Below are 72089 nucleotides of genomic sequence, written 5' to 3'. Positions count from 1 at the left end.
GGCATCTGGTGAGGCTCATTTCCCAACACAAGGTCCACTCTGTTCCCTTCTTGGATTAGACTATCCACCGACTGTTTCAAGAAACCCTCTTGGATACACCTCACAAATGCTGCCCCATCTCAGCCGTTAGCACTGAGCAAGTCCCAGTCAATATCGGGGGCGTTAAAGTCACCCACAAAGCCAAACCTGTTGTCCTGGCATCTTATGGAAATCTATCTGTTCTTCTATCTCCCACTTGTTATTTGTTGGCCTATAGTACAAACCCATTTCAGTGCTTGGACCGTTCTCATTTCTAATCCCCACCCATATCCCTTCAGTGAACGATCCCTCCAGTATGTCCAGTATGAATGCCGGTATTACAGTCTCCATGATCACTCCTCCACCTCTTTTGCCTCCCTCTCGATCAAATCTGAAACATCGAAACCCCGGAACATTGAGCTGCCGTTGTGTTTCTCTTGTAACCACGTTTCCACAATGGCCACAATATCACAGGCCCAAGCATGACCAGGCTCTAACTTTATCTGCTTTCTCCACAAAACTGCATTGAAATGAACACACTTCAGCCTATCAGCATCACCATATCCCTTCACCCCTCCCTGCCTGTCCTTTCTTTGAGTCTTACTGATCCTAACCTCCACCTTCTCATCTCCACTTCCAATTTCTGACAGTTATTATATTGACAGTTGTAAATGTTTAGGCGTGACAGGACAGATATTGTATTCAAGTAATGCATGATCTATTTTTTAACTATTGTAAAATGTGTCCAATGGTCAAAAGAAATCAGATGTGGAAACCGTCTCCCCCCCCCCCCCCCCCCCCCCCCCCCCCCCCCCCATTGGGCAAAGGCCCCCCCCCCCCCCCCTACCCTCACTCCCAGTCTGGACATATTATGAAGGATACCTGCCAACATGGCCATTCTCTTCCCTTCACCTTCTGCAGAGCAGCAGGCCCAGGCATCCAGCTTCTACCGTCTCTCGGACTCCTGAGTCACCCAGCTCTTTCACATTCCCAGAGGGATTGCCACAAACTATTTTTCTTAACTCTACCTCATTCAGTCATTCTGTTCTTGTACTTAAATATGTTTTGGCACCAGTTCAGATTGCACCACAATCATTCTGCTGTGTTCCATTCATCGTATTTTTTTGGTAGTCTCAAAATGCTGGAATAACTAAGCGGGTCAGGCAGCATCTCTGGGGAGAAGGAATGGGTGACATTTCAGGTCGAGGCCATTCCTCAGACTGAGACCAGATCAGTCTCGACCCAAAATGTCACCCATTCCTTCTCTCCAGAGATGCTGCCTGACCTGCTGAGTTACTCCAGCATTTTGTGCCTACGTTTGATTTAAGCCAGCATCTGCAGTTCCAACCTACACCATATTTTTTTGTTGTATTTATCACTATCATGTATACTTTGTTAAGTGGTGTGGGCTGAATCACCTGCTGCTCAACACAAACAAGACTAAGGAGAGTGGTGGACTTTAGGAGGAGAGGAACACCCCTGTCCCCATCTCCATCAATGGTGTGGATGTGCAGTTTGCCAGGGAGTACAAATACCTTGGAGTGTATCTGGACAGTAAATTGGACTGGTCCAGGAACGTTGAGGCCCTGTACAAGAAGGGACGGAGCCACCTGTTCTTTTTGAGAAGGCTCCACTTCTTCAACGCCTGCAGTGAGATGCTGCAGATGTTCTACCAATCGGTGGTAGCCAGTGCTATCTTCTTCGCTGCTGTGTGCTGGGGCAGCAGAGTGAAGGCAGCGGACACCAACAGGATCTACAAACTCATCAGGTTGGATTCACAAAAGGTGGTCTTGGAGGGGAGGATACTTCTCAAACTGCGGAGCATCCTGGATAATACAGCTTATCCCCTCCATGACACACTGGTCAACCTGAGGAGTGCCTTCAGCAGCAGATATGTAGCACAGAATGCCACAGGAGATCCTTCTTCCCTGTGGCTATCAAACTGTACAACTCCTCCCTCTTCTGTCATGGGTAGACTGACTCCTCTTCCCCTCCCCCGTCCCCGTCCCCTGTCCCCATCCCCATCCCCGACCCCATCCCCGTCCCCGTCCCCAATCTTCGCACATCCCATATCCTGGACTTCCCACTCATCACTTTAATTTCATGTTCCATGTATCTTGTGTTTTATGACTGTTGGCAGATCAGTTTCCCTCCTGGGATAAATAAAGTTATATTGTATGATATCGTATTTACTCTTTGAGCTTCATGCAAATAAGGAATTTCATTGCAGCTTGGTTTATATATTCTGAATCTGATATAGATACACTGGTATTCACAGGGTTGCTCTCAAATTCCTGCCCATCACTCGTTCAGTATTGGGGTCAGAGAGGAATGCAAGTTTCATTTGCCTCCTCGAATGTACCAAATTACCCACAAAATCCAGACAGTCAAGGGTCCAGGTTGTATTTACCATCGAGCTGCAAGCCACAAGATAAACTGCCATTCATATCCTGCTTGCCCCTGTGCACACAACAGAATAGGTAGGAGACGAGTTTAGGATGAGATGCTGGCACAGATCACTCACTCTGCAACTGGACTTTCTACTTTATCCTGGCTGCCACCCTTCTTGATCACCCTGTCTACCTCTGATGTAACTTTCCAGGAACTCTGTCTTGCACACCTAGATTTACACCTGTATTATTTACACTCCTCTACCGCACTCTCCAGAACTCTGCCATTCACTGTGACCTGGTTTGACTTCCCAAAATGTAACACCTTGCATATTTCTGCATTAATCTCCATCAACCTGAATATCTGAAGGGGGCGCTGTTCTGGCGGCAGCCATGGCAGCAGCGTGTCAGCCTTTCAATTTTATTATTTATTTTTAGTATGTTTTAAAGTGTGTATTTAGTGGGTTTTTTTGTGTTTTGTGTGGGGGGTGGTGTGGGTGGTGTAAGGGGGAAACCGCTTTGGTCGCCTCCTCCATGGAGAGGTGACTTTTTCCAGGTCGCCTCCCCCATGGCCTACCATCAAGGATCGGCGAGGTCTTTCCCGGAGACGTGCGCGGGGCTTCAGCGGCAGGCGCAGCGTGGACTCGGCGTGGAGCGGGTGAGCCCTCGCTGGGGCTCGCCGGAGGCGAGTGCTCCGTTTCACTGGCCCGGGGCAGCCGGCAGCCTGAAGTCGCAGCCTGAAGCCGCGGTCTGCAGAGTTCCAGCTGCTGCGGCGTCTACAGCCCGGGATCCCTCGTGGGGGACCCGGGGGAAGAAGAAGCCGCCATTGCCGGCCCGCGGATAACTTCTACCGCGGGCCCGGCATGGACTTACCATCACCCCTGGAGGGGAGCTTTGACCGCCGGCCCTGCAGTCTACGGTGCTTCTGGCTGCGTTGGGGACTTTAAATCTCAACCGCCGACCACTGGACTCTGGTCTTGTCCACGGGGGGGGGGGGGGGGGGGGGGGGTTTAACCCATTTTATGTAAATTATGTAAAGCACTTTGGGGTCAATGAAAATTGACTATAAATGTGCTATATAAATAAACTTATTATTATTATTATTATTATTATTATTATTATTAACCATTTATCTGCCCACTTAAGATAGACACAGAATGCTAGAGTAACTCAGCGGTACAGGCAGCATCTCTGGACAGAAGGAATGGGTGATGTTTCGGGTCGAGGTCCTTCTTCATACTCTGCCCACTTGCCCAACTGACCAAGATACTGCTCTTTTTGTTGATAGCATCTTGGCTGTCCACAATACCACTCACTTTCTGCAAAGTTACTAATCATGCCCTATGCATTCTCATTCAAATCATTGAATGAGACTCATAGTCATACAGCATGAAACAGGCCCTTTGGCCCAACTTGCCCACACCGAAAATTCCATCCATGTAGACAGCACCTACTGCCCTACCCTTCAAAGCCTTCTCAAAAAACTTGATCAAGGTAGTACAACATGTCCTGCCATGAACTAAGCCATGCTGACTGTCCTTAATTAGCCCATTTCCTTGCAAATTAAAGTAAATCCTATCCCAAATAATCCCCTCCAATAGCTTCACTACCAATGGTGTGAGGCTCACCAATATATAATTTCCTGGATTATCTCTACTTCTCTTAAACAAAGGAACTACATTGGCTTTACTCGTGTCTTCCAGGACCTTGCCTATGGCTAGAGAAGTTGCAAAGATCTTCCTCAAGGCTCCTGCTATATCCTTTCTTGCTTCACTTCTTAACTTGCAATAGATCCCATCAGGTCCTGGGAATTCATCTACCTAATGCCCTTCACGAGCCTCAACAGCCATTCCTTCTTGATCTCAAACTGCCCTTGCATATTAATATTTTTAACAATAGTCTCACTGTCCTCCACATCCTTCTCCTTGGTGAGTGCAGATGCAAAGTATTTGTTTGATATCTTGCCTACATCCTCTGACTCAAAGAACCCCCCCTCCCTGATCCTCCAACAGTCCCACCTTTTCCCTGCAAACCCTTTTGGTTTTAATGTATGTATTAAAAGCCTTGCAATTTTCTTTAATCCAACAGGCAAAAATACATTTCATGCCTTCTAACCACCCACTTGTGTTCTTTCCTCGCTTTATATTCCTCAAAGGCCCTGAGGAACTGTGGGAAAGGCTGCGGAAGTTTTCCTAGGATGGAAAAATCAAAATCTGGAGAGCATGGGTTCATGGTGAGAGGGGCAAAGTTTAAAGGAGATATGCAGGGCATTTTTTCTACTCAGAGGGTGGTGGGTGTATGGAACGCATTGCCAGGAGGTTGTGCAGGCAGATATGATATTAGCATTTAAGAGACTTCTGAATGCAGGGAACGGGGGGATATGGAGAGGGTATTGGCATCATGTTCGGTACAGACATTGTGAGCTTAAGGGCTTTTTAAACATAAAACATAGAACAACAAGCACAGGAATATTTGTACAGAACATGATGCCCAGTTAAACTGATCTCATCCGCCTGTACATGATCCACATCCCACTATTCCCTGCATTTCCAATTGTCCACTTAAAAGCTTCTTAAAAGCCACTATCATATCTCCCTCCACCATCACGCCTGCCAATACAATCCAGCCCCCCCATATAAAAAACTTGCCCCGCACATCACCATTAAAATCCCCCCCCCCCCCAAACTAATAGCTACGCCCTCTAGTGTTGGACATTTTGACCCTGAGATAAAGGTTCTGACTGTCTACCCTATCTTGACTCTCATAATTTTGTATACTTCTATCAGGTCTCCCCTCAACCTCTGATGTTTCAGAGTAAACAATCCATGTCCATCTAACCTCTCCCAGTAACTGAAACCCTCTAATCCAGGCAGCATTCTGATAAACCTCCAAAGTTTCCAGCAAGGTGGTGATTACCAGGCTAAAGCTGGATAAGGATTGAAAGAAGGTACTGGAGCACAAAGTGAAATCTCACCAAGTTGGCATGGACAATGGAAAATATAAGAAAAATCCATGGAAAAAATGCAGGAGTAATCTTTTGTTCTGTCTTTGTTGCTTTAAATAAAAATTGGAGAAAGAAAGCTTCCACCTCTTTCCTGTAATAGGGTAGTGAAGGGAAGCAGACCATACATCGTCTTTACCGCTATATCTACTTGTGCTGCCTCCTTTAGTCTGAACTTGGACTCCAAGATTCCTCTGCTCTCTCCTTATATTCAATCTCCTAAGATGCAACACCTCGCACTTTATGAGGTTAAACTCCATCTGTCATTTCTCCGTCCATTTCAGCACCTGATCTATATCCCACTGTTGCTTCTGACAGCTTTTCTCACTGTCTGTCACTCCTCCAATGTTGGTAATGTTGGTGTTGTCAACAAACTTATTCACATCATGAATCCTGCACATCTTAATCCTCTGGATCAGCTTACCATGACGGACCTGATCAAAAGCCTTCATCAATCTCCTTCATCACTATTTTAATGAGACATGACCTGCCACGTATAAAGCCAGGCTGACTTTCTCTAATTGGCCCATTCTCTTCCAATCGGAATAAATCCTATCTTGAAGAATTCTGTCCAACAGTTTCCCCACACGTTCACCGGTCTACAGATGCCTGGATTCTCTCTGCTTCCTTTCATAATCAAAGGAACAACATCGGCCACTCTCCAGTCCTCCGGGCATCCCCTATGGCTAGAGAAGCAACAAAGATCCTCATTAAGGCCATCTCTCTTGCCTCCCTCAATAACCTGCGATAGATCCCATGAGGTCCTGGGAACCTGTCCACCTTAATACTCTTCAAGAGCCTCAGCATTACCTCCTTCTCGATCTTAAACTGCCCTAGCATATTTGTATTCTCCCCACTGATCACACTCTCCTCCAGGTCAAGTTCAAGTTCAAGTTCAAGTTCAAGTGAGTTTATTGTTGAGTGTCCCTGTATAGAACAATGAAATTCTTGCTTTGCTTCAGCACATAGAACCTAGTAGGCATTTACTACAAAAAAATACGTAAGTGTGTCCATATACCATAATCCTGACAAATCTAGGGCAAAAATCAAAAATCAAAAAGGGCCACTTTTCAACATAATTGTATAAGGGGTAAGAGTGTTGTAAAAACAAGCCTGAAGGCTTTGTGTCTTAATGCAAGGAGCATTTGTAATAAGGTGATGAGTTGAATGTGCAGATAGTTATTAATGAATATGATATAGTTGGGATCACGGAGACATGGCTCCAGGGTGACCAAGGCTGGGAGCTGAACATCCAGGGATATTCAATATTCAGGAGGGATAGACAGAAAGGAAAAGGAGGTGGGGTAGCGTTGCTGGTTAGAGAGGAGATTAACACAATAGAAAGGAAGGACATTAGCTTGGAGGATGTGGAATCGATATGGGTAGAGCTGCGAAATACTAATGGGCAGAAAACGCTAGTGGGAGTTGTGTACAGGCCACCTAACAGTACTAGTGGAGTTGGGAATGGCATCAGACAGGAAATTAGAAATGCGTGCAACAAAGGTAAAACAGTTATAATGGGTGACCAATCTACATATAGATTGGGTGAATCAAATTGGCAGGGGTGCTGAGGAAAGGATTTCTTGGAATGAATGCGGGATAGTTTTCTAAACCAACATGTAGAGGAACCAACGAGAGAGCAGGCTATTCTAGACTGGGTATTGAATAATGAGGAAGGGTTAGTTAGCAGTCTTGTTGTGCGTGGCCCCTTGGGCAAGAGTGACCATAATATGGTTGAGTTCTTCATTAGGATGGAGAGTGACATTGTTAATTCAGAAACAAGGGTCCTGAACTTAAAGAAAGGTGACTTTGAGGGTATGAGACGTGAATTGGCCAAGATAGACTGGCAATTGATTCTTAAAGGGTTGACAGTGGATATGCAATGGAAGGCATTTAAAAACTGCATGGATGAACTACAACAATTGTTCATCCCAGTTTGGCAAAAATAATAAATCAGGGAAGGTAGTGCATCCGTGGATAACAAGGGAAATCAGGGATAGTATCAAAACAAAAGATGAAGCGTACAAATTAGCCAGAAAAAGCAGCCTACCAGAGGACTGGGAGAAATTCAGAGTCCAGCAGAGGAGGACAAAAGGCTTAATTAGGAAAGGGAAAATAGATTATGAAAGAAAACTGGCAGGGAACATAAAAACTGACTGCAAAAGTTTTTATAGATATGTGAAGAGGAAAAGATTAGTTAAAACAAATGTAGGTCTCTTGCAGTCAGAAACAGGCAAATTGATAATGGAGAACAAGGATACGGCAGACCAATTGAATAAGTACTTTGGTTCTGTTTTCAATAAGGAAGACATTAATAATCTCCCGGAAATAGCAAGGGACCGGGGTTTAAATGAGATGGAGGAACTGAGTGAAATCCAGGTTAGCTGGGAAGTGGTGTTAGATAAATTGAATGGATTAAAGGCCGATAAATCCCCAGGGCCAGATAAGTTGCATCCCAGAGTATTTAAGGAAGAAGCCGCAGAAATAGTGGATGCATTAGTGATCATTTTATTAAACTCTTTAGATTCTGGAGTAGTTTCTGAGGACTGGAGGGGAGCTAATGTAACCCCACTTTTTAAAAAGGGAGGGAGAGAGAAAACGGGGAATTGCAGACCAGTTAGTGTAACATTGGTGGTGGGGAAAATTCTGGTGTCAGTTATTAAAGATTGGATAGCAGCACATTTGGAAAGTGGTGAATTCATTGGACAAAGTCAGCATGGATTTATGAAAGGTAAATCATGTCTGACGAATCTTATAGAATTTTTCGAGGATGTAACTAGTAGAGTGGATAACAGAGAACCAGTGGATGTGCTATATCTGAACTTTCAGAAGGCTTTTGACAAGGTCCCACTTAAGAGATTAGTATGCAAACGTAAAGCACACGGTATTGGGGGTTCAGTATTGATGTGGATAGGGAACTGGCTGGCAGACAGGAAGCAAAGAGTAGGAGTAAACGGGTCCTTTTCAGAATGGCAGGCAGTGACTAGTGGGGTACCACAAGGCTCAGTGCTGGGACCCCAGCTATTTACAATATATATTAATGATCTGGATGAGGGAATTGAATGCAACATCTCCAAGTTTGCAGATGACACGAAGCTGGGGCAGTGTTAGCTGTGAGGAGGATGCTAGGAGGCTGCAAGGTGACTTGGATAGGCTGGGTGAGTGGGCAAATGCATGGCAGAAGCAGTATCATGTGGATAAATGTGAGGTTATCCACTTTGGTGGCAAAAACAGGAAAGCAGACAATTATCTAAATGGTGGCCGATTAGGAAAAGGGGAGATGCAACGAGACCTGGGTGTCATGGTACACCAGTCATTGAAAGTAGGCATGCAGGTGCAGCAGGCAGTGAAGAAAGCAAATGGTATGTTAGCATTCATAGCAAAAGGATTTGAGTATAAGAGCAGGGAGGTTCTACTGCAGTTGTACAGGGTCTGGGTGGGACCACACCCGGAGTATTGCGTACAGTTTTGGTCTCCAAATCTGAGGGAAGACAATCTTGCGATAGAGGGAGTGCAGAGAAAGTTCACCAGACTGATTCCTGGGATGGCAGGACTTTCATATGAAGAAAGACTGGATAGACTCGGCTTGTACTCGCTAGAATTTAGAAGATTGAGGGGGGTTCTTATAGAAACTTACAAAATTCTTAAGAGGTTGCACAGGCTAGATGCAGGAACATTGTTCCCGATGTTGGGGAAGTCCAGAACAAGGGGTCACAGTTTAAGGATAAAGGATAAATCCCTTAGGACCGAGATGAGAGAAGCATTGTTTCACACAGAGAGTGGTGAATCTCTGGAACTCTCTGCCACAGAAGGTAGTTGAGGCCAGTTCATAGGCTATATTTAAGAGGGAGTTAGATGTGGCCCTTGTGGCTAAAGGGATCAGGGGGTATGGAGAGAAGGCAGGTACAGGACACTGAGTTGGATGATCAGCCATGATCATATTGAATGGCAGTGCAGGCTCGAAGGGCCGAATGGCCTACTCCTGCACCTATTTTCTATGTTTCTATGTTTCTATGTTTCTATAATATAAATATACACATACATGAATAAATAAACTGATAAAGTGCAAATAACAGATAATGGGTTATTAATAATCAGAGTTTTGTCTGAGCCATGTTTAATTGCCTGATGGCTGTGGGGAAGTAGCTCTTCCTGAACCTGGTTATTGCAGTCTTCAGGCTCCTGTACCTTCTACCTGAAGGTAGCAGGGAGATAAGTGTGTGGCCAGGATGGTGTGGGTCTTTGATGATGCTGCCACCCTTTTTGAGGCAGCGACTGCGATAAATCCTCTCGATGGAAGGAAGGTCAGAGCCGATGATGGTCTGGGCAGTGTTTACCACTTTTTGTAGTCTTTTCCTCTCCAGGGCGCTCAAGTTGCCTAACCAAGCCATGATGCAACGGTTAGCATGCTCTCTACTGTGCAATTCTCCTTCGTGAACACAGATGTAAATTATTCGTTTAGTACTTCACCTACTTTAGGTTAGGTTAGATAAGGTTAGGTTAGGTAACGGGGAGGTACAGCGAGTCCTGGGTGTCCTTGTACACCGGTCACTGAAAGTTGGTGTGCAGGTACAGCAGGTAGTGAAGAAAGCAACCCGGTGGCGACGGTGGACAATGTATATGCCCAGATATTGGCCGAGTTTCCGGACATTGTCACCCCGAAGCCCGAGACATGGTGTCTTGGCTCCGCTCACCGTCCCTGGGGAGTTTGTCCCGGCCGCTGATGGGTCCCGGGAACCGCCGTCATCTGTGTTGGTTCGCTTGCGGGAAAGGGCCAGTGCCCTGTCTCCCGTCTTGATGTCTCGTCATGAGGTGGCCCCACTCCATGTGCCACTGGCACTGGTGGATGTCCGCATGTCTTTCTGCACTGCGACACCCACAGGTTGCCCTTGCAGTGCCCTTATGAAGGTCCTTTCAGGTGCTGCGGCACGGCCCAACGACATTTGTTTTGGACATGGGGGACCGGCAAGAAACTGTCTCCATGGCTTGACTAAAGCCGGCCCTTTTGGACCTGAGCAAGTCAGTACAGGTAGCTCAAACTCCCCGTCGCAGGCATCCGCCGTTCCAGGTACCCTTGAATTCCCCTGTGCGTGGGAATTTATCTACGCAATCTGGACGCCTCGTTTGGCGCCCCGTCCATTTTGGTGCCTCTGGTTCTGGGGGGAGTAATGTGGCAGCACCTGTTGGCAAGCCAAGGGCAGTGTGAACCCTCGGCTCTGGCGGGAATAGTTAGGTGTCTCAGTGTGGGAGGCGCATGCCACGGGATCCTTCCTTGGGGGTTTATAACGTCGGGCAACGCTCGTGCCCAGAGAGGAGTAGCACTGTTAACTTATTAAATACCGTTTGTCACACAACCATGTCCTATCTGATTCTTGGCTGGACTCCTGCAAATCCCCGCTACAGTATATTCACTTTAGGTAAATTTATTTTAGTCCTTATATAAAAACTATAGAGTTTTAAAGTTATTGTCCACTGTATTTGCTTGGTTCCAAACATTTCAGATGTACCTTTAAATATTAATTATAGCATTGTAAAAATAAAACCATGCAATTGACTATAAATAAATATCATGTTTGAGGTTTTTATGGATTTGGTCTCCTTGTGTTTACATGTTGAAGTACTTTATATAGCTGGTGATAGAACAAGGCTGAATATAGAAAGGGAGAGGAATGTTTGTCACTGAACCTTACTGAATCTAATCAAAGAAAGAATTACCTCATGGTCTTGCAATGCATTTGAAGTTGAGTCTACTATTTGTTCGGGGAGGTGAGAGCAGTGTATGTTTTGAAATGTTTCAACTGCAGCAGTTGTGATCTTTCAACATGGAGACTTTTAAACTGTCAGAAAGTGACACTTGATTTCTTATTGCACTGCCACTAATCCTGACGTCTTGGTACTGCTGAAGAATAACATCACATCTGACTTTATTTGTCTGGAACAGTTTGAGGGAAAAGTCTTGCTCGAGGTGGTAGGAGCTGAGAGAGAAAACATTGAAGCAAACATGAAAATTAATTCCACACCTAAAAATTATGTTGACACAGATCGACTTTATTTGAATCAATGATTTTATACCTATCAGATTTGTTGGCTTTTATTTCTTTCTCTATCCTGTCGCCCCATGTTATGGGGTCAAGGAAAGAGCATTCACGTCGCGGCCCTGCTTCCACCAATCTTTCCACCACCACATACAAGAAGTACAAGAAGCAACAAGACAGACACCATTGTATGCAGAAGCCGAGACGTGTTCAGCTCTGGCTGAACAACTTCTAATCTTGTGTGTGGACTCGATAAGAAGAAGACTCCTTGTTATGTGTCCTTCAGTTGAAAGGGCAAGATGATCTGCTCATGGATGACTCAATAATTGTCCTTGGTACTAACCCATTAACAATCCAATCCAACCACAGTTTAAACACTTGTTTTTGACCAAAGTGCTGTAGGTAAACAAGACCATGAACAGACTCAGAGAACATAACTTACGTTTCACATAAAGTTCAAAGTCATATAATTTTGCATTAACATTAGTAAAAATAATCCTTGCAATCAAAATAAGAAATTAAATCAAGTAAATAAAGTCGACATCTTACTGGGTATCAAAGGCCACAGAGAAGAGACAGCTGAGATTAACAAAGCCAACACAGTTTAAACATTGTTGAAACTGTAGGTGCCCTGAAACTCAGAGTGCTTACGTTTGTGTTCAAAGTCAGTTTTTGCATTAACATTATATTCCTTGCCATACCAGGCTTTCATCTGATCTGTGATCTGCTGCATTATTTGATGCTTACATCAGCAAAATCTTTCATAATTATCAAGAATTATGTTAGCAGAATTCAGGGGTTTCCATGTTTAACTTTTGCCATCTAGTGTTTCAGTACATTATTGTGTTGAAATGCTGCAGGACAAATGCCGGAATTCATGTTTGTCAAGTCAAGAGTCGAGAGTGTTTTATTGTCATATGTGTCAGATAGAATAATGAAATCCTTACTTGTAGCAGCACAACAGAATATGTAAACATAGCGCACTGTAAACAATGCTAGAAATGAGAAAGAAAAAGTTCAGTCTGTGTGTCTGTATATGTGTATATGTGTGTAAGAAAGAACTGCAGATCCTGTTTTAAACCGAGGATAAACACAAAAAGCTGGAGTAACACAGCGGGACGTAGCATCTCTGGAGAATAGGTGACGTTTCGGGTCGAGACCCTTCTTCAGACAGAGAGTTAGGCGAAAGGGAAATGAGATATAGATAGAAACATAGAACATAGAAACATAAAAAATAGGTGCAGAAGTAGGCCATTCGGCCCTTCGAGCCTGCACCGCCATTCTATATGATCATGGCTGATCGTCCAACTCATTATCCTGTACCTGCCTTCTCTCCATACCCCCTGATTCCTTTAGCCACAAGGGCCACATCTAACTCCCTCTTAAATATAGGCAATGAACTGACCTCAACTACCTTCTGTGGCAGAGAGTTCCAGAGATTCACCACTCTCTGCGTGAAAAATGTTTTTCTCATCTAGGTCCTAAAGGATTTCTCATTTTATCCTTAAACTGTGACCCCTTGTCCTGGACTTCCCCAACATCGGGAACAATCTTCCTGCATCTAGCCTGTCCAACCCCTTAAGAATTTTGTAAGTTTCTATAAGATCCCCCCTCAATCTTCTAAATTCTAGCGAGTACAAGCCAAGTCTATCCAGTCTTTCTTCATATGAAAGTCCTGCCATCCCAGGAATCAGTCTGATGAACCTTCTCTATACTCCCTCTATGGCAAGATTGTCTTTCCTCAGATTTGGAGACCAAAACTGTACACAATACTCCAGGTGTGGTCTCACCAATACCCTGTACAACTGCAGTAGAACCTCCCTGCTCCTATACTCAAATCTTTTTGCTATGAATGCTAACATACCATTCGCATTTCTTCACTGCCTGCTGCACCTGCATGCCTACTTTCAATGACTGGTGTACCATGACACCCAGCCATCGTTGCATCTCCCCTTTTCCTAATCGGCCACCATTTAGATAATAGTCTACTTTCCTGTTTTTGCCACCAAAGTGGATAACCTCACATTTATCCACATGATACTGCTTCTGCCATGTATTTGCCCACTTACCCAGCCTATCCAAGTCACCTTGCAGCCTCCTAGCATCCTCCTCACAGCTAACATTGCCCTCCCAGCTTCGTGTCATCCGCAAACTTGGAGATATTGCATTCAATTCCCTCGTCCAAATCATTAATATATACATTGTAAATAGCTGGGGTCCCATCACTGAGCCTTGCGTTACCCCACTAGTCACTCCCTGCCATTCTGAAAAGGACCCGTTTACTCCTACTCTTTGCTTCCTGTTTGCTAGCCAGATCTCTATCCACATCAATACTGAACACCCAATACCATGTGCTTTAAGTTTGTATACTAATCTCTTATGTGGGACCTTGTCGAAAGCCATCTGAAAGTCCAGATATAACACATCCACAGGTTCTCCCTTATCCACTCTACTAGTTACATCCTCGAATGGTGATGTAGAGAGAAATTAATATACAAAAAAGTAACAATGATAAAGGAAACAGGCGATTGTTAGCTGTTTGTTAGGTGAGAATGAGTGCAGACAATGAGATTCAAAAAGATGTGTATGTGTACATATATATACACACACACACACACACACTGAACTTTTTTTTCTCGTTAACTTTTGACGTCGAAAATCCTTCATTAGAATGACACAGTGGCACAGTGGTAGAGTTGCTGCCATAGCAGCAGTTCATCCTGATAGAGACGAAAATAAAAGGCAACAAATCTGATAGGTGCTGTCTGTACGGAGTTCATACATTCTCCCTGTGACCGGGTGGGTTTTCTCCAAGTAGCCTGGTTTACTCACACAGTCTAAAGACGTCCGGGTTCTCGACTCTTGACTTAACAAACATGAACAAGGCAGGAAAATTAAATGAATGAAAAAAATGCTCAAAACCAAAGAAGGTGGGAATGGTATAAAAAAACAAAGTATAGTTATGTAGGAGGTTTAAATAGGAGAAGCCAAATTGTTATCTATTATCAAAGGAGATAGTTGTAAATGCTAGAAATATGAATTAAAAATGCTGGGAATGCTGTTGATATGAAATTCTTGACTTAAGGGTTAGTGTGAAAAACATTGGACTAATGCTATTTGTAAAGCCTGCATTGAGTGTTATTGCAAGAATATATAAGACTGAAAGAGACAGAGAGTTTAGAATCAGAATGAAACAGAGAATAGGTGATCAGTAACCGAAAGCACAATGTCACGCATTTGGACCTGGTCAGGTTGTTCCACAAAGATTCACCCAATCTGCTTTTTGTCTCAGTTTACAGACAAACTGTCCACCAAGTTGAACTAAATTGCTGCCTCACCTAGGCAAAGGTTTTTGGGTTTTGTTTGATGAAAGGGAGAAGGTACAAGAAGTGTTGTTGCATCGTGTTTGGTTCCATATATTTTTGACAAATCAGTCTAGCAGAATGTATCCAGTTGATTGATATATTAAAATATAAAAACATTACATTTAGTACACATTTTTCTGTGTGTTGAGCCTGTTTTACATTGCATCAGAATCTCCTTCATTAAACATTGGAATTAACAACTTCAATTCAAAACACTACAAATATATATATTTTTATGCCCAGACAAATGATTTGCCTTTTTCTCATTAAAGTTACTGATCACTGCATTCCCTCAAGTCATGATCAATTTTGTATTGGAAACTTTAGAAAACATGGAAAACGTCTTCCCTATTGCGAGGTCTATTGAACAAGAGAATCTAAGGATGAATTATTTCAACTAGAGGGTGGTTGGAATCTGGAACACAGTGCCTAAGGTGATGATGATGGTGGACATTTAAAATGTATCTAGGCAAGCATTTGAATGACGAATGCATGGAAGTTAAAGGGCCAAATGTTGGAAAATGGGATGAGTATATTAAAGGTACACAAAAATGCTGGAGAAACTCAGCGGGTGCAGCAGCATCTATTGAGAGAAGGGAATAGGTAACGTTTCGGGCCAAAACCCTTCTTCAGACTGATAGGGGGTTGCGGGGAGAAGGAAGAGAAAAGGAGGAGGAGGAGCCTGAAGGCTGGGGGATGGGAGGAGACAGCCTGAGGGCTGAGGAAGGGGAGGAGACAACAAGGTCAAACAAAATTTTGGAGTATTCAATGTTCATGCCCATAGGATGCAGACTCCCCAAGCGGAATATAAGGTGCTGTTCCTCATATTTCCGGTGTTGCTCACTCTGGCAATGGAGGAGACCCAGCGGATTGGGAATGGGAGGGGGAGTTGAAGTGCTGAGCCACCGGGAGGTCAGGTATGTTCTTGCGGACCGAGCGGAGGTGTTCGGTGAAACGATCGCCCAACCTCCGCTTAGTCTCACCGATGTAGATCAGCTGACATCTAGAGCAGCGGATGCAGTAGATGAGGTTGGAGGAGATAAAGGTGAACCTCTGTCGCTCCTGGAACGACTGCTTGGGTCCTTGAATGGAGTCGAGGGGGGAGGTAAAGGGACAGGTGTTGCATTTCTTGCGGTTGCAATGGAAAGTGCCCGGGGCGGTATGGGAGGGAAGGGAAGAATTGACAAGGGAGTTGCGGAGGGAGCGGTCTTTGTGGAAGGCAGACATGGGGGGAGATGGGAAGATGTGGCGAGTGGTGGGGTCACGTTGGAGGTGGCGAAAATGACGGAGGTATATTTGTTGTATGTGACGGCTGGTGGGGTGAAAGGTGAGGACTAGGGGGACTCTGCCCTTGTTGCGAGTGCGGGGATGGGGAGAGAGAGCAGTGTTGCGGGGTATGGAAGAGACCCTGGTGCGAGCCTCATCTATGGTGGAGGAGGGGAGCCCCGTTCCTTGAGGAATGAGGACATTTCAGATGTCCTGGTGTTGAACGCCTCATCCTGGGAGCAGATGCGGCATAGGCGGAGGAATTGGGAGTAGGGGATGGAGTCCTTACAGGAAGAAGGGTGGGAAGAAGTGTTGTCCAGATAGCCATGGTAGTCAGTGGGTTTATAGTGGATGTCGGTCAGAAGTCTATCACCTGCGATGGAGATAGTGAGGTCAAGGAATGGTAGGGAAGTGTCGGAAATAGTCCAGGTGTATTTGAGTGCTGGATGGAAGTTGGTGGTGAAGTGGATGAAGTCAGTCAGTTGTGTGTGGGTGCAGGAGGTGGCCCCAAAGCAGTTGTCAATGTAACGGTGGTAGAGGTCGGGGATGGGCCCCTGGTACGTATAGAACAAGGATTGTTCGACGTACCCGACAAAGAGGCAGGCGTAGCTAGGGCCCATGCGTGTGCCAATAGCTAAGCCTTGTATTCGGAGGAAATGGGAGGAGTCAAACGTAAAGTTATTGAGGGTAAGGACCAGCTCCGCTAGGCGGAGGAGAGTGTCAGTGGCTGGGTATAGGTTGCTTCTCTGGTCGAGGAAGAACCGGAGGGTTTTGAGGCCATCCTGGTGGGGGATGGAGGTGTAGAGTGACTGGACATCCATGGTGAAGATGAGGGGGTGAGGGCCTAGAGAATGGAATGCGCAGAGGTGGCGGAGAGTGTCTGAGGTGTCTAGAAAATAGGTGGGAAAGGGATTTGACCAAGGGGGATAGTATGGAGTCAAGGTATGTGGAGATGAGTTCAGTGGGGCACGAACAGGCAGAGTCAATAGGTCTACCGGGACAGTCAGGTTTGTGGATTTTGGGGAGAAGGTAAAAAACGGGCCGTGTGGGGCTGGGGAACGATGAGGTTGGAGGCTCGTTGGGCAGGGCATGGGAGTTGATGAAGTCGGTGATGGTGCTAGAGATGGTGGCCTGGTGCTCGTCAGTGGGGTCATGGTCCAGGGGTAAGTAGGAGGAGGTGTCCGAGAGTTGGCGCGTGGCCTCAGCTTTGTAGAGATCGACGCGCCAGACTACCACGGCACCTCCCTTGTCGGCTGGTTTGATGACCCAATCTGGGTTTTTGCGGAGTGATTCAATGGCAGTGCATTCAGGGGGGGAGAGAGATTGGAGTGAGACAGGGGAGTGGAGAAGTTGAGGCGGTTGATGTCGCGGCGGCAGTTCTGGATAAAGAGTTCCAGAGCCGGGAGGTCACGAGGGGGGTTCCACGAGGAGGGGGTGCGTTGGAGACGGGAAAAAGGGTCATCATTGGGGGGCGAGGACTCCTTCCCATGGAAGTCCGCTGTGAGGCGGAGACGACGGTAGAAGAGCTCCAAGTCGTGGTGGGCGCGGAACTCATTGAGGTGGGGACGGAGAGGGACAAAGTATGACCTCTGCTGAGGACAAACCGTTCGGTGTTGGAGAGGGGGAGGTCGGGGGGGATGGTGAACACATGGCACGGATGGGGTTGGGGCCGGGAGGAAGGCAGGTGGGTGGACTGGGGACAGGGCGATGTGTTGGGGGGGGGGGGGTGGTGGTGGTGGTGGGGTGGTGGGTGGTCAGGGGGTGGGGGGGTGAGAGGGATGAATGTGGGTGGGGAAGAGCAGGGGTCACATAGTTAGAGGGGGATGGGGGAGAGTCAGTGGGACAGCCACTGAGGTTAGCAAGGCTGGGCAGACTGGCACTAGGACCCAGTGGAGTCAAACCCAGGAGAGTGGGAGTTAGCAGCGTGAGTATATTTGGGTACGTGTTGTGCTCTGCCTCTGTTTTATAATGTGAGAGTATTGACATTTTTGAAAGTGCAGTTACACTGGAACTGAATAGGAAGAACTGAACACAACAGTGAGACAATGTTCTCACACTTGCAGCATTGCCATCGTCGAGGAATTTTGTGTCTATCTTCGGAATTCCTCTCTCATTTGTTTTGATCATATCTTGCTTGGGCAGCTTACAACCCAGCAGAGTGATCGGGATAGGCAGCATCTCTAGAGAGAAGGAATGGGTGACGTTTCGGGTCAAGACCCTTCTTCAGACTGATATCAGGGGAGTGGGAGGGACAGAGATAAAATGTAGTCGGAGACAGTGAGTGGTTGGAGAACTGGGAAGGGGGAAGGAATGGAGAGAGAGGGAAAGCAAAGGCTATTTGAAGTTAGGGGAGGTCAATGTTCATACCGCTGGGCTACCCAAGCAAAATATGAGGTGCTGTTCCTTCAATTTGCACTGGCCCCCACTCTGACAATGGAGGAGGCCCAGGACAGAAAGGTCAGATTGGGAATGGGAGTGGGAGTTGAAGTGCTGAGCAACTGGGAGATCATGTAGGTCAAGACGGACTGAGCGGAGGTGTTCGGTGAAACGATCGCTGAGCCTGCGCTTGTAGAGAGGTTGATGCCTGGAACAGCGGATGCAGTAGATGAGAATGGAGGAGGTGCAAGTGAACCTCTGCCTCACCTGGAAAGACTGTCTGGGTCCTTGGATGGAGTCGAGGGGGGAGGTAAAGGGACAGGAGGGGGTGGTTTGGGTGGAAAGGGACGAGTTGACCTGAGAGTTGTGGAGGGAACGGTCTTTGTGGAAAGCAGAAATGGGTGGAAATGGGAAGATGTGGCCAGTAGCGGTATCCCGTTAGAGGTAGCGAAAATGTTGGAGGATTATATGCTGTATGCAACGGTTGATCGGATGGAAGGTGAGGACAAGGGGGCTCTGTCCATGTAACAAATGGGGTGAGGGGTGGCAAGAGCGCAGCTGTGGGATATCGAGGAGACCATACTGAGAGCCTCATCTATAATGGAAGTGGGGAAACCCCATTTCATAAAGAATGAGGACATCTCTGATGCCCTGGTATGGAAACTCATCTGGTATACACATCCATCCCCTACCAGGAAGGTCTTAAAGCCCTCCATTTCTTCCTCGACCACAGAACCAGCCAATTTCCATCTACTAGTGCTCTCCTCTGTGCAAAGTACTTATGATACAGTCATTATTGGAGCCAGGATTTTGCCATAAATGCCATTTGCCTTTTCATGCCTTTTTTTAATGACCACCAGGATCATGCCTTTTTTCACGATCGAGTGCCTATATCAGCCTTTTCTTTTGCCATTTTGCTAAAAGGTCATGCTATTTTCTCTTGTTGTACCGTGATTACAATGATGTTTTCTATGTTAACACGTTAATATTAATGTTATTATTAACGTGTTAACATAGTATAAATTACAAGAAAAATTCCACCACCGGGGCGAAACCGGGGGCGCCACCGTTGGTTATTCATTCGTTCGTGCCGCTGCTTCAGTCTTCTCCAAGATCTATTTAAGAGAGAACTGCAGATGCTGAAAAAATCAGTTGACAAAAAATGCTGGAGAAACTCAGCGGGTGAGACAGCATCTATGGAGAAAAGGACTAGGCGACGTTTCGGGTCAAGACCCTTCTTCAGACTGATATGGGGGGGTGGGGCCAGAAAAAGAAAGGAAGAGTCGGAGACAGTAGGACTAGAGGGAGAGCTGGGAAGGCAGAGGGGGAAGAGGGAGAAGACAAGGGCTATGTAAAATTAGAGAAATCAATGTTGATGCAGCTGGGGTGTAGACTACCCAAGCAAAATATCCAAGCTTGTCTCCTCACTACATTTACTGCTGGATCCAGTTGCAAATCTGAGTGTTCGAGTGATCTGTGCAAGGCATTCATTGATGCTGGAATTCCTCAGTGAAAATTGGAAAACAGATCTCTCAGAGGTTTTTTTTAGAGAAATACACAGAAGAACCTATAACAATTGAGTCATCATTACGGAAAAGTTATGTTGACAGCAACTTCAACATTGTTGTGCAGAAAATTAGAGATGAAGTTGCATGCAACAAAATATGGATCTCAATAGACGAGATAACCGATGCTGTGGGGAGATATGTTGCCAATGTGGTCATCGGTACACTGGAGGCAGGTCAACCTTCAAAGGAATATTTGATGACAGCGGAAGTATTTGGAGATCAAACAGCTTTTCTATTGCTCAGTTGTTTACATCTTCACTTGCTGTACTTTGGCGAGAAGGTATAAAACACGAGAATGTTCTGTTTGTGACTGATGCAGCTCCGTACAGGCTCGTGTTCTTAAAATTTTATTCCCCAAAATGTTACATTTGACAACTCAAGGACTTCATAGAATTGCCAAGCACATATGTAGCTTGTTTCCAAATGTCGATCGCCTAGTTTCCAATGTCATGAAAATCTTCCTCAAAGTACCGTCACGTGTGCAGTTGTTCAAGGAAATGGCACACATGATTCCACTACCTCCTCAGCCCGTTTTGACTAGGTGGGGTACATGGCTTTCTGCTGTACTCTACTATGCTGCAAATTTGGAATAGATAAAATAAATCATCAACTGCTTTGAAGAAGAAGAATCTGCTCCAGTCAGGATCGTCAATGAAATCATGCAGAAAAAGTCCCTCCACTGCAATCTTGTGTTTATTGCTTCCAATTTTGCAAACTTCCCACAAGCTATCACTTCCCTTGAGAAACGGGGAGAAACATTAGTGAATAACTTGCAGGTTTTCAACAAAGTAACTGACGATATTCATAAAGTTCCTGGCGATGTAGGTAAAGACATACAAGGAAAATGTGAAAGAGTGATTTTAGCTAACAAAGACTTGAAGAAATACAAAACATAGCTAAAATTCACAAAGGCAGTTGTAATGCTCACGATATAGACATGAATATAGAGTACAGCTTGTTTCGGGTGCGCACCAGTGACCTCAGCTGAGGTAGAAATACGTTTTTCACAACTGAAGCATATTCTGTCTGACAGACGGCATAGTTTAACACCAGATAATTAAAACAAAATGCTAGTAATTATGTGCCACCAGGCAACTGGTCATTTAATGTAGTATACCTTTATATTATTATTTTTAACCATATTTCGGTGTTGGAAATACGTCTTTTTATGCCTTTTTGTCAATAAATGTCTTTTTCGTGCCATTTTTGGATTTTTATTATACCTTTTTGCCTGCCTATTTCAGAGTTTTTTAGTGCCTAAACATCCTGGCTCTAGTCATTATATATCATAACATGTACTTTAATTTGTATACCTACAGAGACTATCGAGATGAATACTGTAGGCTCTGAATCGTAAATTAAAACTAAAAACAACATGGGAGCCCACATGCCACAAGGTGGTGGTGGTGTGGAAAACCTGACATGAATTATGGATCAGGTCATCATCAGCAAAACCAGACACGGATCAAATCAGCAATACTGTTTGATCTACATCCCCCTTCTTGGGCTTTTGCCTAAAGGGCAAATATAAAGCAAGCAGGAGTAATATGTGTATAAAGCTATAAAAATGAACTATCATCTACAGTAAAGCAATGGAGGATTTATATTTAATATAAGTAATGTCCGTTACAGTTAATTAGAGTCCAAGATCCGCATCTAGACATAATCCCCGTATCTAGCCACAGGCTTGCTGACCCGTCCTGCACGCGTACAGTACAGGCCTTCAGCCGTGCCCCTCACAGGAGATGTCGCCACAGGCACGGCCTCCATCGGGAGTTTCTTAGCAGGCGATGACTCAACCAGCACAGGTTTCACAGGGGATTTGTCGACAGGCTTTACAGGGGTCTTCATCACCAACCCCATTGGCAGTCCTCAGCATACACAAACTGTTGTGCTCGTTCGCAAGCTTCATCTGCGATTAGAAGGAGCATGCTTGCACGGACCACTGCCGGCTTGTCATGAGAAGTTGCAGCAATGAACAAATCATACTGTCGCTCAAAGGTAAGCAACCACCATCCGATTCTGCTATTGAAAATGAGTGGGTCAGGTTTTCTGAAACCTTCAGCCATGTCTGAGACTATGAAAAGCCTTGTAAATAACAGCCAAAGTCAAACCGAAATCCCACCGCCGACACCAAGTACAAAGTACTTATGACACAGTCATTATATATGATAACAAGTACTTTAATTTGTGTACATACTGAGACCATCAAGATGAGTACTATAGGCTCCGAATCATGTAAAAACTAAATCCTCCACCCAGCAGAGCAGGTCCATACCCTCAACAACTTCTCCTTCAACAAGTTGGAGGAACAGCACCTCATATTTCTCTTGGGCAGCTTACACCCCAGATTGGTTTGAACATTGACATCTCTAACTTCAGATAGCCCTTGCTTTCCCTCTCTCTCCATCTCCCCCCTTCCCAGTTCTCCCACCAGTCTTACTGTCTCCAACTACATTCGCTATCGCGCCCACTCCTCTGACATCAGTCTGAAGAAGGATCTCGACTCGAAACATCGCCATTCCTTCTCTCCTGAGATGCTGCCTGTCCCGCTGACTTACTCCAGCATTTTGCATCTACCTACCAGCATCTGCAGTTCTTTCCCACACAATATGAATATTAACTTCTCTAACTTCAAGTAACCCTTGCTTTCCCTATCATTCCATCCCTCCCCATCCTAGTTCTCCAACTAGTTTGATTGTGCTCCTGATTAAATGATATCTTTGTCTGCCTCGTTGTCACCTTCCCTCAGATAACAATGATCTATTCTACATTTTCCTTGATCTTCATTCCCTTTGATACCACATTGTCACAACTGACCCTTCCATATCTCTGTGTTTCCCGCTTCCCTCAGTCTGAAGAAGGGTCACCCATTCCTTCTCTCCAGAGATGCTGAGTTACTCCAGCATTTTGTGTCCTAGCCCCAGAGCAGACTTGATGTTCAGATTGGCCATTTTGACTTTAAAATATGTTTGATTCGACCAAGATAATGTGATGCCAGTTTCAACATTAAAACAGTGAAGTCTTAAAGAAAAGAATATTTGAATCATTTATCTGCAATAAACCAAGTCTCTTCATTCTGTGTTCCATTTGCTTGGGGTGGCTAGTACGTTGCCTGTTCCCAGTAGGTATTTCAAAAAAGATGTTCAACCCAAAGATCACCTAGAGATTCCTTAGAAATTCTGGGAAAATCAAGAGGCTGATGGATCTACAGATGAGTACCAAGAGGCTGATGAATCTACAGCTGACTACCAAGAGAGAATAAAGGCAACGCTCACATTACAGTGGGATTGCATTTCTTGAAAACCGTCTCTATGAAGATTCTCCAGCGCAAACTCCCTTTCCCATTGAACGCCATGTCATAAGTAGAGGTGCTTTAGCTCATATTAACTCATTTTATCGGCCATGACAAAGTAACTCAACACTGTTATTCAACAGCAGAGGTCAACATAACCTCAGGCAATAGGCAAGGCTCGTACGAAAATAACAACGCATTTTGTCATTTTTTATCATTAGGCACTCCACTGTGGGACTGAGATTTGGTGAAGATTTCACTGAGACAATGGGTTATCAGTCACCATCAATGTCCTCTCCAGTCCGAGGCTATGTGAACACACACCTGAGAGTGCTGCGCTGTTGAGCTCTTCAATGCAAGGCATTTCCTCTGATGCACAAAGCTCGTGGATTAAGAAAAGGTTTAGAAAGTGAGGATATGAGGTAATCAGAGAAAGGGATGTGATTTGAGGACTGGGTCCAATGGGTGAAATGTGCTGTAAAAGGAAGCGTAGTGACAGCTACTGCGCCGTTACTTAGTGGAATTGGACCAATGACCAAGGAATTGCTTCAAGGAGCAGGCTATGGCTACTGCACATCCCCTTACTGTAAATCCCCTGCCTCTGAGCCAGAATGTTATGGATTCCAGTCATTGACATGAGGGGCAACGTAGAAAGTTTTGCAATGTTGAAGTTCTAAAGGTAGATATGTGTCCTTGGTTGCTTGTACTAAACATGTCTGCATTGCACTTGATTCCAGCTGGAAAATGTGACTGAAGTAAAATAGTGGGATTAAACGAGAATTTACCAGTTTGAAGTTTGATCTTTATTTTATGAGTGCAGGCAGGTGGGACTAAGGGGAAAAAAATTTGTTCGGCACGGACTTGTAGGGCCGAGATGGCCTGTTTCCGTGCTGTAATTGGTATATGGTTATATGGTTATGAGGAGTTATGATGAGGGATTACGTGCCCTCCGCTCCCAACCCTCTCTCATAAAGGTCAGCTGGTAGTTCTAGTTTCTCGAATCTTACTATATTCAGTTCAACAACTGTTATCTGGGATTTCACACCGCTGCTTTGAAGATTGACGCGCATGCAGGCTGGCAGGTTCTTCACGTAATCCCTCATCGTAACTCCTCACAAAATAAAGATCAAACTTCAAACTTGTAAGTTCTCATTTAATCTTACTATGTGTTTGGGAATACAATGGCAAAATAAGACCAACATGAATAGGAATTCACTGTGTAGCTGGTGCCTGACAGACAGTTCATCATATCAGGTAGTTGTCCCATTGCTTTCATTCTATGCCTGTCCTTATTGCTATTAGACCTCTAAATCAGAGAATTGTTGTTTGATCAAGGCTGCCATATTACATGATTTACGCTCAACAGATTCAAGACTAAGGGAAGAATGGGCTTTGGATTGTCCCATTTTACTGTTAATGTTTAATGGGACAATCTGATACCTCAAAGCCATTTTCTGCTTACACTTACCTTTTAAACGATAGGTCATGGAAGTTGGGGCATCACAGTGTCACAATGGTAAAGATACTGCTTTACAGCACCAGAGATATGGGTGCAATCATGACAACAGGTGCTGTCTGTACACAGTTTGTACCTTCTCCCTATTACTGCATGGGATTTTTCTGGGTACTCTGGCTTTCATCCACACTCCAAATATGTGCAGATTCGTAGGTTAATTGTGATCTGTAAATTGTCCCGAGCATAGTATGGGTGTTAATGGTTGGCACAGACTCAGTGGGCCAAAGGGCCTGTTTCCAACCTATACCTCTAAACTAAACTAAACTAAACTATGATATGATCACTATGGCATGAGCCCACCACGTGTTTGTTCAGTCTTTGGGGTTTGCAAATTTAAGCTAAAAAATGCATGTCAGTTCATCATCCTTCCCCTTATCCCGCTAGTAAGCTTGAGAAAAAAGGTAGCATATTAGCACAGAGCTGGATGAGGAGTGATAAACATCTGTAGGCAAGGGTAAGTAATGCCTGGTGCCATGAATAAACATAGATTTGTTTTAATATTCAGAAAAAACAGAAGGAAAGAGTAAGGGGCTCCATAATTAGTTTAGTTTAGTTTAGTTTAAAGATACAGCGCAGAAACAGTCCCTTCGTCCGACCGAGTCTGCGCCGACCAGCAATCCCCACACATTAACACTATCCTACACACACTAGGGACAATTTAACATTAATTCCAAGCCAATTAACCTACAAACCTGCATCATTCGTTTAGATTTGTTTAGAGATACAGTGCGGAAACAGGCCCTTCGGCCCTCCGAATCCGCACCGACCAGCATTCACCGCACATTAACACTATCCTACTACTAGGGACAATTTACACATACACCAAGCCAATTAACCTACATGCCAGTACATCTTTGGAGTGTGGGAGGGAACCGCGGATCTCGGAGAAAACCCACGTGGGTCACGGGGAGAACGTACAAACTCCGTACAGACAGCAGCATCCGCAGTTGGGATTGCACATGGGTTTCTGGCACTGTAAGGCAACAACTCTACCACTGCGCCACCATGCAATGGGTGGATGAGAGGAGTCAAGAGTTCAAGAAGGCTCCTACTAAAGTGGTAAAAACATGCTTTGAAATTAGCTTAGAAAGGGAGGTAGAAGTTGGCTGCCTGTTATACAGACCATCTGATTTTCCTTCCTATAAACTTAAGCTAAAAAAATGACCGGCACAATGTAAATGTCACAATCCTTTTTGCCATTCACACTAGACTTCCACTACCTCCATTATGGAATATATTAATATATTAAAATATATTCAGCCAGTTTAATTTGTTTACAGTATCTGGTTTTGTTAATTGGAGGATTTGTTAATAATAATAATAATAATAATAATAATAATAATAATAATAATAATAATAATAATAATAATAATAAAAATAATAATAATAATAATAATAATAATATTGTCATTGCACATCAGTGCAACGAGATTTAGTATGCAGCTTCCAACCGATGGAAAGAAAAGTAAAATAAATAAATAAGCTGTGTGACGTGACCATCCGAGGGAGACAGTCCAGGAGGGGTGGGGGGCACTCAGTAGGGCCGGTTCAGAGCCGCTATAGCTCTGGGAATGAAGCTGTTTCTGAGTCTGGAGGTTCGGGCGTAGAAGGCCTTGTAATGTCTGCCAGAGGGAAGTAGTTCGAACAGTCCGTTACAGGGGTGTGAGGAGTCTTTATGGATGCTGACGGCCTTCCTGAGGCACCGTGTGTGGTAGATGCCCTCCAAGGCTGGTAGCTGTGTCCCAATAATCCTCTGCGCTCTGTGGACGACGCGCTGAAGAGCTCTCCTCTCCGCCTCCATGCAGCTGAGATACCACACAGAGATGCCATACGTTAATATGCTCTCTGTGGTGCAGGGGTAGAACGTTGTCAGCAGCTGTTGGGGGAGACCAGTTTTTTTAATGTCCTCAGGAAGAACAGTCGTTGCTGTGCATTCTTGACCAGCGCAGCGATGTTGGTGGACCATGTGAGGTCCTCTGAAATGTGAGTGCCCAGAAAATTAAAGCTGGACATTCTCTCCACACTTTCCCCGTAAATGGAGATTGGGGCGTATTCTCCATTATGGGACCTCCTGAAGTCAATAATCAGCTCCTTGGTCTTGGAGGTGTTTAGTGACAAGTTGTTACGTGCGCACCAGTCCGCCAGGTTCTGCACCTCCGCTCTGTATTTTGTTTCATCACCGTTGGTGATCAGCCCGTTGTGTCGTCTGCAAACTTCACGATGGTGTTGGTGTCGAATGTAGGAACACAGTCGTGAGTGAAGAGGGAGTAGGGCTTAGTACACAGCCCTGTGGTGTGCTGGTGCTCAGGGTGATAGTGGAGGACAGGTGCGGGCCCAGTCTCACTGCCTGCGGTCGCTCCGTCAGAAAGTTGAGGATCCAATCGCATATCGGCAAGCTGAGGCCTAGCTGGTGGAGTTTGGTGGTGGGCTTGGTGGGGATAACCGTATTGAATGTAGAGCTATAGTCAATGAAGAACATCCTCACGTGCGTGCCCTGTCTGTCCAGGTGTCAGGACAGTGTGAAGAGCCAGAGAGATGGCATCCTCTGTTGATCTATTTGCCCTGTATGCAAATTGTGATTCACTTTATAAATAAAAAGTTCTAAGAAAGTGAAAGAAAAGGACAATTAATCCAATCATCAAAGTACTTTTCTCTATTGCCACCAAATGAAAAGCTTCAATAAAATGATGATAATGAATCGTAAAAAATTGCATTTTTCTATAAATTCGCCATTCTTCATTTCATTGAGTACTGTAATTAATATTGCCTCCAAGCCTCAGCCCCATGAAATTTTGTTAGAGGCTAGAAATGTGGGTCAATAGGAGTGTCTGCATTCTACAACCTCCCTGCCAGGAATCCTTCAGCCAATACAGTAGTCTCAATCTTGCTATCTAACGTTCAGTTCTAAAGTTTTACAAAGTTAGTTGTAAAGCAACGAGAACATTATTTAAAAAACTTTATTCATACTTAAGACATGTTACTTTTGTTGGATATTAGTTTCTGAGAACTCGACTGGGAAAGGCCTGAAACATTAGTTATCATTTACACAGTTCAAAACAATCTTTGTTCACAGATTTTTTGCTTATAGTGGTGAAGCCAAAGCATGGCTTAGGTCACTAATAACCAGTATTTGATTTCCAAATGACTTAAAAAACAACTGGAAGAGGAACGTACATGAGTTTATGGGGCTTAAATTTCACACAAGCTTTTAACTTTTTCACCTTATAAATTGGGCCAAAGTTGAAAAAGTAAAGAGACCGAGGGAAAGTACAAACACCCGCCCTCTTCTTCATTTTGTAATTTTAAATACAAACTATCATTATTCAATTAGATTTTTTCATGTAACTGGAAGAAATGAGAACTCACCTAATTGAAGTTTTTTCCTGAAACTTACTTCATTCTTTCAATGTGACAAAATATTACTGCATCTTTTTATTCTTTAATTCTGCTCCAGGAACAATATGGAAACCTAACATAATGTTATACCAGATGTTGGAGTAACAGCGGGATAGGCAGCATCTCCAGAGAGAATTCCTTCTCTCCAGAGATGCTGCCTGGCCCGCTGAGTTACTCCAGCATTTAGTATCTATCTTCGGTTTAAACCAGCATCTGCAGTTCCTTCCTGCACATAATGTTATACCAGGTCCTGTTAATTTATCTATACAAGCCATTTATCCATGGTCCTTACAAGTCAGAAAAGTAACGTTAATTTTCTAACAGCTGACCGAAAATGGTTCCAATAAAATGAGTTGTAAAGTCTTTCACCATCCACGCAGTGCAACTGGATCTTGTGTCTCTCACATTCATTTTCACCCCTAACTTTGGGCTGACTAATATTTCTATTCTTTTGTTTGTAAAATGGCATTTAATGCCAATGTGCATATTAAAGGAGGGAATTGTACCTGTCTAATATCAGCTTGCAATGCGGGTTTGATAGAATTGCTGCTTTTTTGAGGAATTCTGTGTTCCAGTTAACACCCGTTTAAACCAGCATAGCTGAAGGCATATTCAACAGCATTAAGATCTTTCAGGTTGTTTACTAGTTGATGTCTACTTTGCACTTTCTAAAGTATTTCAAAGTTGGTAATGTTTGCATTAACTGGGGTGTCAGATGCCAAACACACATTCTCTTGATTTCAGGGTTCTGAGGACCTTGAAGCAAGTAATGTTGAAGCCAACAGCAGCGGTATCAAAGGCTCCTTGCCAGAGCTATTGGCGCATGGTCCTGATGTCAAGACCATGTGTACCAGGGTTTAATGACAAGTCTGAAACACTACAGTGCACTGCAAATATCTCCAGGTAAAGCAGGGGTGACATGGAGCTGTGCAAATTGTTGGAAGAGAGAAGAGGAGGAACAGGTTGAAAATATTTGTTTTCCAATAGAACTAATGGCTCAGTTTGTTCAGAATGTAATTCATACTCATGCTCATAATCATATTCATACTTACTTTATTAGCCAAGTATGTTTTGCCACATATGAGGAATTTGATTCTTCTCTATTTTGTTCTCTCTTGGCAAAAGAATGGCAAGTGAAGTGAGCAGCAGCTTTGTCGGGATTGCATGCTCATTGCACAGTTGTGTGGGCACCTCTGACTGTCACTTTTAAGGTGAATGGGAAAAGATTGAATATAAATCTGAGGGATAACTTTTTCACACAAAGGGTAGTGGGTGTATGGAACAAGCTGCTAGAGGAGGTAATTGAGGCTGGGACTATCCCAACATTTAAGAAACAGTTAGACAGGTACATGGATAGGACAGGTTTGGAGGGATATGGACCAAATGTAGGCAGGTGGGACAAGTGTAGCTGGGAAATGATGGCCGGTGTGGGCAAGTAGGGGCAAGTTGGGCCAAAGGGCCTGTTTCCATGCTGTATCACTCTGACTCCATGACTCTACAAACCAATGAATACAACTCTTTTACCTCATCCAAGGATAAATACAAACCCCATTTGCCGCTGATTGCTAACATTCACTTTATCTGCTAGGCAAGAACAAAACGATAAAAACTAGAACAAATCAAAGAGCAGAAATTAGAGTTAGAAATGCAAACAGACAAACAAAGGAGAATTGATCAGATTTCAAACTTGCCAGAAGGAGGGTGATTCACTATCCTTCTTTCCTCTTCCTATCCTCCCTTCCCTCCCATCCTCCTCCTTCTCAGCTGATCATCTAATCGCTTGTGGGAAGAGCATCTCCTCCTGACAGCAAAGATGAGCAGAATGCCACAGATTACCCTGAAATGTGATTCCACTTTGTCAACCAACTCGAGAGCTCCTTCAGGGCATTCCAAGCAGTCACATTGTTTCAGCATATTAGTGGTTTGCTCTCTAGTCTTTGTGTGGTCAGCATAGCTTTTATTGTACACACATTATCCACATGTGCATGGGTTTTATACATAATCATAAACCTCACTTTCAATGAATAGGTAATTCCTCTAAAGCCACCCTTGATGTGTGGCAATGCCTCAGAGTTAGATGGCCCAGGAGATTGCCTGGAATGAAGGCACGCCGTACTCTGCCAGGATGCCAGGCACTGGCCTGCATGCCTCAACGCCAGTGAGGTCATGGGATCCCTTGTGATTGCTCTTCACCATTGAGATAACATTGGTTACCCATAAAACATGTGTCCCTTCCTCTAACTGTAATACCAATAAATACAACGCTCCACTCCCATCCACCAACAATTACAAGACATTCACGGAAAATGTTGGAGCAACTCAGCGGGACAGGCAGCATCTCTGGAGAGAAGGAATGGGGGACCCGAAACGTCACCGGCCCAAAATGTCACCCATTCATTCTCTCCAGAGATGCTGCTTGTCCTACTGAGTTACTCCAGAATTTAGTATCTATCTTTGGTTTTAACCAGCATCTGCAGTCCTTTTCTACATATTCCAACCATTCGCTTGCTTCACAGTAAGTGCTAATCAAGAATATGAAAGTAAAGGGCAGTGCAAACTAAAGACCCTAATAAAAAAGTTATAAAACAAGATAAAAAAACATGGAAACAAAAATTAATCAGTTCTCATGGATTCATGTCTTGCGCAGATTTGATGGATGTTTGCCTCTGGGGTGCAATGGCACTGCTTTCGACATGACTGTTGTGCTTGAGTGAGGGAGAGCATCAGTGAGCTTGGGAGTCTATCTAGATCAACTGTGATTGATCATATTGTATCATGCGTATTTATAAACAAGGATTCAAGAACCAGCATTTCTGATTTTAAAATGAAGCATAATGGTCGCAAATTACAGATACCAAGCATGCAGATATTCTTGATTTAAAAACATAGAAACATAGAAACTAGGTGCAGGAGGAGGCCATTCGGCCCATCGAGCCAGCACCGCCATTCATTGTGATCATGGCTGATCGGCCTCTATCAATAACCCGTGCCTGCCTTCTCCCCATATCCTTGACTCCACTAGCCAGTTACTTGGACTCCACTGCCCTCTGTGGCAGGGGATTCCATAAATTCACAATTCTCTGGGTGAAAAAGCTTTTTCTCATGTCAGTCTTAAATGACCTCCCCTTTATTCTAAGACTGGTGCCCCTGGTTCTGGACTCGCCCAACATTGGGACCATTTTTCCTGCATCTAGCTTGTCCAGTCCTTTTATTATTTTATATGTTTCTATAAGATTCCCCCTCATCCTTCTAAACTCCAGTGAATACAAGCCTAGTTTTTTCAATCTTTCCTCATATGACACTCCCACCATCCCAGGGATCAATCTTGTGAACCTACGCTGCACTGCCTCAATCACCTGGATGTCCTTCCTCAAATTAGGAGAGCAAAACTGTACACAATACTCCAGATGTGTTCTCACCAGAGCCCTATACAACTGCAGAAGAACCTCTTAACTACTATACTGAAATCCTCTTGTTATGAAGGCCAACATTCCATTAGTTTTCTTCACTGCCTGCTGTACCTGCACGCCAACTTTCAGTGACTGGTGTACAAGTACGCTCAGGTCTCGCTGCACCACCCCCTTACCTAACCTAACCCCATTGAGATAATAGTCTGCCCCCTTGTTTTTGCCGCCAAAGTGGATAACCTCACATTTATCTATATTATACTTCATCTGCCACGCATCTGCCCACTCACTCAACCTGTCCAGGTCACCCTGCAACCTCCTAACATCCTCTTCACAGGTCACACTGCCACCCAGCTTTGTGTCATCCACAAACTTGCTAGTGTTGCTCCTAATTCACTTTTCCAAGTCTTTAATATATATGGTAAACAGTTGCGGCCCCAACACCGAGCCTTGCGGCACTCCACTCGCCACTGCCTGCCATTCGGAAAAGGACTACCTTCAAACTGTTCACTCCTACTCTTTGCTTCCGGTCGACCAACCAATTTTCTATCCATGTCAACACCCTACGCCCAATACCATGTGCACTAATTTTAGTCACCAGTCTCCCGTGCGGGACCTTATCAAATCGCCAGAACTCGCGGATTCAGTCACCTAACAATTTTCTATTAATTCAGTAGATTGTAAGTAACTGAGTTTAGTTACCCTCATTTTGGAAAAGAGTGACAACAAATATGTAGAATAGAAATAAACATCTGAAGAATGCAATACATTTTCCTTTCCACTAGGAACCACAAAAATGCATGATAACCCATGTTGCTAAACAGGTATATTTAAAAAATGAGAATTAAATCAAACTGCATAAATATTTTTCCTTTTAGCCACCATCTTAGTTTATCTAATTCCTAATGCAATTAGTGTCTTTGACCCAGACTTGCTAATGTAAAAGATTAGATGGTGTGCTGCTATTGATTCGTGCCACCTGCTACTTTTCAAGAGGTTTCCTGTCACTATAGACAACAGTTGTTAAGTATTTTCACCAAAAATGGATAAACACATTGTAAGAATTAAAAGTGGGAGTGTACATCACACACCCTATGACCACTGCTGCCGCCCTATCACCTGCTTGCCATCACTATAACATTGTGAACAAAACTATTAGAAATCTGTTGATCTCTGGAAAACATTAATTTTAGTTTTATTAGTTATTGTTTTCACAAAACACTTATTGTAAAGTCTCCCAAAGGTATTTTTTACACATCTTACAACTTCATAGGAACTGTGTAGTGGGGGGGATTTAACTTCAACTAAACTAACTTTTTGCATACTTTAAGATTTGTTTGATATTGTTGTCCGGTGACAATAGGATACATTTTTATGTATACACTCAAAGCTTCCAGACTGGAGTACATCTGGTGTTATTGCTTCTTGATAAATTGCACTGATAATTTGCTTTCAAGAGTGGAATTTCTGTATCATTTGTTTTTGAAATTGAATAGCCTGTTTATTCTCATAAGGATTGGTTTCCTTGACCCCACCCTTTTAAGGCATTATGTTTGAAATAATGTTAAATGTTGCACGTCACATTGAACACAGAGTAAAATGTTCACCTATAAAAGTCAAACATTACAGTTTTGCACATTGTAATTTCAGACACAGAAAAAATAAAGTTAGTTTGAATGTTTTAGAGAAGGAATTAGTATAGTGTGTCTACTGATTTCTCCCGGGGATGCCGTCAGGGCCAGCAGCCTTACGTGCATTAGTCCTACTCAGTGTCACGTACACATCGTAGGGGGTGAGTGAGAGGGGCTGGTGATCGGCAGGGCACACCGCCTTGATGGCCATCTCTAGATTGTCCCTGTCGAAGCGGCCATAGAAGTGGTTAAGCTCCTCAAGGAAGGAGGCGTCGCTGGATGTGGGGGTGGTGTTGGTGGGTCTATAGTCCGTGATGGCCTGGATGCCTTGCCACATGCGTCGGGGGTCGGAGTTGTTGTTGAAGTGCTCCTCAATCCTGAGCTAATGGCAGTGCTTGGCCTTCTTGATGCCCCTCTTCAGGTTAGCCCTGGATGAACTGTAGGCCAGGCATCGCCTGACCTGAAAGCGGTGTCCCGTGCTTTCAGCAGTAACCTGACCTCACTGTTCATCCGTGGCTTCTGATTCGGGAATATGGTCAGCCGTTTGAGGGAGGTGACACTGTTGATGGCGGAGTTTATAAAGTCCAGAACAGAGGATGTGTAGGATTCAATGTCTGTGTGGGAGTCAAGGGTGGCCTGGGCTGCAAACGCCTTCCAGTCAGTGTTTCCAAAACACAGTTAGGAGAACACCATCTAAAAAGTTATTTAATGAGATCTACGACTATTCTTGCATACATCATTAATTTTAATTTCTCCCCATATTGAACATGTGTGTATCTTTCTTAGAAAGAAGAGAGATAAACAAAGTTAGATCTTTTGAGTGGCCATTGATTGTTATGTGGATTGTTTGAGAATTCAGTATTGAGAAACAAAAAGAAGATACTAAAGTTCCTAATTGATACTTTCGACATTGCTAGAGTCATAGAGTTATAGAGTCTAAAGGGCCTGTCCCACCAGTATGCGATTGCATGCGTCTAGCGCGACCAAGCATGGTCGCTTGAGGCATACGGCCTCGCGGGGCCGGTTCCACTTCCAAGCGAGGAGGTGTATGGAGTTGTGCAGGGCTCGTCCCGACATCATACTCACCAATCAGCTGGGCAGGAGGCGGGTCGACTGAATTTGGACGTCGCACGGCGTCGGATGGTGACGTCACCATGCATCGACATGCCGGGCGGTGACGTCATCGCGCAACACCACGCGCTTGGCGTACGCCATCAAGACACAGCGTACGATGTCAAGACGCTGCATAAGCCCGTCGAGATGCTGCGTACGCCCTCAATGCGTTGGCGCGCAAAGATTTCGGATAATGCCGGATTTTCGAAGCCCCGCGCGATGTCGGGACCAACCCCGCACAACTCCATACACCTTCGCGCTTGGAAGTGGGACCGGCCCCGCGAGGCCGTACGCCTCAAGTGACCACGTCGTCTACACTCGTCCCACTGCCTGGGTTTGACCTAAATTCCTCTAAACCTGTCCCATCCATGTACCTGTCTAATTCTTAAATGCTGCGATAGTCCCTGCCTCAACTACCTCCTCCGGCAGCTCATTCCATACACCCACCACCCTTTGTGTGAAAAAGTGACTTCTCAGGTACCTATTAAATCTTTCCCCCCCTCACCTTAAACCTCTGTCTTCTGGTTCACGATTCCCCTAATCTAGGCAAGAAACTTCATATACCTAATCTATTCCTCTCATGATTTTGTACACAAATTGTTATTTACTAAACGTTTGCCTGGAAGTTTACTCCTAACTAATCTTATTATGTGCACTGAAGTATATCAGGGTGCTGGAAAACTTTGTATCATTGACTTCCAGTGCCGGATTCACGTATAAGCTAAACAAGCTATAGCTTAGGGCCCCCACTTTCTAGGGGCCCCCCCGAAAAATTTGATGGGCCTCGAGGTCTAGGGGGGCCTCCGGCCAAGGCAGGACACCTACCGTTCAACTCTGGGCGGCCCCCCTCTCTATCTCTCTCTCTCCATCTCCCCCCGCTATCCGTGTCCGGGCCGCCGGGCTCCGCTCGCTCCTCATCCGCCGGCACGGCAGGCCGCCTTGCACATGCGCACAACCACGGCCAGCACATCATCGGCCGCCCTGCGCATGCGCACAGCAACGGCAACTGGTCGGCGCTGGGCACTTTCTCCCTCACTTTGAATTGTGGGAGATTTGGCCGCCATGGCTGTCCGGTCGTTGGGGGCCTCACAAGTGGAACAGCTTAGGGCCTCTCTTCATCTAAATCCGGCACTGTTGACTTCATCAAAAGAAATAAAAAAAGAAAGATGTAACTTCTCGACTTAACTATATCTTTATCTTTAGCACTATCAACTAGAAATGAATGTTTTGACTTTTTTTAGCTGATTGTTGCATCATGATTGGCAATATATTGTCACCCTTCTTGACAATATATGAAATATGAAAAATTGGAAAGGCTACAAACAAGTTGTCATTGCCTTTGAGCTAAGTAGATGAGCACTGGGTTAGACAGGGAGTAAGAAAGCGGTGAACAAGAGGGTTGCATGTGAAATGTTTTAACTTTTACTCCGCTGTTGCCATTCTATCTGGCAAACTACCGGACCTATCAGCAGGATTCGGTCTTCCTTTCAGTTTCTGCCTCCGTCAGTAATTCTTTAATTCTATCAGACAAGCAAAGAAGTCTAATCTCTTGCGTACACCATTACTTTTCCTTTTTAACAAATGCAAACTGACATTATTCTGCATTTCTAGGGAAACGACTGGATTTTTCACACTGACCGATACTGTTCTCACTTTATTCATCTTACACAATTTTAGCTCTCTTTGTCCCACAACATCTTTTAAAACGATCGGGTTTGAAACACATTTCCTAAATAAAGCCCTACTGATCTAGTCAGCAGAACTACAATTCTGAACACAGGAAGTGTCAAGCTCATTTGCTAAACGTTTTTCGATTTCAACAATTGTTTAATTCAGCTGTTGTCTTGCATGGAAAATCATTCGTGGGTTTGAATTCCCCTACAAGCCTGAGCACCCACATTTATCAGTTATATTTGGTAAGAGAATGAAAAATGAGAAAGCAGCACTGATTGTTGTTAGAATTGAGCGGTGGTGAAAAATGTATCGCCTGTGATTTAATTTGCAATTGAATAACCCTGGGAAACGTAATGTATGAATGATGGTTGCTTAGATGGATTGTCAGAGGGTGGGTGATTAGTCCTTGGGAAACTATAATGCCAGCCAGGCACTGAGCACTTGAGAAGATGGGGGAACAATGGGTTAGAAGGTAAAGGATTAAACACCAAATGTGAACTGTGCAGTTACAGAGCTGAATAATTGCAAGTAACTGTCAAATCGAACATCACCGAAGCTATTATTTAAACTTGTGTGTGAATTAGTGTAAATACAGATAGAAGGCTCGTTTAGTTGAGTGCAATTTCTTATTTTTCTCATAAAAATGTTGCTTTGATCTTCAAAGCAATGATTAGTCCATTTGTCAGAATTTTTCTTTAGCAGTTGCCAAAGCAGGAAGTTGGATATGTACAAAAGACGAGAAACAATCCAGGCGCTTTCATGAGATAGTGTATGACTGTTAATTTTTAGCATAACATATGGCAAGACAACATAGACATAACAGATACATTTTTGCAGAGCAGAAATGCTCAGTATGAAACTATAGCAATTATCTTTTCAATAACACATCCTGTGCTAGAGTAGGAACAACTTTGTAGGATTTTGAGTGAGAATGGCTAAGAATATTATGTGAAAGCAATTTTAGTTGACACTATATTTAAGACTGTCATGTGTTCAATGTAAACATTCCTGGAACTTCTATTTATTTAATAACGATCTTAAAGATGTATTACTACTGAAATATTGGCAAATTCTTTCAACACTTTGCTTGGGATATTTTTAAATATTCTCAATCCTTTTCGTGCAAAGCTGCTAAAGCAGGATCCCGGTCAAATATACTATGTTGTGAATATCTAATAAGTAAATTAGTAGGAGATAAACCTGCGGTTTCAAAATCCTTCTTATTAACAACCATCCCCAAAAGGGTCTCGACCCGAAACGTCACTCATTCCTTCTCTTCAGAGATGCTGCCTCACCCGCTGAGTTACTCCAGCATTTTGTGTCTTATCTTCGGTGTAAACCAGCATCTGCAGTTCCTTCCTACACATCCCCAAATGATGGTGGTAAGTCTTATATGACAGTCAGTATTAGCTGCATATCACATGCTTCAATAGGCTAAGTGACCAATAAATACTTCTTTGAAGGGCTTTTGTATAAATCACAAGCTGCAAAGAAGACAGGCAGGTCTTGTAGTATACGTGTGTGTCTGCACCATTAAGAAATCAGTCCAGCACATTGTGTGACTGTAATGCATTATTGAACCAAATATTGCTGCTAATTTGAGAATTGCTACTTGCAATGAGGAATGCACAGTTGTTTGCTGAGTGATAGCAGTTACACCACTGAAGAAACTCACGAGTCCTGCATTGATTTTAATTGATGATGCTACTGCATTTAAGAGTATGAGGAGACAGAGATCCAGTGAGATGAGTCAAGACGTGTGGGTAGCAAGGCAAGAAATCAAAGGTAGACAAAAGTGCTGGAGAAACTCAGCGGGTGCGCAACATCTATGGTGCAAAGAAAATAGGCAACATATCAGGCCAAAACCCTTCTTCAGACTGATGTAGGGTGGGGGGAGGGGGGGGAGGGGGAGGTGCGGGAAGAAGAAAGAAAGATGAGGAGCCGGAGAGCTGAGATGGGGAGGAGACAACAAGGGCTACCGGAAATTGGAGAAGTTAATGGTCATGCCACTGGGGTATAAACTGTCCAAGCAAAATATGAGGTGCTGCTCCTCCAATTTCCAGTGGTGCTCACTTTGGCCATAGAGGAGACCCAAGACAGAGAGGTCGGATTTGAAATGGGAGGCCTCCATGGTCTCACTTCAACTCCCCCTCCCATTCCGAATCCGACCCTTCTGTCCTGGGCCTCCTCCATGGCCAAAGTGAGCACCACCAGAAATTTCTCTCTCCCTGTCTCGCCCCCAGAACTAGCCCCAGCCTCAGCGCTGCAGTCACTTCAATCCCCGTACTTGAGGCGGGGGCTGTCGGGGGGGATAGGCCGAGTGGCCTGGTGTCGGGGGAGGGGGAGGGAGAGGGAGAGGCCGAGGCTGTGGTAATTTCAACCAGGCCCACTGCGCACGCGCGGGGAGACCTTCAGTTATTTTTAAATCTGCACGTGCGGATACCCTGACACTTCCTCCCTCCCTCCATAACCCCTCTCCTCTCCCTACCCCCCCTCCTCTCCCTCTACCCCCTGCTCCACCACTCCTCACCTCCCCCTATCCCAAACCCCAACAATGAAAATCGTGATGTTGTAAAAAAATTAAATCTCCGCCCAAGAATTTGAAAAGGGCGATTGTTATGTAAATGAGATTCGCGATCGTCATTGTGACGTCAGACGTGGCTAATGGGCAGGGTGTGGAAAAGTGATTTTTGTAAAAATCATTTTTGTAAAGTTTAAAATGTGAATAACTTGCAAAATGTAATCACTCTGAACGAAACGTGCCACAGCACACCCCAGGACAATGGTGAGTAAGGTGGGCAAAATTAGAGTGCTATCGTATACCGTTTTTACACAAATACAAACTGGGCAAGGGTTTGGTGGAGATGCCATTCAAAATAAGGGAAGAGATCCCACACCAGTAGGCCACATGAGTGGCAAGGGTGGGGGATAAATTTGTGAAATTTTAGCAATGTATGTAGCAATGTATGTAGACTGTATTTGTATAGCCTCCGAAAATGTCGGATGAATTTTTTGCATGGTTCATGTATTGTATATATTTATTACCTGAATGAAGTCTATTTTGAAATAAAAAAACAAAAAAAACAAAACCGGCCAAACAAACCGGGCAAACAAATATAGAAACAAGATGAGAGTTTTAGTAATATACTAGACTAAGTCACACGGGAGGCCTGGTCCCCCAATGCAATATTCCACCATGGTGTGGGAGTGGGGGTGGTGTGGCGGAGGTGGGTGGTGTGGAGGAGGGAGGGGTGGTGAGGAGGAGGGGGATGATGTGGGGGAGGGGGGGTGGGGAGGGCGTTGTGGTGTGGGGCCGAGATGGCGGGGGGGTGGTGTGGGGGAAATAAAAAACACAAAAAAACAAAACCGGAGGGCTTGGTCGTGTGGGTAGAGGGGGGGGGGGTGATGTGGGGGGGGAGGTGGTGTTGGAGTGGGTGGGGTGGTGTTAGGTGGGGATGTTGGGGGGGGGTGGGGGGGCGTGGCATTGGGGGGAGGGTTTGTGGGGGAGGACTGGGAGGGGGGAATGGGGGAGGGCGGAAGGGGGGGGTGGTGGTGTGGGGTGGGGGGGAGGGCGAAGGGAGGTGGGAGGGACTACACTCAGCGGCCACCAACCATGGCACCACACAACAACTTTCCCGACTCCACACAGCGACTTTCCCGACTCCACTCTTGCGGACTCTATCAGCACTTGTGGACTCAGCCCCGCCTCCAGGACTTTATTCTCCAGCGGGTGCCGGAAAGGCTGTTACCTTCATGGTGACTGACAGGCGCGAAGGCCAATCTGCTGATCTCACGTTTTTTTAAACCTTCATAACTTTTGTAAACTTCCACCAATCAGAACAAAACTTGGATGCACTTGGAGGAGAGGAGAACGGTGAGTAATGTGGTGAAAAAATGTTAGCGATAAATTTTTGCGCAAATTTTTTTTTTAAAGCAAACTGGTCAAGTGGTCAAGATGAGAGTTTTAGCAATAGTATAGAGATAGATGTCCCAGATAGAACAATGACGTTCTTACTTGCTGCAGCATCTTACAACAGTGATTATAACGTGCACCAGTGATCAGAAAAATAGAGTGAATTGAATCACTGGATTGAACAATCATGTTTGTCCATACATGCAGTGCTGGAAAGCACTTTGAAGAAGGGTCTCAACCCAAACGGTCACCTACTCCTTTTCTCCAAAGACACTGTCTGAGTTCCTACATCATTCTGTGTTTATCTTCAGTAGGTGACAGTTGCTGATGCTAAAGTTGCTGCTCAAATTCTCCAGCTATAGTGAAAAGTGAGTCCGTGGCAGCAGTGACATTATCTGACAGGTTGAAAATTTTGCAAAGTACCATCTGGAAAACTGAGAGGCATATTTCTGAAACTAAAGAAATATGGCTATAAATAGTAAGATTAAACGAGAACTTACCAGTTCGAAGTTTGATCATTATTTTATGAGGAGCACGTTGAGGGAATACATGAAGAACCCCGCCAGGACGCATGCGTGTCATTCCTCAAAGCAGCGGTGTGAAATCACAGATAACTGTAAAGACTGAACATAGTAAAGACTGAACATAGTAAGATTAGAGAAGAAAATACCAGTTGAGTATATGATCAAGGGTGGGAGCGGAGGGCACGTATTCCCTCAACGTACTCCACATAAAATAACGATCAAACTTCGAACTGGTAAGTTCTCGTTTAATCTTACTATTTTACTTCGGAGTCACGTGAGTGACTACGTGAAGATTTCAAAGCTCTGTGATTTCATGCCGTGGAAACGAGTCCTTGTATCACATCTGCCTTAATTGACTGTGGGAGGAATTGTGTTAACATGTTTAGACATGAATCCAACATTGAAATCCATGATAAATTGTTAACAACAAATTATAGCCCCTATTTATGGGGTGAAATTATATTACAGAACTTAAAATTGGCTCTGCAAAGTTCCAGTTTAACTACTGGTTTGCGGTAGAATAGTTGGAACATTTTCCCCTGATCCATCCTGCTGTCTCGAGGATTTGGTTCAATGGCACATCCAACTCCATAGCTGCCAATGTAGTTGCAGCCCTGGAGGAATAAGATTTGAATATGTTAGTATCCACCCCAGCTGTTGTTAAAACCTGTTTCAGCCATCTGGAAATAGTTTGAATCAACACTTTTTTGTGGGTTTGTTTGTGGTTGATTAGTAGTGCCATCTCATAGCCTCAGATGTTTTTGGTGTTCTCCATATAGAACAATAATTCTCTTATTATACAGAGACGATATCTGTAGGGTAATCCCTAAATTCTATTTTGAGGCCTGATGATCCCGGTCTGTTCTGTTTGACTAATTCGTAATATGAAATATTATATTCCTGTTGAAGAAGTCATATAGTCTAGCCTTAACTTATGTACGACTGTACCCTTAGTGCCGTGACCAAAGCCATCAGCATGACTGTTTTGTGCGTCAGTCTTTGCAGGGACAGAGCTGTTGCTGGAGACCAATTCCTTAGCAACGTTAGGGCAATACTCATATCCCATTTAGAGAGTACCTGGTTCTTGGGGGATTGATATTAAAATTTCCCCACATAAGTTTGGTTACCAGGGGTGAGTCCCAACAGAATGACGCTCTGATCCTCGCCATAGATATGTTGATAGGGCACTTCTGGCGCAGTTAATGGCACTGTCACTGAGCCCCTCATCATAATGGAGGCCTGCCAGGAATTCGAGAAAAGACGTTCATCAAACTGTAGGTGATGTTGTTTCTGTGACAATATATCTCCCATTTCCTGATGTATACCAGATATAGTTTTTGGTGGACTGTCGGTGGCCCGCTGAGATAATGTTCAATGTTCGGTCCGCCAGTCCCAGTTGCAGTAGAGGTTTCTTTAGACTCTACAAATTGATAGGTTTGTTGTTTTTGACATGGATGGGTTCCCCTGTTACGGGATGAACCAATAATCTGGTTGTTTCAGGATGGTGATGCATGGATAAAACCCATGTTGAGTATCACAGGGAACCATGGTTAAGTAGGCCAATCAGCACTACCAATTAACAGACGCTGAGTCTTGTTGTATTTTTCGTAATACCCGACTGATGATACAGAAAAGGAGAGAATGCATAAACAATTGCCCCCTCAACGCAGTGAAAGGCATCTGTCCCTGCTGTCCCAGGGTCTGGTTCCCAAGAAACACAGTTTGGTAACTGGTGATTAAGTCTTATTTTATTGAATTTGCGTGACCTGATGTCAGTCACTGAATTTTGGGTTACCTGGTAGGTAAGTAGCTGATATTCCAATATTTCTCTGGATACACCATTACCAAATTGTATTAGTCAGATTGTCACTCTGTAGTCTAACATGCTGGTGATTTATCCCCGAGCAGTATGACTTTAGGCCATAGAACGCACCCCACTTTTCCAGGTAGTTTATGCCCAGTGTCTGTGATAATGATGCCTCCTGTGCCTTTCATCTACCTCCACAGATGGAGATGGAAATTTGTAGTACCCCAACCAAGCGCACTGGCATCAGTTTGTAGTACCACTAAGGGTTTGCTGATAACAATATGGTTGGAACAATGTTGAATGTTATCCCTCCACCATTTTAATTCCATAAGCTTTGATTGGGGGCTTATTGGTCTGTCGAAATGACCAGTATTAACTTTGAGTGTTTGTATTTTTGCCTTTTGTAGATTTTTGGTAATGCAAAGGTCCAAATTGTGTGGCTGGAAAGGCAGACACTATATGCCAATTATACTTGCTACCAATCTGATAGACAGTTCACTGATGTCAGTGGGGTTGTTGCAGGCCTCAGTTAAGACTGTAGCCTTGTCCTTTGGTAAAGTCACCGACATGTGAGCTGTCAATAGTGAACCCCAAATAATCCATTATGTTGGTAGGCGTTAGTTTAGATTTAACTGGATGGATGATAACCCCAGTTTTCACCCAATTGTATGGTGGCTGTTACAGCTAGTTAGGCCAACTCCAAAGTTATGCCCACAATTAGTATGATCATATGATTATGTATTTGGTAGAGCTCTATACTGCCAGAGCTGCCCCATCCAGTTGAATTTTTTTTAAATAACGTTTGTGATCAGTCCGTGTAGGCACTGAATAGTAAGCATCTTTTAGGTCGATGCCAGCCATGGAGTAGCCTTTGGAAATGAGTCCTTTAGCAGTTACCAGTTCCCATTTTGTACTGAATATATAGTACAATGTATTCAATTTGGTCAATTTGATGATGATGCGACTGTCACCATCTATTTTGTTTTTGGTAAAGATATAAGACACAAATTCCAGCCAATCATGTTGGGTTTACCCATTACCCCTTTTGCACAATTCAATGGTATATCCCTAGACACTGCTTAGGATATAAGTGTCTGTAGTTAATATACACCATGTATCCAAAATAGTGTAATCTCCCACCAATGTGTGTATTATCCACTCTTCCTATAATTTGTAAGGGACCAGACCCATCTACCTCCATTGTTACCAGTGGAATTTGCTTCTTCGGTGTGGTCTTCGTGGAGGTTGAGGCGCCAGTGTCTGGGCTTGTTTTTGGGTTGGGGGTTTGCGCATCTTCCAGAAAGGCCGGTCTGGGCTATGGTCTAAAAGACCGCTGTCCTGTATGCCCGGCCTTTTGAGCTTTCACCAGGATTCTCTTGTTCTGCTGGTGGGTGCATAAGGGTGCTGTCTTTGGCTGTAGGAGATCCTTACTGTTGTCATCTTTATGAGCCCCAGGGCTTTCCTAAGTCCTGCTCCGACATGTTTCCAGATGCTATTTCCACGACAGGAACATTCAGGGATGCGCAGTTTCCTGGTCCCAAGTATTTTTGCAATGGTGTCCATCGTGGTCTGGTTGTATGTATTTGGACACCATGACCAGTAGATTTTGCCTTCCTGCAACCCCTGCACATTTGTAGTTTTGTTCGTCAAACCCCCTCTTCAGGGTCAGCCCAGAATTGACTCCCCAGTACTCCCCTCTGACGAGGGAGATGCACTGTTCAGCCCTACAAGAGGTGCTGCTGTGGGTTTTACATAGTGCCCACAGTGACTAGACTCCATCTCCCGGAGCCTGTCATGTTGGAGCTCGGCTCCATAAGCCGCTCCAACCGGCTCCAGCGCTCATGGTCGCTGGCCGCTCGCGGCTGCTCAAAGTCGGACTCATCAGTCAACGACTCTTTTGGTTTTCTTCTTGCCTTCCCGCCCAGATGCAGTGTTTAATCTGGCTGGTGCGGGGGCGAAGTCGGGCATAGCTGTTCCCTTACGGGTGATTCCTGTGCCGCCGGCCGCTGCTGGCGTCCGCAACTCCGCAGTATTCCCCTGCCAGCTTTGTCGCAGTTCTGGTCGACTTCTTTGCCTTGTGCATGTTTCCCCACCTGTAGAACAGTATGGGAACAATAAAGACTGCAGTATCACTTACCTGCAGGTCCAGGCTTAAAACTTGCCGTTGTTTGCACAGCTCTCCATGTTTCCCCACCTGTGAAACAGTAGGGGGAGAATAAAGACCGCAGTTTCACTTACCTGCAGGTCCAGGTTTAAACTGTTGCTACAGGGGAACGTCGTTCCACCCCGCCTCCTGCCGTTTCGACTTGTCAAAGTCGACGGACCCATACTGAATAGTCTCCCGCCCGGCCGTGGTGTTCTGGACCAAAAGTCGGCACAGCTGATCCCACTTACGGGGCTTGTGCCTTCAGCTGCTGCTGGCTCCCGCAACTTTGCGGTCCTCCCCAGCCAGCTTCACTCGCAGCACTTGTGGACACTATTTTGTCCAGCTTCTCCCCCCCTGTGTAAAACAGCGCGGGGACAAAAACTACCGCAGAGTAAATCACTTACCTGCAGGTCGCGGTTTCAAACTTACCGCTGTGGGGGAACGCTCCACCCCGCCTGTCGTTTCGCAAGCGTGAAAGCGATATGACACGCATGTGTCCTGTCGGGGTTCTTCACGTAGTCACTCACGTGACTCCAAAGTAAAATGAATATCTTTGGAAGAATGAGACCCATCACTGAGTATGAGCTCGAGCAGACGGATTGATTCATCAGGTGAAGGTGGCTTTGCTAGGAGGGATAGATTAGCGTTTGGAAATCCAAGGCAGGTGAACAGAATGCCTGCTTACATTCAAACAAAATCATGGACATTGGGGATACCAAAAAGCTGTTACCATTACATTTTTGATTCAGTGGCTTGCCAGATATCTTTTAATTTGTTGTAGATATTAATCTGAGTTCTTGGGTGTTTGTGTTTGGTTAATGCACTCTGAGTATTCAGCACTTTGGAGACAATTATGTTAATGTGAAAATTATTCAGAAGGATGTCAAACCAAATATGTGTAAACATACATGAAGAGGGTGGTTATTGAATCAGTAATGCCTCAAGGAGGTATTGCAATGAGAAGATTGAGAAAATGAGTAAGTTCATGTTTGTTTACATGTATAAATGTGCTCCTATATCTTGGTAATAATTAGTTGATTATTATTCATGTAAATTAATATTTGAAGGTCAAATGTATTTTATGTAGATAGTTGATGGCTTGTAGAGTCTATTGCTTTTTAAAGAGGAAATAGTACATTTGAGTGTGTGTACCTCCAAGAGTTGGGTGTACAACATGATGTGGCCATGCTATATTGTTGGATCAGACACAGCTATCTAAATTAATATTGCCTGCATCAATAAAGGATGTTACCTTGTTAGTGATTGCACGTTGCAATAACCCAAAAGCAACGACGGACACCACAGTTTCCTGTAAAACAACTTTTCACCAGCCTCCCCCATCTTGAACAAGAGTTTGGGATTTTGGCTGCACGGAGTTTGCAAGTTCTCCCTGTGACCTTGTTGGTTTTCTCTGGGTTCTCCAGCTTCCTCCCACATTCCAAAGGGGTTTATGTTTGTAGGATAAGTGGCTTTCATAAATTGCCCCTAGTGTGTAGGATGCAAAACTGGGATAAGATAGAACTAGTGTACGAGTGATCAGTGGTCAGCACAGACTCGGTGGGCGGAAGGGCCTGTTTCCACATTGTCGAGAAATTGAGGCTTTGGTCAAGAGTAAGAAGGAGGCATGGGCTAGATATAGGCAGCTGGGATCAAGTGTATCAAGGTGCAAGCTAAAAAGGAAAGTCAGGAGGGAAAAAAGGGTATAGAAGATTGCTCTGGCAAATAATATTAAGGATAATTCCAAAAAGATTTTATAAGTATGAGAAGGGAAAAAGTGTAATCAGATAGAGAATTAGACACTTCAGGAATCTGTGTGGAGACAAACGGAGATGGATAAGATCATCAATGAGTATTTCTCCTCTGTATTTCCATGAGGAACTGGCAACTTGGGGCAGTCAATGGAAGTATCATCAAGGCAGTCAGTGTTATGGTCCAGAAGGTTCTGAAGGTCCTGACACGTATGATCAGATATATCCGAGGACACTATGGGAAGTTAGAGAGGAAATTGTAGGAACCCTGGCTGAGATTTATGAGATCTTTGAATACGGGTGAGGTGCTGGAAGACTGGAGGGTGGATTATGTTGTGCCTCTATTCAAGAAGGGCTGCAGGGAAAAGATTGGGAACAATAGGCCAATGAGCTTAACATCTGTAGTCGGAAAGTTACTAGAGAGTGTTCTGAGGAATAAGATATACATGCAGTTAGATGGACAAGGGCTGATTAGGGATAGTCAACATGGTTTTGTCGGCCATGTCTCATGAATATGATTATTTTGAAGATGCGATCAAAAAGATCGATGAAGGTAGTACTGTAGACATCTATATAGATTTCAGTAAGGCATTTGACAAGGTTCCGCATGTGTGGAAGAAATTAATTTAGAGGGAAATTAAAGGAAAATGAACGGAAACTTTGCAGGTTTGCTTCAAGAGACTTTGTTGCATGATATCATGGAGAGATGTTGACAGTTAACTGCTCACTAGTTATAGACAATAGACATTAGGTGCAGGAGTAGGCCATTTGGCCCTTCAAGCCAGCACCACCATTCAATGTGATCATGGCTGATCATTCACAATCAGTACCCCATTCCTGCTTTCTCCCCATATCCCTTTACTCTGCTATCTTTAAGAGCTCTATCTAATTCTCTCTTGAAAGCATCCAGAGACCTGGCCTCCACCGCCGTATAGTACAGGGCCCCAGTGAGACCACACCTGGAGTATTGTGAGCAGTTTTGGTCTCCAAATTTGAGGAAGGACATTCTTGCTATTGAGGGAGTGCAGCGTACGTTCACCAGGTTAATTCTTGGGATGGCGGGACTGTCATATGTTGATAGAATGGAGTGGCTGGGCTTGTATACTCTGCAATTTAGAAGGATGAGAGGATATCTTATTGAAATATGTAAGATTATTAAGGGCTTGGACACGCTAGCGGCAGGAAATATATTCCCGATGTTGGGAGAGTCCAGAACCAGGAGCCACAGTTTAAGAATAAGGGGTAAGCCATTTAGAACGAGATGTGGAAACACTTTCCACACATAGGGTTGTAAATCTGTGGAATTCTCTGCCTCAAAGACAGTGGAGGCCGATTCTCTGGGTGCTTTCAGGAGAGAGTTAGAGGAGTGAAGGGATATGGGGAGAAGGCAGGAATGGGGTACTGATTGTGGATGATCAGCCATGATCACAATGAATGGCTGTGCTGGCTCGAAGGGCCAAATTGCCTACTCCTGCACCTATTCTCAAATTTCTATTGTCTATTGAAATAGACATAACATACTTTTTGTTTATGCCAATCTTGAATGAAATAAGGAGTTTTGGAGGTTGCAGTCTCTGCAGAAGGCAGAAAGGTAGGAAGATATGACTGGTAGTGAGATCACGTTGGAGGTGACAGAAATGTCGGAGGATGACATGTTGCTTGTGGAGGCTGATGGGGTGAGGACCTTGTTCTGTCTTGGGGGGTGAGGAAAGCTTCATCTTCAGAGCAGATGTAGCGGAGATAGAGGAATTGAGAGTAGGAAATGGCGTTGTTGCAAGGGGCAGGGTGGGAGGAAGTGTAGTCCAGAGAACTGTGAGACTCAGTAGGTTTGTAGTAGATGTTGCCAATAGTCTGTCCCCTGCGAAGGAGACAGAAATATTAAGAAAGGGGAGAGAGGTGTCAGAGATCGTCCAGGTAAATTTGAGGGCAGGGTGTAAGTTAGAGGTGAGGTTAATGAAATCACAATGCGTTCTGCACAGGAGTTAGAGACAGCTCGATGCAGTCGTAAGTTCAGACTTAAACCTAATCGAACTGTGGTCACTGGTCCCAAAAGGCTCCTCCACACACACGTCATTAACTTGCCCTTCCCAATATCCCAATACTAGATCCAGCGTTGCCCTCTCACATGTGGGGGCCTCCACATACTACAAGAAACGTATTCCTGAACAATTACACCCCATCTAACCCTTTCAACTATGATTTTCCCAGTCTATATTGGGAAATTTAAAACCCTCTACTACAACAACCTTATTTGACCTGCAGCTGTCTGCAATCTCCCAGTATATTTATTCTTCTATTTGACTGTTCCTGGGTCTGTAGTACACCCCTAACAAGGTGATCATCCCATTATTGTTCCTCAGCTCCACCCATATAGCCTCACTAAACGAACCGTCCGTAATGTCACCTCTGAACACTGCCGTGACATCCTCCTTAACCAACAATGCAACCTCCCCCCCCCCCCCCCCCCCCAACAACATCCCAGTCGCTTGTACCTATCCATGCCCTAAGCTCATCTGCCTCACCAGTCAGGCCCCTTGCATTGAAATACGTACAGTTTAAACCAACCCTCCTTCCTCGCTCTCCGCGTGTCACCTGCCTATTCTGTCCACTAACCTTTCCCACACCACCCTCCATACCAACTTCTAGCCTCTCACATGCCTTTGTGCTGCACGAGATCCCACCCCCCTGCCAATCTAGTTTAAACCCTCCCGTGTAGCATTAGCAAACCTGCCCGCTAGGATGTTGGTCCTCCTCCAGTTTAGGTGCAACCCGTCCTTTTTATACAGGTTACCCATGCCCCAGAAGAGATCCTAATGAACCAGAAATCCGAAACCCTGCCCCTACACCAACTCCTCAGCCACACATTCATTTCCCTTATCTTCCTATTCTTACCATCACCAGCACGAGGTACTAGAAGCAATCCTGAGATCATTAACCTGCAGGTCCTGCTTTTCAGTCTTCCGCCCAATTCCGTAACTTCTTGTTGCAGAACCTCCTTCCTATTCCGACCTTTATTGTTCATGCCAACATGCACAACGACCTAGGGCTGCTCCCCCTCACTCTTGAGGATGCTGTGCAGCCTCTTTAAGACGTCCTGGACCATCACGCTAGAGTCTCGCCTGCAGCCGCAGAATTTCTTGTCCGCACCTCTGACAATGGAGTCTCCCACCACTATGGCTCATTTTTTAAAAATGTATTCATAACAACATTTGAAATCTGACAGACCTTATAGGAAGCTTTGATTAATAATAATAATATATGTTTATTAAATGCAAAACAAACTTTTAACATGCAAATATTTTCAAATAATAAATATTAGGAGCCAAAATTCTGGAAATATTATAGATAAAAATTGACTGGTTGTCAAATTAGTTACAAGGACCTTGGAGGTATCTTGGAAATTTTAATACAGATGGAGCTGGGGGCAATCTGTCGCTGCATGAAATATCAGAGTAGCATTTACTCTAGATGAATGAGTTTTTGGTGTTGCAATAAGATAATGCAACTAACTTTGAATCTTTGGTTTTTGTTAGAGAATGTTCAACAAGGTAAACTGAATTTGTTTGGGAAATGTCAGAATATTTTTGGAAAGATCTCAAACACAATTTTAGTTTTGAAATTGATAGTCATATTGTCATATAGCACAGAAGTAGGCCCTTCAGCCCAACTCATACATGCTAACCAAAATCCCCAACTAAGCTAGTCCCATTTGCCCACACCTCGCCCATTTCCCTCCAAAATGTTGTTATTCATGTACCTGTGAAAATACCTTTTAAATGTTGTTATTGCAACTTTCCCTGGCAGCTTGTTCAATGTACCTGACACCCTCTGTGGGAAAAATTACTCCTCAGGTGCCCATTAAATCTTAACCTCTCATCTTAAACCTATGCCTTCTGTTCTTCATTCCCGCACCTGCGGATAAAGACTGTAAATTAACCCCATCTATTCCTCTCATGATTTCATACACCTCTTTCAGATCACCCCTCAGCCTCCTACACTTCAAGGAATAAAATCCTAGCCTGTATTCACCTACTTATTATTTATAGGTTGAGCAAAAAACAATACAACACCTCCGCTCAGTTCGCAATAACCAACCTGATCCCCCAGTGGCTCAGCACTTCAACTCCCCCGCCCTTTCCAAATCCGAGCTTTCTGTCCTCAGCCTCCTCCATGGCCAGAGTGAGTCCCACCGTAAACTGGAGGAGCAGCACCTCATATTTCGCTTGGGCAGTTTGCACCCCAGCGGTATGAACATTGACTTCTCTAATTTCAGGTAGTCCTTACTTTCTCCTCCCCTTCTCAGCTCTTCCTCAGCCCACTGGCTCCTCCTCTTCCTTTCTTCTTCCTCCCCCCCCCACCCTCACCACCCTCACATCAGTCTGAAGAAGGGGTTCGGCCCCGAAACTTTGCCTATTTCCTTCGCTCCATAGATGCTGCCTCAGCCGCTGAGTTTCTCCAGCATTTTTGTCTATCTTCGATTTTCCAGCATCTGCAGTTCCTTCTTAAATAATAAAAAACTAACTTGATAACATCTCACTTGTCTATAATTTCACAGAGCATTTCTTAAAAATTGCCTTGATGTCTTTTGTTTTAAATATATACCAAAAAAGATTCAAGGAGTTGAGTGGGGCAGGATATTTTAAACAAGGGGTGATGGGTGCCTGGAACATTCAATGCTCGCATTTAAGAGACTTATACATATGTGGGTAAAGAGGGAATGGAGGGACTTGGATCACATGCAGACAAAGGAGATGATTTTAACTTGTTATTGTGTTTGGAATGAACATTGTGAGCTGAAGGATTTGTTCCTGTGCTGTACTAGGTTCAAATCTTTAAAGGTTTTTTTTCCAAAATCCCTTCAGGCCAAACCTAATCAGAGTGTACTAAAAGCTGTCATTCAACTGAAGAAATGGTATTTGATTTTCTAATTAATTTCAACTAATTTTGTTGCCTTATAATAAATGAAATATGTGTCCTACTTTCATCTCTGCAGCATCACCTCTCCCACTAACAATGGCCTGTTTCCTTTATCATCGTTACTATTTTGCATATCTTTCATTCATTGTTCTTTATCTCTCTATATCACTGACTACATCTCTCGTTATCTCTTATCCTTAACCAGTCTGTAGAAGGGTCTTGACCCAAAATGTCACCCATTCCTTCTCTCCAGAGATGCTGCAGGGCCCATGGAGTTACTCCAGCTTTTTGTGTCTATCTTTGGTTTAAACCAGCATCTGCAGTTCCTTGCCAAACCTCATTGTTGCTGCTGCTGAAGCCCCATTGTTTTCTATCTCAACTCAGCATCAGAACTCAGGTAGAGGCCAGCATAGGCTGTAGGGCCTCTAGCATCTACTCTGCTGCATAATAAAACTCAGGGAGACCTTTTACTTCATTAACATTTTCCTGCATTTGCCCTGTATCCTTAATTTCTAAAATATCCAACATTCCTTCCATGTTTGTCTTGTAAGTACCTTACAACCCATTTAACATCAAGTCTGGGTGGAGAAATTTCTTGTCATCTCAGTCCTACATGGTCAACCACCTTTCAGGATAGCCCAACCAAGACATGTCCTGTTCCTGTACGGTACTTTTCCATGTTCTATATTCTCTGCATCTACCACTCAATAGCCTGTATAAATGACAAATAAAACACAAAGTACATACTATAAATCCAGGCTAAACGCTCAACCAAGAAAACCAAGCCCAATGCCAAAGTACTATGTAATCTAATTATACAAACTTATGCTAAGGACAATAAATACACATGCAATAATAAGCTAACTACATGTTAACAAGCACATACAAACTGATGGCTTCAGATGCCAGGATATCATTGGGGTTATCAAGTGGGCACCTCCCTTCACTGGTGTTTCATTGAGTTAGGCCCACGATACCTCGGGAAGGCTCAACAGTTACTTCTTGCATCCAGTAACCATCTCCCTGAATGGTGAGTCATTCATCATTAGACAGTCTACCTCATTCCAGGTCAAACTGGTGAAGCTTGTTATAGCCTGTCGATTGCAAGCATATTCTTCCACATGTAGTGAAATCAAGCGGGTACACAATATTCTGGGTGTGGTCTCACCAGGACCCTACATCGTCGACTTTCCATTTTCAGCAATCAGTTATATTATATGATTGATACTGAATGCTTGCACCGTACTGTTTTGTGCCAGGTATCCGATTAAATGGATACAAAACGCTGCAGTAACTCAGCAGGACAGGTAGCATCTCTGGAGAGAAGGAATGGGTGACGTTCTGGGTCATGACCCTTCTTCAGACTAGTTTGGGTCTGAAAATAAGAGACTAAGTAGTCTGAAGAAGGGTCTCGACCCGAAACGTCAACCATTCATTCTCTTCAGAGATGCTGCCTGTCCCGCTGAGTTACTGCAGCTTTTGTGTATATCTTCGGTATAAACCAGCATCTGCAGTTCCTTCCTATACTATTAAATGGACATATAACTTAACTGACCAATTTAATGTGCGAACAATTCAAACCCATACTGTAACAAACGAACACGTATATTGTTGAATTTGAGTAGCAGTTTAAATAGGAACTGTGTAGGAGCTGTTCTCAAAATTCACATGCATGTAGATATTTCATGGATAATAATATTTAAATATGCATTAAAAATTTAATTATGCAAATATTCTGCAACTTGAAAACTTAGCATCTTTGACATTAATCTAAAATATTGTTTTGTTTTAGCAAAGTCAATAATTTAATAAATCTACATTGTAAATTTACACATCACTATATATTTCATAGTTAGATTACTGACTTGGATCCATTTAGCTCTGTCAACAGCATTCTGATTGTGCTATTCAACATGAATGTTTTTGCAGAAAAGGTTTTTTTTTAATATATATGTCTAGGCTCACCCTTACTTGAATATCCATACTTATTGAATCAGGTTTGCTTCCCTGGTGCGAGATTAGTAAAACATTAAGGGATTAAGGACGGTATGGTGGCGCAGTGGTAGAGTTGCTGCCTTACAGCGCTTGCACCACAGAGACCCGGGTTCGATCCTGACTATGGGTGCTGTCTGTACGGAGTTTGTATGATCTCCCCGTGACCCCGTGGGTTTTCTCCGAGATCTTCGTTTTTTTCCCACACTCCAAAGATGTACAGACTTGTAGGGTATATGGTTTGGCATGTCTAAAAATTGCCCCTACTGTGTGTGTAGGGTAGTGTCAATATGCGGGGATCGCTGGTTGGTGCGGACCCGGAGGGCTGAAGAGCCTGTTTCTGCGCTATATCTCTAAACTATATATGTAAGATTCAAATTCAGATTCAATTTTAATTGTCATTGTCAGTGTACAGTACAGAGACAACGAAATGCATTATGATCATGAACGTCAGTATAGGGCATGTTGCTTCTATTATTGAGCTAAAGTCCTACATAGATCTTGCCTTTAAAACTGGTAGGAATCTATACTGTTTAGCTTGATTGTAATGAAAGACAACAGGGAGCATCTTGTGTGTGACGTTGGGCAGCAATATATAGACTTTGCAGTTGACATTCTTGTTCATATTTTCTGGGGGAATGAATACAGTGATGGAATGAAGAGGATATGTATATATATATATATATACCAATCACTGGAGCATATAAATAAATGTGCGTGTGTGTATATCTATATTACTAAAACTCTGATCTTAGAAACATAGAAACATAGAAAGTAGGTGCGAGAGCAGACCACCAGGTCCATCGAGCCCGCACCGCATTCGCTCATGGCTGAACACTAAACAGACACACTTACCCACAAACAGTATACACAAGACACAGAACACAAGACACTACCCTCCCCTTTATACCGCTATCACCCCTCTCCACCCCAAGAACCTCGTGATCTCCTGGGGGAGGCAAAAAACCGGATAAAAACCCAGGTCCAATTCGGGAAAAAAAACCGGGAAATTCCTCTCCGACCCCAATCTAGGCGATCGACACTTGTCCAGGAGATCACTCAGGTCTTACTATACTAACCATACCTAGGTCCATATCCCTGCCCTCTCCCCGTAGCCCCTTATCCCCTTGGCAGCTAAAAAAACATCTATTTTAGTCTTAAATATATTTAAAGTTTCTGCTTCCACTGCTCCCTGGGGCAGTGAATTCCATAAATTAACCACCCTCTGGGTGAAGAAGTTCTTCCTCATCTCAGTTTTAAAAGAGCCCCCCCTTATTCTGCAACTATGTCCCCTAGTTCTAGTTTCCCCGATCATTGGGAACATCCTCGGTGCATCCACCCGATCAAGGCCCCTCACGATCTTATATGTTTCAATGAGATCGCCTCTCATTCTTCTAAACTCCAAAGAGTAGAGTTCCAGCCTACTTAACCTTTCCTCATATGTCAATCCCCTCATTGCAGGAATTAATCTTGTAAACCTTCGCTGCACTGCCTCCAGGGCTAGTACATCCTTTCTTAAGTATGGACCCCAGAACTGTACACAGTATTCCAAATGTGGTCTCACTAATACTGTGTACAGCTGCAGCAAGACCTCCGTGTTTTTATACTCAATCCCCCTAGCAATAAAGGCCAAAACTCCATTGGCCTTCCTGATTGCTTGCTGCACCTGCATACTAACTTTCAGTGATTCATGTACTAATACCCCTAGATCCCTTTGCGTTGCATTACAACGCAGCTCCTCCTCATTTAGAAAATAACTTGCCCTATCATTTTTTTTCCCAAAGTGAATGACTTCACATTTATTAGTATTAAATTTCATCTGCCAAGTTGTTGCCCACTCACCTAGCTTATCTATATCCTTTTGCAGACTCTTCCTATCCTCCTCATCCCCTACTTTTCCTCCCATTTTTGTATCGTCCGCAAATTTTGATATATTACACTTGGTTCCCTCCTCCAAATCATTTATATAAATTGTGAACAACTGGGGTCCCAGCACCGACCCTTGCGGAACCCCGCTAGTTACCGGTTGCCATCCCGAGTATGAACCATTTATCCCCACTCTCTGCTTCCTATTTGTTAGCCAATCCTCTACCCATGCTAATATATTACCCCCAATCCCATAATTTTTTATTTTTAGCAATAGTCTCTTATGTGGCACCTTGTCAAAAGCCTTTTGGAAGTCCAAGTATACCACATCCACCGGTTCCCCTTTATCCACCCGGGTTGTTACTTCCTCAAAGAATTCGAGCAGATTCGTTAAACAGGACTTCCCCTTCACAAAACCATGCTGGTTCTGTCCGATGAAGTCATGTTTATCCAAGTGCCCCGTTAGTGTTTCTTTAATAATTGTCTCTAACATTTTACCCACCACCGATGTTAGACTAACCGGTCTATAGTTACCCGCCTTCTGTTTACTTCCTTTTTTTATATATAGGTGTTACATTGGCCATTTTCCAATCCACTGGGACCGTTCCTGCCTCCAGGGAGTTTTGGAAAATTATCACCAATGCATCCACAATCCCCACCGCTATCTCCCTCAAGACCCTTGGATGTAATCCATCAGGCCCAGGGGATTTATCCTCCTTCAGTCTCATTAATTTCCCTAATACCACCTCCTTGGTGATCTTAATAGTATTTAGCTCCTCCATTCCTACCGCCCCCTGTTTATCCAGCGTTGGAATATTTTTTGTGTCTTCTATGGTGAAGACTGATACAAAATACTCGTTTAATGCCTTTGCCATTTCCATGTTCCCCCCCAACAACTCTCCAGTCTCACCCTCCAATGGACCAACGTTCACCTTAGCCACCCTTTTTCTTTTTTTATATAGCTATAAAAACTCTTACTATTAGTTTTTATGTTGTTCGCTAAATTCCTTTCATAGTCTATTTTCCCCGTCTTAATTAATCTCTTAGTTATTTTTTGCTGACCTTTAAATGCTTCCCAATCCTCTACCCTCCCACTATCTCTGGCTACCTTATATGCCCTTGCCTTCAGCCGAATACTATCCTTTATAGTTTTACTGAGCCATGGCTGACTGTTCTTACCCTTACCCCTTTTTTTCTTCATAGGAATAAATTTTTCTTGAAGGTTATACAGTATACCCTTAAACGTACACCACTGCTCATGTACCGTCTTATTCTTGAGTCTGCTATCCCAGTCAACTTTGATCAGCTCAGTCCTCATACCTTCATAATCCCCCTTATTTAGACTAAGCACCCTAGCCTGAGTTTCAACCTGCTCCCCTTCTATTTGAATATGGAATTCGACCATATTGTGGTCACTTGTTCCCAACGAGTCCCTAACTATGACATTTTTAATTAATCCTGCTTCATTACACAGGACCAGATCCAAGATTGCCTCCCCCCTTGTCGGTTCTGTGACATACTGTTCTAGGAACCCGTCTCTAATACATTCTATAAACTCTTCCTCTAGTCTACCCTGCCCAGTTTGGTTTGCCCAATTAATATGAAAATTGAAGTCCCCCATGATTACAGCAGTTCCCTTTTTACATGCGTCAACTATTTGCAGATTTATGTTCTGACTAACAGCGTCACAGCTATTTGGAGGTCTATAAATTACACCCACTAGTGTTTTTTTTCCCTTATTATTCTCTATCTGTACCCAAGCTGTTTCACTATCCTGATCCTTCAACGCAATATCCTTCCTCTCTATTGCCGTTATTCCCTCCCTTATTAAAAGGGCCACCCCTCCTCCCTTTCTTTCCTGTCTATCTTTCCTAATTGTCGAGTACCCCTCTATATTTAACTCCCAGTCCTGATCCCCTTGCAGCCATGTCTCCGTAATGGCCACGATATCATAACTATATATACTTAATTGCACCGTTAATTCATTTATCTTATTACGAATACTCCGTGCATTTAGATAAAGCACTTTCAGATGATTTTTACTACCCTTCCTTTCCGTTTTTGCCCCTTTTACATCTAAAGCTTTATCTTCACACATTCTGTCTCCTGTCACATTTTGACTTTCCGCTTCCCCACTGATACCCTGCTCTATTTCCTCTACCCCTGCCGTTATTACCCCCCTTGATACCTCCCCCCCGCTACTTAGTTTAAAGACCTCTCTACTGCCCTAGTTATATGATTTGCCAGGACCCCAGTCCCAGCACCGTTCAGGTGAAGTCCGTCCTTACAGAACAGATCCCCCCTGTCCCAGTACTGGTGCCAGTGGCCCAAGAAACCAAACCCATTATTCCCACACCAGTCTTTGAGCCACGCATTTAGCTTTTTAATTTTACGTACCCTCGCCGATTTGGCCCTTGGCTCAGGTAGCAATCCGGAGATCAGTACCCTCGAGGTTCTGCTTTTTAATTTATTCCCTAACTGCTCAAACTCCTTCAGCAGATCCTCCTTCCTCGTCCTTCCTATGTCATTGGTCCCCACATGGACCACGACCACTGGATCCTCCCCCTCCCTCTGCAAATTTCTCTCCAGCATCGCAGAGATATCCTTAACCCTAGCACCGGGTAGGCAACACAGCCTTCGGGACATGTTCTGCTGGCCGCAGAGAACCTTATCTACCCCCCGAATAATACTATCCCCTATCACTACGGCATTTCTTCTAACTCCCCCCTCTTGAATGGCCTCCTGATCCACGGTGCTGCAGCCAGGTTGCTCATCCCTCCCACAGCCCCTGATCCCGTCCTTACATTGAGTAAGAGCCTCGGTCATGCTCGTCAGGGACAAGGGCTGTGGCTCCTGCCGCATCTCCTCCTGGTTCCCCCTACCTGCCTTGCTTATGGCCACACCTTCCTTTCCTTGCTCACTGCCTACTGAATTAGTTAAACTGGTCGGTGTGACCATCCCCTGGCACAAAACATCCAGGTAATACTCCCCCTCCCTGATGTACCGCAGCGTATGAAGTTGGGTCTCCAGCTCATCAATGCGGAGCTGGAGTTCCTCTAGCCTCAAACACTTACTGCAGCTGTAGGGATCTTCTACATCAATGGTGTCGACAAATTCCCACATCTCGCAGTATTGGCACATCTCCTGACCGCCCATCTTATATAAGTAATTAACTGGTCCTATTTAAGAATCCCCTACTGTATTGATACACCCCTTATTTATATAATCCTACCTCCTATAAATGGGAAAGTACTCACCCCAGCCGTAAATTACCTACTGGTTTGGCTGTCTAGTGGTAATTCCGTCCGCTCTTCCTGTCTGGTCCACTGCTCCCTTGCAGTGCGTGGCAAACCTCTTTGCCTCTCCCAGAATCCTTAGCCTCTCAAGCGTATTGCGTGGTCTCTTCTCCTCAGCCTCCTCTCCGAAGAGTCTCGAGCCAAAGACTCACACTTTTCTCACAGGGCACTTCCCTCACTAGGCCGCTCACTCACTACCGCTCACAAAGAGCCGTCCTGCTTAAATTGACTGATAAATTGCCTATTTACCAATTTACGCAGCCAATTCCTCAGTTTTCAACTGTTTTCACCCCTCTCCTCACACTTGGGCTAGAGCCAATCAGTGGTATCTCTAGCTAATCTGTTGCTGCTGTTGTTCCTCCCAAATCTAGAGCAGTACTCACTGTACTCTTGACCGCTTTTGGTCCACTATGCTGCGATGTCCGAGAGAATGCATCCACCTACGGCCGTCATTTTTGGCCACCTCACTCAGAGCCCACATCTGCCTTCCTGGACCAGAGGATTTTTCCCATCGATGAAAAATCAGAGATATATTAATGATTTTTTTTAAATCACCATTCTCTCTGCTGCCCCTGGGGACTATAAAACCAGGAAGTGGTGTGCCTCACTCAGTCTCTGAAAGATGGAGGTCACGTCTCTCTGAACTCTGAATAACACTGAACACATGTCTACTCAACTGTGAATGACCTGAGTATGGTTTGAAAATGAAAATATGGTTGGTTTGAAGTAAAAAGGCACTGCCTGCAAATGGTTGTTTTGGGGGTTTGGGTTGAAGTAAAACGGCAGTCTCTCTCTCCCCTCCTCTCTCTCCCCCACCACTCTCCCCACCCCCCTCCCCCCACTCTCTCCCCCCCCCCCCCCCATCCCCCCCTTCCCCCTCTCCCCTCCTCCTCTCTCTCTCTCCCCCTCTTTTCTCCCCCTCCTCTCCTCGATCCCCTCCCCACCTGCCCTCCCCTAAACTCCCCTCCCCTCCACACCCCCTACCCCCCTTCTATCCACCCTCCCCCTCCCTGCTCCCCACCTCTCCCCCCCTCCCATCACCTCCCCCCCCTCTCAGCACCTCCTCTCTCTCCCCCCCTCACTCAGCACCCCCCCCCCTCTCTCTCCCCCCTCCCTCCTCCCCCCCTTCTCTCTCTCCCCTCTTTCTCTCCCCCTCTTTCCTCCTTATTCTCTCCCCTTCTCCCCCACCTTTCCTCCCTCTTCTCCTCCCCTCCACCCCCCTCTCCCTCTTGCCCCTCTCTCTCTGTCTCTGCCTCTCTATCTGTCTCTGCCCAATCTCTCTCTGGCCTCACTCTCTACCCCCACCCCCCCTCTCTAGATGTGACTGCAAGTTGGGGGCTCTGCGTCAGTAGATAGAGGGAGATTATGGGTGGTTATGGGATAAAAGGAGCAAATTAATAATATTAATATAATATCAAGGGGGGTAATTAGCATGTGTGTGGGGGGGGGGAGGGGGTAGTTAGTGTGTGTGACGCTGCATGCCGCCTCCCCCCACAACCGCACATTGGGGGAACAGACCCAACGGGTCTGCAATTGGTCTAGTATATATATATGCATATGTGGTAGTTATACCACTTTGATATATATATATGTTCCAGTGACTAGTGTGTGGTTCAGATAGCGGTGTGTATGTATATATATATATATATATATCAGAAGTCAGATATATAACTCTATACTTATGAAACTATGAGCTTAGATGTGTATGTATTTGTGATGTCCGTGTGTGTTTCACATCCCCTCGAAAACATGACACGCTAACAGTTAAATTTTCACTTATTCTGATAGATTTACCCTGTGATGTCGAAAATCACCTTATCTGAAAATTTCATGCATTATTTCTCGAGTTATTTATGAAAATGTTCAGAAGTTTAAAATAACTTGGAAAATAAACGAGGTGGTCTCGCTGATGATGTCACAGAGGCTCTGCTCCTCGCGACCGGCTGCTCTATGTTCCATGCGCAGCGAGTGATGTCACCCCACTCCCCCCCTCCCTCCCCCCCCCTCACCCCCTTCCCCCCCACCCACCCCCCCGGTTCTTCAAAAGACGCAGAAAGAACAAGCAAGTGTGTCCTGTACTGCAGCTCCCGAGCGCTCCTGAGGTCCCGAGCACCGCACGTTCGCCTCGGATCAGGTTTCCCGAAAACCCCCAAGCTTTCTCTCGGCTCCTCGGTCACCTCTTTTTTTTCTTCTTTTTTTTTTCTTTTTCAAAGACTTTATTCAATACATCAAATAATACAACAGATCAAGTCATACACAAAACAAACTTACATTATATCGTGTCATTATAGTACAACATTACCATCATTATTCACAATACTCTCAACCCCACACGGTGACCAGCGCCCACGGAATACCTCCAAAGTCCCCGTGAACACCGCATGTTACCTCTCCAGGGACACATCGGTCACTGCTTCGCTCTACTGCCCAGGCTCTCTCTCCACCCCCGGGCTCTATACTCCTTGCAACCTGTTACGCTATTTTCCACGAGCAGCGAGTGACGTCAGCCCCCTCCCTTACCCCCTGGTTCTTCAAAAGAAGCAGAAAGAACGAGCAACGAGCACTCTAGGTCCCGAGCGCTCCCGAGATTTTCCGAGGGCTTTCGAGGTCACGAGCATTCACGAGCACTCACGAGCTTCCAGGCTTGCTTTTCCAGAACTTTCTCAACGGTCATTATATCACTTTGATGAACGAGGCTCAATGCTGACTTCCACATCTCTAAAGATAATAGTCCGATTGAACTTCATTGTTTTGGTTTAACTTCGAAAGCGTTTTAATTTTTTGTTCATTAAAGACTTTCTGATGTCTCACTCCAGAACCGGCTTAAGTGTAATAATTCTTAAAGATAACATTTAATTTCTAAGACAGCGCTTTTTTACTTCTAAAATATACAAGACCGTTGATAACTGCCAGCTAAGCATTTCATTAATGTCAGTGTGTCTCTTTTTGTCTGAAAGCAGTTTCTAACTGGAGGAACTCTGCGGGCCAGGCAGCATCTACGGAGGGAAATTGACAGGCGAGCCTTTCCTCAGGCTGCCTTATCTCTCTACCACCCCAACTCCCACCCACACACACAAATGCTGGAGAAACTCAGCGGGTGCAGCAGCATCTATGGAACGAAGGAAATAGGCAACGTTTCGGCCCGAAAAGTTGCTTATTTCTTGTGTATGTGTCGGAAGGAACAGCAGATGCCGGTTTAAAGAGAATGAGTTCGACGGCAGGCAGCATCTTTGGGGAGAAGGAATGGGTGACATTTCGGGTCGAGACCCTTCTGATATGCTGCTTGTCCCGCTGAGCTACATGTTGTGTCTATCTTTGTTTTAATCCAGTATCTGCAGTTCCTTCCTGACCGAACCCGATTGAAAGATGAGAGGCTGGGCGATGTAAATCATTAATTGAATTAAATAACTAGATACCTGTCTAATCGTATCTACAGGATTGTACAGGCTAGATGGAGGAAGAATGTTCCCGATGTTGGGGGAGTCCAGAACCAGGGTCCCAGTTTGACAGTCTACCGTGGGAATTCTTTAATTACAGCGGGAAACCTTCAGTTTCCCAGGGGGTCGGGACGGGACTGGAGTTGGGAGGGAAAGGTGGGGGAATCGAGGGAGAGGAGGGGGAGACAGATGGGGGTGTCTTCATTTACTGGCGGTGGGTGTCTGTCACTGAAACAGGCAGGTGAGATTTCGCATCCACCTTGTGTGTGCCTCTCTCTCTCTCTCTCTCTCTCCCTCCCTCACTCTCACACAGGCATGAATGGAGGAACTCCGCGGGCCAGGCAGCATTTACGGAGGGAAATGGACAGACGACCCATTCTTCAGGCTGCCTTATGTCTCTCTCCACCCCCCCAACTCACACCCACACACGCGAATGCTGGAGAAACCCCGCGGGTGGAGCATCATCTATGGAGCGAAGGAAATAGACAACGTTTCGGCCCCGCTGCACCCGCTGAGTTTCTCCAGCATTCGTGTGTGTGGGTGGGAGTTGGGGTGAAGGGGGGGGGGGGGGTTGGGGGGGGAGGGAAGAATGGGTCGCTGTCTAGGGGTCTCCGTAGATGCTGCCTGGCCCGCGGAGTTCATCCATTCATGCCTGTGTGGAGAGAGAGGGAGGGAGAGAGAGAGAGAGAGAGAGAGAGAGAGAGAGAGAGAGAGAGAGGCAGTCCTGGTCAGTCCTTTGAAGATAGACACCAGTTGCTTGGAGCAACTCAGCGGGACAGGCAGCATCTCTGGAGAGAAGGAACGGGTGGCGTTTCGGGCTGAAAGTTTCTTCAGACTGAAAGTTTCACCTCTCAGTAGATCATAAAATAACACAATAATCACGGTCAATGTGAGATACAGTCTTTATTCATATTTGACAAAATAAAAAGACGACTTCTTGCACATATTGAGAGAAGGTGCATCACACCAAACAACATTTGTCTAAAAAAACACAGATTATTCTTCAGCTCATTAAAGAGCTCGGGTGAAAAAAACGAATAGAGTGTGTGACAACAAAGTAACATCATTTGTGCCACGTGATTAATAATAATAATAATAATAATAATAAATTTATTTATATAGCACATTTATAGTCAATTTTCATTGACCCCAAAGTGCTTTACAAAATTTAAAAATCAGTTCCATACAAAGCATAAAGATGGGTTAACAAAATAATAAAATGCATAAACAGGACACAACATGTAACATAAACATCCACCACAGCATTCATCACTGTGGTGGAAGGCACAAAAAATTTTGGCCGTCCTCCTCCATTTCTCCCCCCCCCCCCTGTGGACAAGACCAGAGTCCAGAGTCCAGTCCAGGATCGGTCTTTCCTCACCGGAGACCGCGGCTTCAAGATTGTGTAGGCCGCAGGCCGGCGGTTGAGATTTAAAGTCCCCGCCGCAGCCAGAAGCACCGTAGACTGCAGGGCCGGCGGTCGAAGCTCCCCTTCAGGGGTGATGGTAAGTCCATGCTGGGCCCGCGGTAGAAGTTATCCGCGGGCCGGCAATGGCGGCTTCTTCTTCCCCCGGGTCCCCCACGAGAGATCCCGGGCTGTAGACGCCGCAGCAGCTGGAACTCTGCAGACCGCGGCTTCAGGCTGCGACTTCAGGCTGCCGGCTGCCCCGAGCCAGTGAAACGGAGTGCTCCCCTCCGGCGAGCCCCAGCGAGGGCTCACCCGCTCCACGCCGAGAGTCCACGCTGCGCCTGCCGCTGAAGCCCCGGGCACGTCTCCGGGAAAGACCTCGCCGATCCTTGATGGTAGGCCACGGGGGAGGCGACCTGGAAAAAGTCGCCTCTCCATGGAGGAGGCGACCGAAGCGGTTTCCCCCTTACACTACCCACACCACCCCCCACACAAAACACAAAACACCCCACTAAATACACACTTTAAAACACACTAAAAATAAAAAACAAAATTGAAAGGCTGACGCGCTGCTGCCATGGCTGCCGCCAGAACAGCGCCCCCTTCACTACACTACAGTCCACGATGTTCATTCGGGAAAGATCGGGAGACGGACAAGTCACTCGCACAAATGACAGAATTGCCGAGTACCGTGGGAACTCTTTACTCTACCCCCGTTATATCGTGTGATATCGTGCTAGACCACGACCACTCCACTCTGGCTACATCTTGCGTCAAGTCGCCCCGTGAAAACGAGCCATTATGAGGAGAAGTTGTGTGGAGTCGCTGCCCCGAGATCTGTAGAACAAAGAAGCTATAGCGGAACGGAACTGTAGAATCTTTGGTACACAAAAATGCTGGAGAAACTCAGCGGGTGCAGCAGCATCAATGGAGAGAAATAAATAGGTGACGTTTCGGGCCGAAATCCTTCTTCAGAAACTTCTTTAACACTGTAGAATCTTTGTTCTGCAGAACTTTCTCAGTGGGGGCAGGATTGGTGAAGGACGCAGGTGGGCCTGGATTGTGACGTCAGCAACTGGTGAATGGCATTGTGACGTCAGCAACTGGTGAATGGCATATCTATCTATCTATCTATCTATCTATCTATCTATCTATCTATCTATCTATCTATCTATCTATCTATCTATCTATCTATCTATCCTGTGTGGCTGCCGCCTGGCATCCGGATGCCTTTCTGCCTTTTGATTCGTTCCATCGTGTGATGTCACAATGCCCAATACTCGCAGATGTCCAATCGGAATGGATCTATTTACATGGACGGCTGCCGGCCTCCTTTCTTCCTTTGATTCCCTGCAACTCCGAAACCAGATGCAGAATCGCCGACATCTTTTCCATTTTGGTAGAGATTTCACTTTTCTTTCTGAGTATCCACTCCTCATTACATTTTGTCGTGTTTAAGTACACGTTTTTAATCAAATCCTTCTCCCCCCCCCCCAATATTTCAAAAATAAACTGGCTTCTCACCCATAGAAGCAGCACCAGCCCCAGTCGCTGGTGAACGTCCCATCGTGTGATGTCACAATGCCCAATGCTCAAATACATTGTTGCCATAGAGGGAGTACAGAGAAGGTTCAACAGACTGATTCCTGGGATGTCAGAACTTTCATATGAAGAAAGACTGGATAGACTCTGCCTGTACTCGCTAGATTTTAGAAGATTGATGGGGGATCTTATAGAAACGTATAAAATTCTTAAGGGGTTGGACAGGCTAGATGCAGGAAGATTGTTCCCGATGTTGGGGAAGTCAAGGACAAAGGGTCACAGTTTAAGGATAAGGGGGAAATCTTTTAGGACCGAGATGAGAAAAAAAAAATTTCACACAGAGAGCGGTGAATCTCTGGAATTCTCTACCACAGAAGGTAGTTGAGGCCAGTTCATTGGCTATATTTAAGAGGGAGTTAGTTGTGGCCCTTGTGGCTAAAGGGATCAGGGGGTATGGAGAGAAGGCAGGTACAGGATACTGAGTTGGATGATCAGCCATGATCATATTGAATGGTGGTGCAGGCTCAAAGGGCCGAATGGCCTACTCCTGCACTTAATTTCTATGTTTCTATGTTTCCCTCTCCTCACCCCTCTCCCACTCCCAGCCATCCCCCCCCACCCCCTTCCCTCTCTACCCCACCCCCTTCCCTCTCTCCCCCTGCCCCCTTCCCCTTACCCCTCTGTCCCTCTTCCACCACTCCCCCTACCCCTCCTCCCCACTCTTCCATTTCTTCTCCCCCTTACCCCACCCCTCTCCCCCTCCCCCACCCCTCTCACTTCCCCTCTCTCCCCCCCCCCCTCCCCCTCTGTCCCTCTTCCACCACTCCCCCCCGTCCCTCTTCCACAACTCCCCCACTACCCCTCTACCCTCCCTCCCTCCCCACTCTTCCTCTTCTCTCCCCTTCTCTCCTCCCCCTCTCCCCCTCTCCCCATCCCCTCTCCCTCTCCCATCCCTCTCTCCCCACCCCCCATCCCCTCTCAACCCACCCCTTCCCTCTCTCCCCTTTCCCCTTCCCCCTATCCCTCTGTCCCTCTTCCATCACTCCCCCTACCCCTCTCCTCCTCCCTCCCCACTCTTCCACTTCTCTTCCCCTTCCCCTCCCTCCCTCTCCCCCCCCCCCTCTTTTCCCCTCTCTCCCGCACCCCTCTTCCCCTCCCTCCCTCCTCCTCCACATCTCTCTCCCCCATCCCCCTCTCTCACCCCCTACCCCGCTCTCCCTTTCCCTCCCAACCCTGTCCTGTTTCCTCCTCCTCCTCCCCTCCCCCCTCCCTCCCCCCTTCTCGCCCCCCTCCCCACACCTGGGTGTTTTGGGGGGTGGTTAAGGTTAGTGTGATGCTGCAGCCCCCCCCCCCCCCCCCCCCCCCCCCCAAAACCCGTTGGGGAAACAGACCCAACTGCACTTGGTCTAGTATATTTTAAAAATTGAGTTATTCAAAATCTGGGGAAATAATTGACCAAGGGGTGGATTTCTGAAGTTAAATCCCTACCGAAATTGTAAAAATCTCCGCGTTTTTGAGTCTGGTTTTCGAGGAGATACGTTTCACATGCAAAATGACACACACACATCCACACACACACACACACACACACACACACACACACACACACACACACACACACACACACACACACACACACACACACACACACACACACACACACACACACACACACACACACACACACACACACACACACCACACACACACACACACACACACACACACAAATCTTTTCATTTTCATTTCCATTTCAAGCATAGTGCAAGGCTAACAACTCTTTTCATTTCCATCTGAAGCACAGTGCAAGGCCAACAACTCATTTCAAGCACAGTGCAGACTCTTATTACAGTTCACTCACAGCGTAGACTCACAGTTTTGGCCTCAACTCTCACTCACGTTCTTTCAGAGTGACTGACTCGCATCCGGACTTCAGGGCTTTATTCTCCTGGGCCCTGGAAAGGGCGTGACCTTCTTCATGGTGACTGACAGGCGAGAAGACCAATCAGCTGACCTCACGATTATTTAAACATTCATTATTTTTTCTTTATTTCACTGATCGGAAAAAACTTGGGGCAGTTGGAGGAGAGGAGGTGAAAGATGGTGAAAAAATCATAGCGATATATGGTAGCGTTTTTTCTAAAATGTATTTATAACGTGGCCAGGGAGTAGTCAAGATGAGACTTTTAGTAATAGTTTGGATATATATATATATATATATTTATCTGCTCTGGCAAATTTTCTGTTTGTGGTTTATACCAATGATTTGGATGAGAATATAGAAGGCATCATTAATAGGTTTGCCGATCTTGTCATAAGTTCATACGGTCATAAGCGATAGGAGCAGAATTGGGCCATTCGGACCATCAATTCTACTCCGCCATTCAATCATCGCTCATCCATCTCTCCCTCTAAACAACAAAGATGGAACTAAAGTGGGTGGTATTATAGCGATGATTATTAAAATGTACTGCAGGGTCTTGATCAGTTGAACAAGTGAATTGAGGAACGGTTAAGAGATTTAATGCAGATAAGTGTGAGGTGTTGTATTTTGGGAAGTCTAACCTTCACAGGGAATGGCAGGGGGTGAGCCTATTGATAGGATATGATATGAGGATATTGCCAGGACTTGAGGGCCTGAGCTCCAGGGAGAGGTTGGACAGGCTAGCATTTTATTCCTTGGAATGCAGGAGGTGCTAGGGTGATCTTATAGATGTTTATAAGGTCATAACAGGAATAGATAGTATTTTACCCAGAATTGGGGAATCAATAAACAGGGGATATTGGTTTAAGGTGAGAGGGAAAAGATTTAATAGAAACCTGAGGGGCAACTTTTTCACACAGTGCGTGATGGGAATATGGAACGAGCTGCCGGAGGATTTGATTAAGCAGGTACTAGAACAACATTTATAAGGCAGTTGGACAGGCACATAGATAGGAAAGGTTTAGCGGGATATGGGCCAAATGTGGGCAGGTGGAACTAATGTAGATGAGGAATCTAAAGGGACTGTCCCATTGACGTGACCTCTCAACGACTGTCTTCGAACATCAAGCTCGCCTGAAAAACCTCTAGCTGGAGCGACTGTCAACGATGAAACTGCGAGCTGGATCGACCAACCACACACACACACACACACACACACATCGCAAATGCGGGGGCCAGGGAAAGCAGGGGAGCGCTGTCTGAAATTCACACCCACAATGAACAGGAAGGTGAAAGACGGCTACACAGTGTACGGTAAGTCCTTTAGAGAGCGAGGAGTGTGGGGAGAGAAAGGGGGAGGGGGAGTGAAAGGGGGAGGGGGAGAGAAAGGGGGAGGGGGAGAGGGGAGAGAGAGAAAGGGGGAGGGGGAGAGAAAGGGGGGGGGGAAAAAGGGGTGGAGAGAAGGGGGGGGGAAGAGAGAAGGGGATGGAGAAAAGGGGTTGGAGAAAAGCGGGGGGGGGGGGGGAGAATGGGGGGAGGGCTTGAAGTGGGGTGGGAGAAGGAGTGGAGACACTTTTAAGAAGCCAAGCAACAAGAAGCCAGTCTGAAGAAGAGTTTTGGCCCGAAATGTTGCCTATTTCCTTCGATCCATAGATGCTGCCGCACCTGCTGAGTTTCTCCAGCACTTTTGTCTACCTTCGATTTTCAGGATTCTACAGTTCCTTCTTAAACAACACAATAAAGTTTAGTGGGCATTTTACATTACTGGTCGGTTTTCTCTGGTCCTGAAAACTCCAATGAGCCAATCAAAATGCCCGGTCAGCAAAGGAGATTGCCCACGGCTGCCCTTGACTGCCTGTAACTAAATAGCAACCCCACTCCACTGCACTGCGAGTTCAAAAGAACCATGCCGACCAATATTTACTCGCGGTATAATTGTCAACATGCTGAAAAATCTTCCTCGACCAAACTGAGGCTGTGAGTATGCGGGAACTTCCCTCGAGCATGAAGGAGAGTTCCAGTGACCTCAGAGGACCTCCTAGGACCACGTGTCGACCATGCTGCGAGTTTGAGTTGAGGGCAAACTCTTCTAAACTGGCAGATTAGGTTGCTGCAGTGGGACAGCCCCTTTAGTCCTCATGGACAAGTTGGACTGACGTAGCTGTTGCCTGTGACCATCATTGTTATCCAGTCACCAATTATTGATTCATTTGTTAAAGTAAGGCAAAAGTTGTTAGTCGTCTGTAGTCTGTGTTTAACCTATAGATATGGAACATCATGAAGGAGAAGATAATGCTTTTATGGCTGGAATCGCTATGGATGACGGTGACAAAGGTGATGAGCTGATGAAGGTGATTGATGAAAGTAGGGTCGCGGGTGTAGCCTATATGGATTTTAGCAAGGCATTTGTTAAAGTCTTCCATGATAGCCTGATGCAGAAGATTAAAATACATGGGATTAATAGAAACATAGATAGAAACAGAAACATAGTTACCTTGTGGCATGGATTCAGAACTGGCTTTCTGATCAAAGACAGAGGGTTGTGGTAGAGGACAATATTCAGGATACAGGTCTGTGACCAGTGGAGTACTACAGGGATTTGTGCTCGGAGCTCTGCTGTTTGTGATATATATGTCAATGATTTGGACGTAAAAGTAGATGGGTTAGTTTGTAGGATTGTACATGACAGCAAGATTGCTGGGTCACGGGAAGGTTGTGAGGAAGGCTGTCAAAGCATACAATGTGATATAGATCAGATATAAAAATGTGTGAGGAAATGGCAGATGGATTTCAATCAAAGCAAGTTTAGTTTAGTTTAGAGATACAGCGCGGAAACAGTCCCTTCGGCCCACCGGATCCGCGCCGACCAGCGATCCCCGCACGTTAACACTATCCTACACCCACTAGGGATCGGTAGTCAAGATGAGACTTTTAGTAATAGTTTGGATGTATATATATATTTTTCTGCTCTGACAAATTTCTGTTTGTGGTCTATATCAATGATTTGGATGAGAATATAAAAGGCATCATTAATAGGTTTGCCGATCTTGTCATAAGTTCATACGGTCATAAGCGATAGGAGCAGAATTAGACCATTCAAACCATCAATTCTACTCCGCCATTCAATCATCGCTTATCTATCTCTCCCTCTTAACCACAAAGATGGAACTAAAGTGAGTGGTATTATAGATAGCGATGGTTATTAAAATGTACTGCTGGGTCTTGATCAGTTGAACAAGTGGATTGAGGAATGGTTAAGAGATTTAATGCAGATAAGTGTGAGGTGTTGTATTTTGGGAAGTCTAACCAGTATAGGACCTTCACAGGGAATGGCATGGGTTAGGGCAATTTATATGATATGATATGAGGATATTGCCAGGACTTGAGGGCCTGAGCTCCAGGGAGAGGTTGGACATGCTAGCATTTTATTCCTTGGAATGCAGGAGGTGCTAGGGTGATCTTATAGATGTTTATAAGATCATAAAAGGAATAGATAGTCTTTTACCCAGAATTGGGGAATCAATAAACAGGGGATATTGGTTTAAGGTGAGAGGGGAAAGACTTAATAGAAACCTGAGGGGCAACTTTTTCACACAGAGCGTGATGGGAATATTGAACGAGCTGCCGGAGGATTTGATTAGGTACTAGAACAACATTTATAAGGCAGTTGGACAGGCACATACAGTGGCTTTCAAAAGTTTTCATACCTCTTGAACTTTTCCACATTTTGTCACGTTACAACCACAAACATAAATCTATTTTATTGGGATTTTATGTGATAGACCAACACAAAGTGGTGCATAATTGTGAAGTGGAAGGAAAATGATACATGGTTTTCAAATTTTTTTACAAATAAAAAACTGAAAAGAGTGGCGTGCAAAAGTATTCAGCCCCCCTGAGTCAATACTTTGTAGAACCACCTTTCGCTGCAATTACAGCTGCAAGTCCTTTGGGGTATGTCTCTACCAGCTTTGCACATCTAAGACTGAAATTTTTGCCCATTCTTCTTTGCAAAATAGCTCAAACTCAGTCAGATTGGATGGAGAGCGTCTGTGAACAGCAATTTTCAAGTCTTGCCAGAGATTCTCAATTGGATTTAGGTCTGGACTTTGACTGGGCCATTCTCACACATGAATATGCTTTGATCTAAACCATTCCATTGTAGCTCTGGCTGTATGTTTAGGGTCATTGTCCTGCTGGAAGGTGAACCTCCACCCCAGTCTCAAGTCTTTTGAAGACTCTAACAGGATTTCTTCCAAGATTGCCCTGTATTTGGCTCCATCCATCTTCCCATCAACTCTGACCAGCTTCCCTGTCCCTGCTGAAGAAAAGCATCCCCACAGCATGATGCTGCCACCACCATGTTTCACAGTGGGGATGGTGTGTTCAGGGTGATGTGTAGTGTTAGTTTTCCGCCACACATGGCGTTTTGCATTTAGGCCAAAAACTTCAATTTTGGTCTCATCTGACCAGAGCACCTTCCTCCACATGTTTGCTGTGTCCCCCACATGGCTTGTGGCAAACTGCAAACAGGACTTCTTATGGCTTTTTTTCAACAATGGCTTTCTTCTTGCCACTCTTCCATAAAGGCCCGATTTGTGGAATGCACAACTAATAGTTGTCCTGTGGACAGATTCTCCCACCTGAGCTGTGGATCTCTGCAGCTCCTCCTCTTGGCTGCTTCTCTGATCAATGCTCTCCTTGCCCGGCCTGTCAGTTTAGGTGGACGGCCATGTCTTGGTAGGTTTGCAGTTGTGCCATACTCTTTCCATTTTCGGATGATGGATTGAACAGTGTTCCGTGAGATGTTCAAAGCTTGGGATATTTTTTTTATAACCTAACCCTGCTTTAAACTTCTCCACAACTTTATCCCTGACCTGTCTGGTGTGTTCCTTGGGCTTCATGATGCTGTTTGTTCACTAATGTTCTCTAACAAACCTCTGAGGCCGTCACAGAACATCTGTATTTATACTGAGATTAGATTACACACAAGTGGACTTTATTTACTAATTAGGTGACTTCTGTAGGCAATTGGTTGCACTGGATTTTATTTAGGGGTATCAGAGTAAAGGGGGCTGAATACTTTTGCACACCACACTTTTCATTTTTTTATTTGTAAAAAAATGTGAAAACCATGTATCATTTTCCTTCCACTTCACAATTATGCGCCACTTTGTGTTGGTCTATCACATAAAATCCCAATAAAATACATTTACGTTTGTGTTTGTAACGTGACAAAATGTGGAAAAGTTCAAGGGGTATGAAAACTTTTACAAGCCACTGTAGATAGGAAAGGTTTAGAGGGATATGGGCCAAATGTGGGCAGGTGGAACTAATGTAGATGAGGGATCTAAAGGGACTGTCCCACTGATGCGACCTCTCAACGACTGTCTTCGAACATCAAGCTCGCCTGAAAAACCTCTAGCTGGAGCGACTGTCAACGATGAAACTGCGAGCTGGATCGACCAACCACACACACACACACAAACACATCGCAAATGCGGGGGCCAGGGAAAGC

Source organism: Leucoraja erinacea, chromosome 19 (genome assembly GCF_028641065.1).
Source record: "Leucoraja erinacea ecotype New England chromosome 19, Leri_hhj_1, whole genome shotgun sequence".
Lineage (NCBI taxonomy): Eukaryota > Metazoa > Chordata > Chondrichthyes > Rajiformes > Rajidae > Leucoraja > Leucoraja erinaceus.
Note: the sequence above shows the minus strand (reverse complement) of the source record.